Source organism: Porites lutea, chromosome 1 (genome assembly GCF_958299795.1).
Source record: "Porites lutea chromosome 1, jaPorLute2.1, whole genome shotgun sequence".
Classification (NCBI taxonomy): Eukaryota; Metazoa; Cnidaria; class Anthozoa; order Scleractinia; family Poritidae; genus Porites; species Porites lutea.
Window position 1 is genome coordinate 11394735 of NC_133201.1, and position 71468 is coordinate 11466202.

At 40.3% G+C, this 71468-nt stretch overlaps 6 protein-coding genes and 1 pseudogene across 7 annotated transcripts in view; all 7 read left to right on the forward strand.

Annotated features, from left to right (window-relative positions):
* The window catches only part of LOC140944915 (nonsense-mediated mRNA decay factor SMG8-like), a 21342-nt gene extending 8117 nt beyond the window's left edge, over window positions 1-13225 (forward strand). For both annotated transcript variants that reach the window (XM_073394023.1, XM_073394031.1), the window contains 9 exons: window positions 751-878; window positions 1466-1662; window positions 3423-3556; window positions 5258-5345; window positions 5755-5844; window positions 7832-7897; window positions 8588-8755; window positions 9250-10337; window positions 11847-13225. In XM_073394023.1, the coding sequence (XP_073250124.1) occupies window positions 751-878; window positions 1466-1662; window positions 3423-3556; window positions 5258-5345; window positions 5755-5844; window positions 7832-7897; window positions 8588-8755; window positions 9250-10337; window positions 11847-12291 (2404 nt within the window). In that variant the 3' untranslated portion in view covers window positions 12292-13225. The remainder of the gene's footprint in view (window positions 1-750; window positions 879-1465; window positions 1663-3422; window positions 3557-5257; window positions 5346-5754; window positions 5845-7831; window positions 7898-8587; window positions 8756-9249; window positions 10338-11846) is intronic.
* Window positions 13226-34633: 21408 nt separating this feature from the next.
* LOC140948399 (uncharacterized) lies at window positions 34634-46689 on the forward strand. The gene is made up of 13 exons (XM_073397667.1): window positions 34634-34694; window positions 35299-35651; window positions 39267-39431; window positions 39740-39859; window positions 40610-40735; window positions 41107-41203; window positions 41888-42106; window positions 42810-43183; window positions 43890-44057; window positions 44603-44713; window positions 44937-45053; window positions 46090-46180; window positions 46682-46689. Exons 1-13 carry the CDS (start codon window positions 34634-34636, stop codon window positions 46687-46689), a joined length of 2010 nt encoding a protein of 669 aa, XP_073253768.1.
* Window positions 46690-47456: 767 nt separating this feature from the next.
* Window positions 47457-49019, forward strand: LOC140945061 (histamine H2 receptor-like). Its single transcript, XM_073394131.1, has one exon. It carries the CDS (start codon window positions 47623-47625, stop codon window positions 48589-48591), a length of 969 nt encoding a protein of 322 aa, XP_073250232.1. The 5' UTR covers window positions 47457-47622; the 3' UTR covers window positions 48592-49019.
* Window positions 49020-49450: 431 nt separating this feature from the next.
* Window positions 49451-51099, forward strand: LOC140945069 (adenosine receptor A2a-like; annotated as a pseudogene).
* A 28-nt stretch (window positions 51100-51127) lies between these two features.
* LOC140945050 (adenosine receptor A1-like) lies at window positions 51128-52685 on the forward strand. The gene has a single exon (XM_073394123.1). The coding sequence runs from the start codon at window positions 51239-51241 to the stop codon at window positions 52244-52246; it is 1008 nt and encodes a 335-aa protein (XP_073250224.1). The 5' UTR covers window positions 51128-51238; the 3' UTR covers window positions 52247-52685.
* A 575-nt stretch (window positions 52686-53260) lies between these two features.
* Window positions 53261-56196, forward strand: LOC140945035 (octopamine receptor beta-2R-like). Its single transcript, XM_073394117.1, has one exon. It carries the CDS (start codon window positions 53371-53373, stop codon window positions 54385-54387), a length of 1017 nt encoding a protein of 338 aa, XP_073250218.1. The 5' UTR covers window positions 53261-53370; the 3' UTR covers window positions 54388-56196.
* A 10529-nt stretch (window positions 56197-66725) lies between these two features.
* Window positions 66726-68981, forward strand: LOC140945080 (adenosine receptor A3-like). The gene has a single exon (XM_073394149.1). The coding sequence runs from the start codon at window positions 67134-67136 to the stop codon at window positions 68118-68120; it is 987 nt and encodes a 328-aa protein (XP_073250250.1). The 5' UTR covers window positions 66726-67133; the 3' UTR covers window positions 68121-68981.
* The last annotated feature ends 2487 nt before the right edge of the window (window positions 68982-71468 follow it).

The following is a 71468-nucleotide window of genomic DNA, read 5'->3' on the forward strand; positions in this document are numbered from 1 at the left end:
CCGCGGTTCCAATATATGAAATTCATATATTTGTTGTAGTTCAATAATTTTTTTTGGTTTCAACTTTTTTTGAACCAGCTTCAGGAGCACCCAACGAGAATATAGTTCAAAACCACTTAAACATAGCATTGTTAAACGTATTTTAGAATTTAAACGGTAGATATAGGCATATTTTTATCCCCTAAAAATTTTTCATCTGTTCGGATTTCCTAGCTGAACGCCTAGTGATCCGAAAATTATAGGCATCAAAACTTACCTTTTCGAAAATTTTAGCCAGAAAAAAGGCTCCCGTAAATTCTAGGTGACCTTTTTAGGGTAAATATCCGTTAAAAATAGCCAATTATACCACTTTTTGGGTGTCCGAAAATCTTAGGAGAGGCAGGCAAGCAAGAAATTTTACAACAAATGTTCCGAAAATTCCAGATCTCAAATAGTCTTCCGAACAGATATTTTCCGAAAATTGACGTTGGGTGTCCCTGATTAGAAGCCACACATTTTTCAGGCTTTCTTTTGGCAACTGCATAAGTTGCAACTTTAACTGCGATGATTTTCTCTTCATTTATTTCTTCATTCCACCGTTCAAATAATTTATATGAAAGTCATATATTCATAATTTGTTTTTGAACCTCAATAAAATTGACAACTCTAAATAAGAAAGCAAATTAATTATGTTAGTTGTAGGCAAATGCCTATTACTCGTTAGTATTAGTAAGGTTTTATGAATTATTATTCTTTCTTTTATTTTTACAGTTCTAGTTCTCTGTTTACAGTAAATTCAAGCCATGCCTTTGTTCATGTGCAACCTTGTTCAAGGGCTTTTGACCCTGTATCGGTTCTGCTTAACACGTTGGCCAAGCCAGCCATTAACACAAAATGGGGTAAGGAGTTACATAAGACTTCAATAATGTTAATGTTTATCATTATTATTGTTATTATTTATTTTCATGTTTTGAAAGGTTACAAACCGCTCGTTTATTTTACAGTTCCCAAAAGTTAGGATGAAGTCTAAAAAAAATATTGTAGGGAAACTCTGAAAAGACTCTGAACCTCATGTTGAAATACAGGTGATGGTGAGAGCCAGCGTTTATTAATTTCATATTAGACTTTGTCCAAAAACTAAAATTTTCTTGTTTCCGAAAGAAAACTGAGAAAGTGAAGCACTAAAGAATATCAAAACAGCGATATGCCAATCTAAAAAGTGTACGTACTCAATCACACAGTACACCGATCGTCAGGCTAACACAGTCAGCGTAATAGGGCTGCAACAATTCTTCTTTCCACGATACCGACGATACAGATCGCGATACAAGGGCTACGATATGATAAAATTATGCGATACGATATATTCATCAATTGGTCCTTCGAAACGCGAAGTCGATAAGTTTCGTGACACTAAAAAGTTCCAGTGATTTCCAACGGCAGCTATTCTCCTACTAAACAATTGCCCGCTTTTAACCGTTTGCAGTTGAATCGAGTCCATTGCTGAAAAACAGTAAATTCCTCAAGAGAGAGATACAGCAACCAGGAGGCGACGTAGAAGCACTGGGCTCTGCGGAAGAAGTGTTGTTTAAAGATTATCTGAAACAACAGATTGATCATCTGATGACTGGGGATGCTGGACGGGACGGAGTGGCCGAAGGACGCAGAGGAACTCATGTTGAGGTACCTACGAGTGTTAAACCATCATTACGAAGGGCTCGAAAAAAATTTGAACTCCAATTTGTTCTTTGGGCAAGCAACTACAACCCCGGACAAAACTATTGAGACATTTCCATGTATTTTTTAATTTCACGCCATGCAACCATCTTGTCGAAAGGGAACAAAGTCGACCCCCTCCCAACCCTTTGTGCAATGTTGTTTTGGCCTAACAGCTCACATGTGCATTCTTGTGTTACTGCAATAGCATTGCAATAGGGGAGGGGGGGAACGGTCTTTTAATTTGCGACGGTAAGCATTTTTGTCAGGACGAGGGCAAAAAATAGGTATTTTTGTCATGTGTCTCAACCGGTTTTGTCCGGAGTTGTATCACATTTTACTTGAACGAACCACATCCTGCTTGTCTAAGTTCAAGAGGGAAACTGCCCACCTACCCCTCCCTAACCCAGCATTTTGTCCTAAGTGAGAAGTAAGTGTTAATGTTGGCTTAAGGGAGGGGTATGTGGGCAGTTTCCCAGAAACGTATAATGATCCAAATCTTTTTTTGAGAGTGATCTGCCTGGACCCTTAACCGTCCCAAATAAGACCAAACCCATTAAACAGACCAGATATAAATAGTAATCTAGGTTAGTTTAGGCATTTGTGGAAAAATTTTGGGATCGTTATATGTTTCTGGGAAACTGCCCACCTACCGCTCCATTAAGTCAACATTAACACTTACTTCTCATTTAGGGCAAAATGCTGGTTTAGGGACGAGGTAGGGAGGGAAATTTTGGTTCAGAAAGGACTGTTGTTTCTCGGTCGCTGTTGGCGCAGGAAATACTGCTTTGCAAGCAGAGGCGAACAGATCATAAGAGGGTACCCAAAAACAATTACATTTTTGAATATCCCTGGAATTTAGTTTGGTGGCAAAACGCAACGCGCGTTTCATTAAAAAAATTCAGCCAGTTAAACAGCGATATACGATGTAAGAATTTCAGTCTCAAACAAGCGTCAGATTTGATGGATCCGCCACTGCGTATCAGTTTAGCAACTTAAACATTGAGTATATTGAAGATGAAACAACAACAACATGATATTAATTTGAGGAGGACTCGGAAAAAAAAAAAAAATCCGAGTCCCAGATGGGATTTGAACCCACGACCCTCCGTGATCTAGTCGGATGCTCTAACCACTTGAGCTACTGGAGACTCTATGGTGAGCAAGGGCCAATTTGTGGGTCTCTGGGACTCGGATTTTTTTTCCGAGTCCTCGTCAAATTAATATCATGTTGTTGTTGTTTCATCTTCAATATACTCACTTTGGAGGTTGGTTGGCCGCATCTTTGATATGCTTTAAGGTGACAGCGCGATGCTGTTAGTGAGTTCCTCACTTCTTGTGTGCCTATCATTACTTGGCTGTGTAGCCGCGTGATGCGGTTCCAGTCGAGACCCACAAATTGGCCCTTGCTCACCATAGAGTCTCCAGTAGCTCAAGTGGTTAGAGCATCCGACTAGATCACGGAGGGTCGTGGGTTCAAATCCCATCTGGGACTCGGATTTTTTTTCCGAGTCCTCCTCAAATTAACTTAAACATTCGCGAGAGAATTAGCTGACATTTGCTATGAATTTCCGTCAGTGAGGGTAGTTTTTGATTTTCACATTCGCCGGAGAACGAATGCTCGCCAGATTCTGGAGTTTTTAGATTAGAGGAATGAGAGAAACGAACGATAGAAAATAAGCAATGTGCAACACTAACACATATTTAACTTGACTCTTGCCTCGAAGGTTCCATCATGTCGTCTTTGGGCACGCGTGTCTCTTGCACTATTCGAATTTTTCTTGACGCCTAAAAGCGACCTGATTGCTCCACTCGCAACCATGGCGTCTCATTTGGATCTGGACATGAAGTTTTCGGAAGCGTAAGTATTTTGCTGTGTCAACGGCCTTGCCTTTAAAGTGGATTTCCACTGTCGCGTAACTTTTACGTGCGCACGAAACAACGCACGTTTACGCACGGCTTTCAGACATTACTCCTATTTTATTTACGCGCGTAAAATTAACCTGCATTCGTACGTAAAAGTTACGGGAAAGTGAAAATCCATCCTAAGGAGATTATTGCGGGGTTCGCGATGACAATGTATGTTATGGTTTCATAGAAATATGATTAGGGGACATGTGTTTTGCTGTGACAATTTAATGTACAACTTACGGAACTTGCAACTAAATGTTAGTTTCATTGGTTAGTTAAGGTGAGTTTCCACTGTTGCGTTATTTTTACGTGCGTAGGCACCTACATTTAACGCGCGTAAAGAAAATCGAGGCAATGTATGGAAGGTCGTGCGTTAACATTAAAGTTAAAACTCACTTAACCTTTACGTTCACGGGCGACCTTTCATACATTGCCCCTATGTTATTTACGCCCGTAAATTTTACGCGTGTACATGTACGCAGGTAAAAATAACGCGACAGTGGGAATCCACCTTTAGGGTTGATTTCCACTGTCGCGTAATTTTTACGTGCGTACGTGCGTAAAATTTACGTTCACAAAATTAATAAAATAGAGGCAATGTATGAAAGGTTACACGTAAGTGTAAAAGTAGAACCTTGCTCAACTTAACGTTTAATCTCAACACTTTATATCTTGCCTCTATTTGTTTACGTGATTAAAATTTACGTGCGTTAACGTGAGTAGCCAAAAACGCTTCAGTGGAAATCAACCTTTAGTTAGTTTCTGCCCCAAAGCCGATTGAGAATTAGTCGATCTGGTCAGGTATTCTGTTGGCATTTAGACGGACTGCCTCCTACACACTCACATCTCCAGCTCCAGCTTCAGCCACAAATTTAACCTTATAAATCTAATACAGTCGTCTTCCCTTGATCCTCGCGGCAGGAGAGACGTCTGAACCATGACGTCGGAAATTCCATACTGATGGGGTAAAACAATGTTAACATAGTTAATCTGGTAGTCGTGGGGTTTCAAATGTAAATATGTTTGAGTTTACCTTTATCCGGGTCTATCACTGACTTTTGCAAACGAGCTGCAGCATGTAAGGGAATCTGGATTCCACAATCCGGGAAATGTGTGCTCGTTGAATCGGGAATCTGATTAAATTTCGCGTCTGGAATCCGGAATCATGAGCTTTGAAATCAGGAATACAGCTCAAGGAATCCGGAATCCTACTAAAGATTGGAATTCAATATTCAAGTTCCACTGACAAAGACCGGAATCCAGTACCCGGAATCCGATGATCCAAGACGGTCTCGTGTTTCCTAAGATGGGGCGATGCGTACCATGGCGGTTTTGTCAGGTGTACTACCAATCCCATCACAGTTTCACTGCCCTCGCCCACCTTGGCTTGTTTACGCGCACGTCCAAAACCGCCATGCTACGCAGGCTAACCAATCCGAGCGCCTCACCATATTCCGAACAGGTTTAACGTCATCAATATGGATTTTTTTCGTTAAGGCGCACACGTCTCTCCTGCGAATCGCCTCTAGTGACGAGGAGCGAGGAGAGGCGGCTGTATTTGCAGGCTAGTTTCACTCAAGAAAGTTGTCGTCACTTGCATCGTCAATCAATTTATTTATTTATTATTTTTATTTTTGTTTTTCCCGAGCAGGCGCTGTCGGAAGGCAATACCAGTTGCTACCAGTGCGTACCTGGAGAACCTTCCATCACATTACACTCAGAATGTGCATTTGAATCAGGTTAGTAAAATGTATTTGAGAATGCAAACTCATACTGATGGTATGAGTATAGTGGTATAGTAGTGGTATGGTATAGTACCCCCCCTCTCCCCCCCCCCCCCCCCCCGAGTCCTTCTTATTTACAACGACCTATTATACCAGGGAAGGGGCCCGGGCCCTTATTTTTAAACCAAACTGCGGCGGAAGGGTCGAAAACAACTTTTGGAGACCGCCCCCTCCTTATGTAAGGGTCTGGATGGCCGCTCCCCCCGCTTCCCCCTGCTCCCCCCTCTCCCGCCCTCTATCTCGAGGTGTGGATCTGGCATCGTGTACAATTCAAATTTTAGTTTGATATGTGAGAATGTTGACGGTTACTTTGTTTTCTTTTGCCAACGTACTTGTTAACCTTTCCTTGCCTAAATTTTTGCAGTTGTCTCAAGCATTGCGCGTGTTTTCCTTGCACGCCCGTGGACCTGCGTTCGAGCACTACGCGGCTCAGTTTCAGGACGAGTGTAATAAGGTAACTTACTAGCTTGACAGGAACCTTTTTTACGAAGGCCCCCGTTCTGGTCAAAATTATGGCAATATAATTGCAAGGTGGCAATGGCGGCGCAGTGGTGAGAGCACTCGCCTTCCGTCAATGTGGTCCGGGTTTGGACCCTCTGACACGTTTAAACGAGTTCTTAAGAAACCCTAAGTGCTTCGTGCGTAAACAAATTACAATTTACATTTTTTTCTCACTTTTTCTCATTTTTTTGTTTCAATTTTGTTTTTCATTTTTGTTTTGTTTTGTTTTGTTTTTGTTTTTGTTTGTGTTTTTTTTTCTTTTTTAACAGCAAGTCAGTTTTTTCCCACTGCAGCATATATTATAGACCCGCTGTTTACTTTTGTCATGACTAAACGATGCCTTTTTCAGCGAATCGGTAGTTATGCTGAGCAGCATGAATTATTTTTGTCATAATTAAACGAATAATTTCTTCATGCGTACCATGAATTATTTGGAATGTATTTTTTAGCCTACAATATATATTTTTTGGCCTACAATACATACAATACAATACATTCTGGCCCTTGCGGTTGAAGGGGACTGGTTCAAATGTTGACTTCCTTGGCGTCCATTTTGAAAACTGTGCAAGCGGATGAGTGCTTTCTAAGAGGAAGCCAAGGCGAAACATTGTCTGGGAAATAAATAAAAGAGGTTTTCATCTGTTGTTTCAAAATCTGAGAGGAGCCAGTAGTCTGGGTAAACGGGACTACCAAATCAAGTGGCTTCAAGACATCGTACACAACTCTAACCGCCTTGTTGAGTGTGATATGCCTTCCCAAATGAGCAGTCCCCTGCCCATTCTTGTACCTCGAGTCTTCTCTCGTACTGCACATGCTTGCTTCGCGAATAAAGACGTAGGGCACGAGAGTGTCCCAGACCCTGAACCTCAGGAAGAAGCTCCCGATTCTAATCCAGACGGGCGGTCACTACAAGATGCAGAGCCAGATGGACTCGAGATAGAGATCTCACTAACCGGGAAATTCGATTGATTTCTGCTATGGCATTATTGGCTATCTCACGTATCTGCCGTTGAAAAGACTCATCTACCTCACAATATTAAAAATGTAATGTTAATAATCAAGAATGGCTGCCGATAAATGAAAACAACCAATATGTCGTAAAGAAATCGAGCGGGAAAGCACTCGAACAAGTTCCCTTCTATCACAGGGCCCACAATGTATTGTAGGCCAAAAGATATATTCGTGATACCACAAAAAAATACTCTCAGCCCAATGAAAAAATAATTCTCAATACCAAGAGTAAAAAACAGTTCGTAGTACCACTGAAAAACTATCCGTGGTACCAGTGAAAAATTTATTTGGAGAACTGTAAAGAATAATCAGACGTAAATCATAAGAATAAAAACAAAATTCATGCTACTAAAGGTTATTACCAACATGTTAAAAAAAGTATTGTATAATAATGACAAAGATACACAACGGGTCCATTATAAGTGACCAGAACGGGCCTCCATATTTCCAAATTGTTAAAAGTAGTTGTTGATGATGATGATGACGATGACGGTGACGATGATAACGACGATGATGATGATGATGATGATGATGATGATGATTGGTGATGTAAAAACGCGGAATTACAGATATTTTTCTTCTGCCGAAATTTTTCGCAAACCCTTTTCTGTTCGCTGAAAGAGATCTTCTCGTTGGAGCAATATGTTGAAGGTTTTCAAAATTTTCCCAAAAAAAAAGAGATGTCTTGCCTGTTGGCCTGCGAGCAAGCTCTCCCGGGGGAACCTTACGTTATAGCCTGATTAAAAATCAGCCAGTCAGCATCCATCCCCTTCTGGGACTCAGATATTACAATTTCTGAGACGTACGTGTGAGCTCTCCTTCTCTGCTCTGTACTAGAGAGCTTGGTCGCAGGCTAGCAAGGAGATTGAAGATGGAGCCCTAGTTGACTGCGAAGGTATGTTTTGACACTCACAACGTTTGAAATACAGGTTTGGATGAACGGAAGACAGCTTTGTGAAGAGCGAAGTCTGACAGGACGCCATTGTGTTTACCCGGTAAGGTGATTTGATATCAGCCCATTATTTGTTCTGAAATTGGAATTTTCTTCAAGCCCTGGCGTGCGTTTCTCTAACTGCCAAAAACGTTTCAGTCCCGAAAAACAACTTAAGTGCACAGAGTTCATTAGTAGAAATGCGGCGATTTTTAATAAAATTCAAGAGTAAAAAATTTAAAAACTTTACCAGATCGAGAGGTATGTTGGCCTACTTTGCCCAAAACTCCTGATAAAAATGAAAAAAAAAAAAGCACTTTGCGATCCAAAGAGAAATAGAAATAAGTGCTAAGCTCCGTTTGAAATTGCAGTGTAATTAACAGTGTAATAGGTAAGAGAACTGAGCAAAAAATTCAAGTGGTACGTAGCTAATTTATTAACTGCCATTCTGAGCTCAGCTCATTAGTGGTCTCTGACGAAAACCTAGAAAAAATCACCAGGCAACAGTCTGTGCATCTATCTTCCCTTTTGTATGTTACATGACCAGAGCATAGTTGCTTTTCCTTTAAACTTGGGCGACTTTTAACTTTTGGGGGGATTTAATGTATTAAACCACGACAACAATAACAACAACAACGCAAACGTGCAAAGTGAATATAACTTCATGTAATATTTTCTGACATTGTTCATAGTAAAATCCATCCATTCTGACTTTTCAGCTCGGTGTTCTGATTTTCTATTTTTCTCTCGCCAGTACCACCGAGTTCTAAGAGATGGAGAGGTGCCCTCGGACCCAGGCTCTGACGACTTCAAAGAGATGGAAAGCACACCGTGTAAGCCTCACTCAAGTCGCATAACCAGCGTAAGTGCTTGCAACTGTGGAAGGATTCAAGAGCATAGAGAAGATCCCTTTGATCTCAAGGTAACGTAACAAGGAGGGCAGAACAGAACTATGCCCCAGGTGCCCAGACTGTATTCACTAATTAGCAAAGTACATGCAGCGAACATAATTACAGATTAGACCATCGGTCAAGAGGTCGCTTAAAAGAGCTAGAACACAATAGAAAATTATTAAACCGTCTGCCCTGAAAGTAGAGACGGTCGCTTACAGAAAGCGGTCGTTTACGCGCGGTTTCAACTGTAAAGCTTTAACCGGGAAAGCTTTCGTGTTTTGGATAAGTGGTCATTTATCAATTATGGGCAGTGGTCGCTTACAAGAGGTGGTCGCACATGGCGGTTCTACTGCATTAGTTTTGAAAGGGCCAAATAATATGATCAGTAGAGTGACTTGAATAAAAGCTTTCATTTGAAATGTCAGAATAACAGCTTACAGGGCGGAAGTATGATAGTGCAGGGTGTCATTCGAAGAATTCCACCTTTAATACCAGTGACAAGAACAACGTTTTATTTTTGCAGACTGCCAACTTTGATTTCTTTAACATGCTGGAACTCAAGTGTTGTTCGTCGCTTGTCCACTTGTTGTTTCCGTTTCATCCCATCTTGTCCTCTGTCAGAGAAGAAAACCAAGACCCTAAGAAAATAGAGGAAGAAGCACCCCTCCTGGAAATGCCATCAGAGTTGGGAGCTCTCTCGGAAGAGGAGACAAAATCCGGGGGTGGTGGGGATGAGGATCACCGTGGACACGAAGGTTCTAACAGTGTTCCGTTAGTTTCCCCTGTCGCCACCACAACCGCATCCATTCCCATTCCCAAGGCGGGAAGCGTTGGCGGTGTTGAAGCTGTCGGTAGTATGGGATACAGTGCCAGCTCCACCTATGGCGCGAGTGGGTACCAGTCGACCCTCGATATGATGAGTCACGAAGGGCCTGAGTTCAGAAGTATGACTTCTGAGCTCAAGAGTGGTGTTTCCGTGGGAATGCCCAGCGAAATTAGCACAGTAGGTTCCCAAGATGTCTTTCATACCGCGGGTAATGATCACACTCAGCGCCTGGCCTCTGCAGAGAAATTCACGCGACAGCGCAGCGAAAAAGAGCAGGTGTTATTAGAGACCATGTTAACCACCGACTCACCCTCCGGAATTTTCCCGCGTTTCCCTTCTTGGTCGCTTTGCCGTTTGGGAAGTTCGAACGGGTACAGTCCCTCGAAGGGTCTTGAGTTGCCGGGATTTTTCCCGAACAGTAACTTCCTGCTAGCTTGGGATATACCGCTGTTGAATGACAGCCAGTCCGATTTGCCGAGCCAGTTTGATGGACAGGGAAAGCATCTCGGCCCAAAACAAATGACAGAGGAGGCATGGCCCACGCTAAACGAGCTTCCTTCCGCTGGAAGTAGTATTTCATCACTTCCTCTACACCAGGCTCTAAGCTATGCTCACCGGCAATGTGCAGATCACAAGGGGAACATGCCTCCTTTAGTTTCTGCTTCCGGTTCAGGCAAGGGACCTTCGGGGGCTTCTCGTCAGCGAGGGAGAACATCACGTGATGGTTCATTACCCACGGTCAGGGCTTACATAGGATTGGAGTATGAATGTCCCAGGGGACATAGGTAGGTAGTGGAAAATAACCATTGTCAGTGCCTATCTAATGACCCTCATGCATGTCTACGTCAGACGAGCAAATCTCACTACCAAGCCTCGCTTTGAAAATTTTGAGTCTTACATGAGTGAATTCCCATTAAAGTTGTTTTGAAAAGAATACTCACGCACAAAGGGTGCAAATGCAAAGAATTTTGTTCACAAACGATGCTCCTTGGTGGAATTTGCTCGTCTAACGTAAACACGCATAAGGGCCATTCGAGTTTTAATGTGATTGTATGTGAAAGAACTCAGGGGAGCAACGTAGTAAAACATTCGATCGTACCAGGAAACGGGTGTTTTAAGGAGCCTAGTGAGATGTCGGAGTCGGGTACATGTCTTGTTTAGGCGGAAGACCTTGGGAAAGTAGATACATACAATAAAAAAGCAACAAACTTGTTCTTTCAGTTGGCCAGTTTTTAATTGTCAAAGTTCATGCTTGGTTCTGAGGCTACGGGGAATAAAACAGTAAAGAAAAATCGATTATTCATTCGTGAATCTCGGTGCGGTCTCTTTTGTTTTATACCCCCATCAACCTCGGAGCCAAGTATGGATTTTACTTGGAAACTGGTCTTGTATACCACTTAACAGTGTTTAGGGAGGTTCTGTTTACTGGTGAATTGGATGGGGAATGTAATACTTTTTAAGGAAGTAATGAACAGGCTTAAAAACACCGATGACAAACCTTATTTCCATTAAACTACCGTGAATCGTCTATTAACCCCCCCCCCCCGGGGGGCATTTTATTTTAAGCACATTTATTTGTGAATGGTAAAAGGGGGAGGGGAGGGGGGCTTATTAGAGAGGGAGCGGGGCGGGGGGGGGGGGGCGGTAATCGAGGATTTACGATAAATCCATTTGGTAGGGGATAAATAGTGACGTTAGATTTAACAAGTAAATTAAGTTCTATCATGCCAGGCTCGTTTAAAGCGATGTTTACTACAGTTACAATTGACATTGAACAGTTATAAAGCTGCAGTAGTTTTCTTCAGTGTCGGTGATTCTACCAGATAACTTGTTGTTTGTCGTTGTTCTTTTGTTCCTTTTCTATATGTAGTTGGATATATCATAGTTATTAGAGGAGACTGGTTACGAAAAGCGGCAAACATCAATGATAAAAACAACAGTGCTGCAGTTTATGTTGGAAGCACCCTGAAAGTGCACAATCCTTTGTTTTCTGTTGGCAAATTGTTGCGGAATAAATTAATGCAACGTTTTTATTGGTCAATACAATCAAAATGATAGGAATTCTTTTGAACGTTGTGCACTTTCAGGTCCACAAAAACATATAACAAAGGAGTCTGACGGGTTTCATAACCATTCCACTCAATTAACTATGGATATATGTATCAGTTGTACCGTACGCGTTGCCAGCGAAAGAAACCTAACTGTGACCATTCAACGTGTTTAACCAAACATCCTAGAGATCGGAAATAACCACTTTATTTATTTATTTTTTTATTTATTTCCTCTTTTTCTAGGTTCATCTGCTCCGGGCCTGACAAAATGGTCAAAGCGACTAGTTCCGGTCACGTGAAAGAAACAGCACACAAGCTAGTGACGTCAGACATGCCTCTGTACTTCCCATGCCCCTGTAGGTCTTCCAAACCACTCATGGCTCAGATGATGCGCGTGTTTGTAGTCACGCCTGATTCTCCCATCCTCGTAACTCTAAACCCGCGGGTCCAACCGTCTGTCCCGCCATGTCCCGTGTTTTACCCTGGTGTCGCTGTCGGATTCAGCCTTCCACCGAGTAGCTTTTGCGTTCTGAGACTTCCCTATGTGTATGTCTCCGAAGGTGGGCCTATCTTACCGCCAGGTGATTCTGAGCCTCTCTTATCCTGCCGGGTTTTGAAGGGTATGTTCTCAGCCATGGGGCATTCCCAGGATATCAGCAAGGGATACTCTGTGCCGGGGAAACGCTGAGCTGGCCGAGATTACTTTGTAGAAGTCCGTTCAACAAGTCACTCTCTACCATGTGTCATCTTAGCTATGTTCATGCTCGTGTTACACTGGATGTTTTTATTCCACGATGCCTGCTGGAGATATCCCAGGGTTTAAAGAGACCCAGCTAGAGCTCAGACCCCGACCCTCGCTTACTGTTTTTCCATTATTTCCTCCCCGTTTATCTTGGTATGGTGTTTGAAGGTGTCGTTCAGTACAAAGGAACACTAAGTCTTAATTTTTTTTTCATCATTAAGGAGGACAGAGTATGAAGGATTGTTGTTTCTGCAAATATCTGTCGTAACCGTTCATCAGTAGGATGCCTTAAATGTGTGCAATTCCACAACTGGTTTCGGCCTCATTGATAGACCAATAGACCTTTTTCACGACACTCGCCATCTTTGCACGCGCTTTACGGTTGATGGGATAAAAGCAACGTTTCTGTGCTTTCTCAGGGGACAAACAGAATTTGCTGGTACAGGTAATGGCGGTCGAGTTTGTTTATTCTCTCAAAATGAGACAACAATTTTAGTCATGCAAAATGTACAGATAAGTTTCGTCAAGTTTTATGTCATTATTGCAGGGAGGTTTGGAGGGCGTCACGAGGGCTGCATCCAAAGACACATTGATCACTTCCACCCATCATCGTCTTTAAAATTAAAAGTTCTTCATCGTTTGTTATCTAGAATGAATCTCAGTAATGGAAGGAAGATTGCTTTGTTGTCTTCTTACCATTTTTTCCTAAAACCGTGAAAGTTATTGGTTTCAATAAATCTTTTCCTCTGCTGTCAAAAACGTTTTTATGAGATCATTCAGTTGAAGTTTAAGCCTGGCGTGTTGTGGGCGTGCATAGAGAGGCTAGAAGTTGCAAGTAAACTATTTAATTATTGTTATTATCATTATTATTGATTTTTGTTATTATTGCTTTTATTAATATTATTATTATTATTATTATTAATTATTATTATTATTATTATTATTATTATTGTCGTTGTTGATATAATAGTAATTATTATTATATAAAATTCTTTATTGATTACTAGGCAAAACATTTATAAGACAAACAATATAATTGTTATTCATTCAAATTTCCCGATTCTGATTGGTTGAAGGCACACGCATAATTCACAATAACCAGCTACTGATGACCAAATTTGGAAGAATTTTGCGTGTAATGAACCGATGATGTCAAAAGTGCAGCTTTCTTGCAGGTTAATGAACCGTTAACCGAGAAGACCTGGGGACGAGGTTGCGTTGTTTTGGTTGTGAAAACAAAATTGCGGACGTTTCACTCATTTCAAGAGTAAGAACTAGGCGAAATAATAGCTAAAACATGGCAAGAACAGTAAGAAGACAACTCGAAGGGCGACATCTGCTATTTGAAGAATATTTGCGCAGCTGAACAACCCTAAACGTGCACTATCGAAGATGAACTTAACCTCGATGGATCGATGGAGGTAAGCATGTTTTAGCCATGTTTTTAAACAAGGACTTACTTTGAATGAATTATAAAACAATTATTGAATTCGGCTTTCGTATCATATGAAGAATTATGGAGATCTCGGAGGGTGTTATCCGCCCCGGTCTGCGGCCTCGACGGATAACACCCTTCTCGATCTCTATAATTCTTCATAAGATACTCAGCCTCATTCATTAATTGTTAAATAATCCATTTAAAAAATGAGTCTTTTTTACATAAATGCATTCTTAAATGGCTCCGAATGTTTCTTGGACTTATTCTTAATTAATACAGGAGAAGAATTAACATATGGGAAGAAATAAAAAAAACTACTCATTCTAAATGTGATAAATATTAAGAGTATTAATACTAAAATCTCGCTAGTTCCTTATCGATTTCGTTGCCCCTACTAATTCTAAATGTGAAAAATATTAGAAGTTCTAATCCTAATTATTATTATTATTATTATTATTATTATTATTATTATTATTATTATTATTATTATTATTATTATTATTATTATTTGTAATGGTAACAGGACTGAGTGGAGTCCAATTCGGTCTGTAATCATACGAGTGATTAACAAAATCGGACGACCGCGTAGCGGGAGTCCGATTTGTTTAATCACGAGTATGATTACAAACCGAATTGGACGACACAAAGTTCTGTTATCAAGTCAGCATAACTTTACAAAATTTGTGATATAATAGGCTATTTTTAAATCAAAACACAAGAAATTCGAAATTTTGTTTTGCTAGCAGTGAAAAAAAAAAAACAAAACATTTAAGCGCGCGCGGGATGGTGTGTACTGTCCAATTACTTAGGCATGACGCGTACTGTCCTATTAAACTGTCCAATTAAGGCTGAAATCAGGGCAGTTGATAACCAATTAGATTTGACAATTTTGTTATAGTTATGATTATTGTTATTACAGTCCTTTCAATAAGACCCGGCTCCCGGCGGGTGCTCTCATGAAAATCGCCGGCTATATTTCTTGCGTTAACGTGCTTATGAACAAATAAAAAGGAACCACAAATTCATCTGTTTGACTTAGAAACTCCCCTGCGATTTTATCGCTGTACATGCTACAAGTAGTTGTTATACCGTTTGCGTATTTAACATCACGTTGTCGTAAACATCATCGTCACTAAAGGTCACACTCCAGCTCACATTACATGACGTGCTTTGTGATTTATGGAGCTTCGTTTCCATGCTGTCTGCAAACATGGCGGATAAAGATCGGTGACGTATAAAAAGAAGTAATATCAATTGAGGAATCGTGAAGAAATCTCGTGAAGTATGTGCCTTCATATGTAGTGTATACACAAGTGATAATGTGTATGATATAACATGAGATTTTATCTCACCACTCATTAACTGTGCCTTGCACCATGCAACAAAATAATTTTTCCCAGCCAAAATAATGAAAGCTTGGGTGTTAATATTCTGCCTCAAATCGTTTCTGACCTTCCTGATTTCAAAAATTTTCTGGGGGGCTGGGGGCATGTCCCCAGTCCCCCCCTAGAGGGAAAAGGGTCTTCGGCCCCTTTTGTCAGCTCCGCCCGGTGCTAACCTTAGGTAGTCACCTGCTTCAAATCTTGTTGAAAGCACTGTGTTATTGTTACATAAGATATACTAGTGTAATTGCGATTGATCTTCTCACTCAACATCGGAGTCCAAACCATGGACTTTAAGAGGAAAAGAGGGTTTCTACTTTATGGAGAGGACCTCCTGAGAAGGTGGGCTGTAGAAATGAGAGTTATTTTCTGGAGTTGACATGTATATATGTTGTTGTTGCAGGGATTTTGTTGGAGTAGTTTTCCATCTCCTTCTTGATGGTGCCAAGGGCTCCCATAACCACCAGGACTGTTGTTGTTTTGAGCCCCCACATTCGCTCAACCTCGATTTCGAAGTCTTTGTATTTGATAAGCTTTTCCGTGGTTTTGACTGAGGTGTTGGTGTCAAGGGGTATAGTTATGTCAATGACAAGGCAGGTTTTATTCTCCTTGTTCTTTAGCACAATGTCCGGCCTATTAGCTGCTATGGTCCTGTCAATGAGGATGGGCATGTCCCACACAATAGCGACGCTGTCATTCTCGTTGACAGTCTTGGGTTCATGCTCATACCATCTTTCCTTCACCTCAATGCCAAACTCTTTGGAGATCTTCCAGTGCATGTGTGCAGTTACCTTGTTGTGGCGGTGGATGTATTCAGTTTTAGCCCGTTCAGGGCAGCTAGAGACCAGGTGGTCAATGGTCTAGTCGAAACGACCACACAGTCTACATTTTGAGTCCACGTCAGGCTTCTTGAGTATGTTGTGTTGGTACAAGCGTGTTGGGAGGCTTTGATGTTGGGCTGCGATGATAAAGCCCACGGTTTCTGCTTTAAGGCCAGCTGCTTTTAGCCATCTGTGGGTCTTCTCTTGGTCCACGTCAGGCTGTTTCACCCGTTGTGGGCATTTGCCGTGGAGCGCTTTTGATTCCCACTTGGACCTGAGCTGTTGGCAACCCTGGTGTTTGGCCTTGGCCTTTGTTCTGCGCGCATAGGTGGTGTTTGCCTCATCCTCTGCAGGTGATATTGCAGACACTCCCAGCTCCCGACTGAACTTTATTGACTGTCTGCTGAGGGAGTACAAGGGTTTCCTATGGCTATAGTCTTTGACAAAGTGGAGGAGAGTGTCCTGCGTCTCCTAGAGGTAATTATCAAGACCGATAGTGGTTGACTTGTAGGAAAGCTGCAGTTCTATGACCCTCTACCTCCTTTAGTTCTGGGCGGGTAGAGACTGTCCACGTCAGGTTTGGGGTGGTGCATCTTGTACATAGTCAGGAACTTCCTAGTCTTTGTATCAAGTTTGGCCAGCTCTTGTAACGTCCAGTTTATGGGGTTAAAACTGTAAGTTACTGGTAATGCCGAGGTGTTGATGGCTTCCAGTTTGTTTGCGGAGTTCACCTCAGACTTGAATACCATCCGGATCATGCGGTAGCTCCGGTAGTACTCTTTCCGTATTTTCTCTTTTATCTGAGAGTGCTGGACCTCCGGACCTCTCTATCTGAGAGTGCTGCACGAGAGTGCTCGACCTCCGTCTCCCTCGCTGACTCCGGTGTACTTATAGGTACCTTCCTGTTCCAAGTCCTGGATGATGGTGTTGACGTCGAGCTCGATGTTACTCTTGTTCAGGAGGGAGCTTAGAGGAGCAAGAGCCAGACAAAAGACTAGAGGTGACAGCGAGTCTCCCTGATAGATGACTCTTTTGATTTTGATGGTCATGGTCTGGATGTCATCATGCCCTTATCGTGGCTTAGGTGGAGGATCGTCTTCCACGACTTTATGTTTTCCCGCATAAAGCGGGTGACAGTGGAGCAGATCTTGTAGAGTTCGAGGCTCTTGACGATCCAGGTGTGGGGCACACTATCGAAGGTCTTCTTGTAGTCGATCCAGGTCGTGGAGAGATTACGGCGCTTGGATCTCACCTCCTCAAGGATGGCTTCGTTGATGAGGAGCTGGTCTTTGCAGCCATAGCTCAGGGGCACCCAGCGTCAATTTTCGGAAAATATCTGTTCGGAAGACGATTTGAGATCTGGAATTTTCGGAACATTTTTTGTAAAATTTCTTGCTTGCCTGCCTCTCCTAGGATTTTCGAACATCTAAAAAATGGTATAATTGCCCATTTTAACGGATTTTTACCCTTTGGCTAAAAAGGTCACCTAGAATTTTCGGGAGCCTTTTTTCTGGCTGAAATTTTCGAAAAGGTAAGACAGTTTTGATCCCTATAATTTTCGGATGACTAGACTTTCAGCTAGGAAATCCGAACAGATAAAAAATTTTTAGGGGATAAAAATATGCCTATATCTAAAGTTTAAATACTAAGATTCGTTTAACAATGCAGCCATGTTTAAGTGGTTTTGAGCTATATTCTCGTTGGGTGCCCCTGATAGCTCCTGCGGCGGCATCCGTAATGACGGAGGTCAGGACCTTGTACATAGTCGGTAAGCATGTGATAGGCCTGTAGTTTTTGGAGTTCTCTCTGTCTTCGGACTTTGGTATCAGGAAAGTCACACCCTCGGTTAGCCACTTTGAAGACTGTTCTCGTTTCTTGAGGATATTGTTGTAGGCACTGGCTAATTCGGGGTGTAAGCTGGTCAGTTGTTTGAACCAGAAGTTAGCCACGTCGTCGCATCCTGCAGCTTTCCAGTTGCTGGTCCTGTGGATGGCTTCGATGGTCTCCTCTGTGGTGACGTCTGACCATTCCTGAGTTGGGACATGCTGGTTTTCCTTGGCTTGGTCTTCAATCCAGTGAGCAGTATCGTTTAATATGGGTCTTATTGTTCTTCCAGATTTTGCTCCAGAATGTCTCGACGTCTACGAGTGAGAGAGGGTTCTGGATAATGATAGCTTTTTTTCCCAGCTCTCTGTAGAACTTTTTGGCTTTGTCCCTTAAGGTCTTGTTTTGCCGGAAGAAGTTCGTCCTTTTGGTGTATCCCCTTAGACTCTGCGCTTTGGCCTGGACTTCTTGTTTTAGAGACTCTTTTGTTTTGCCATGTTATCTTGGTTTTTTATGCCAAATTTCTTCTTGGTCTTGTCAGCTTTGGCATTTTTTACGTTATTATTATTGTTATTATTATTATTATTATTATTATTATTATTATTATTATTATTATTATTATTATTAGAGTTGCGCAAGGAACCAACATTATCTTTGAAGCCGATGAAACTGATGACGCCTTACTAGTTGACGCCTCAAACGCCTTCAATACACTAAACAGAGCGGCCGCGCTGAATAACATCAGAGTGCTATGCTCATTGATCGCCACTTATGTAACCAACACTAATCGAGTTCCTTTGGGCTTATTTGTGGTTGGTGGTAGTGAGCTTAAATTTGCAGAAGGAACTACACAAGGAGACCCTTTAGCTATGTCAATGTATGCAATTAGCTTAAGAACGTTAATATCGCTACTTCATAACCGTAGCACTGCAAAACAGTGTTGGTTCGCGGATTCTGCCACTGGAGCAGGACCCCTAGGGAAAAAAAAAAAAAAAAGAACTAGTGCCTGTTTACAATGTCAACTGCTCGTTCTTGCTCGCTATGGAATTTGGGAAATAATAAATTAAAATAGAAAAAACAAAACAAAACAAAACTGTGTCGTGTCAAACATATATGTCTCCTAAGCAGTATACTAAACGTTACAAATGACACGGTCTCCAACAAGGTTTCAAAAATTTCAGTTGTAGTCCGTTTCAATCTTCCAGTAATAACGGCACTTTAGTGACCCTCTCTAAACTTAGAGCGCAAACCATCGAAAAAAATACTTTCAAATAAAATTCATTAGCTGCGTATCGAAAAGTGCCCCAAAACTGAACCTAACAGTAAAAATCCTAAACAAATTCGCCGACCTTCGCAGCAGTGATGCGTGTAATGTGAGAAGCATTAAAATTTCAACTTGGCTGTTGTCCAGTGTATTTTGAGCTAATGTTACAGTCAATGAAGAACACACAACGACAGATAGAGAAATTATTTCACGAAACATTTTATTTAAAAACCCATAAATTAATCCTTATTAAAAGCAATTCGTGTGACACAAAACTTGGCTCGTCAGTCGGATCATGTAAGTAAAATCGGCTGAGCAGATGGCAAAAATCATTCAACACAAATCTCACATCAGGGCGCTCAAGCTGATCTCAAAATGTATAAAACTTTTAGGATGAAATATTTACAAATACATAAATTTCCTTTTGAAGACGTATTTTTCTTGAGAGGACAAACTGTACCTGAAAATTCTTCAAAAACTTTGTTGCTTGGTTGCGTTTCAAAACAGGCCGAGCCCTCCGATAGGCCGTGAAGAATAATTTTGTCAAGAGAAGCCTTCCTTTGTCCACAAAAAGAAAACAGAGCATTCTTTTGAACTTTCCCTTCCCATCTCTGTGTCCTTAAGCGGTTTTAAGCTTGACATGCGAAACACTGGTCTTGAAAACCACCGCATGAGCTGTCTCACTTTTGTCTCACTTTTGAGGATTTTTGTCTAGGCCTCAACTTTTCGCTTGGACCACGTGACCCGAAACACTTTGGCCGCGCGCAATAATGAGGCCTACTTACAAGGCAACCTACCATGATACTTTCTTGCTTGCGTGAATAGCGCGCGCAGAGCAAAATATCTTGACGTCACAACTGTGTTAAACATACTCTCGTGCAAACACGCCTCTTAGCCTATCAGAACGCGTTTGCTATCTAAGGGTGCGTCCGGATCAGGATCAGTGATTCGAGATCGCTCAGATCATGGTAGATCAAATAAACGTATGAGTGAGTGGATAGAGTGGGTTCATCGGTTCATTTGATCTACCATGATCCAAGTGATCTTAGATAACTGATCCTGATCCAGATCATCTCGAAGGAACGTATCGTTAGTTATTTAATTTATAAAATAATAAGGATAAATTCAGCTTGCGCAACTTTCGGATTTTTTGGACAGTTTTCAACGGTAAGCATTTCAAAAATTGGGCGGGAAAGTGAACACGTGTAGATTCCTCGCCATTTACAAAGAAGCATTCAGAATAACTCATTCATGTTATAAGTACCTGTGGAGGATGGGAATCATTCAATGATTATTGAATGTTCGTAATTATTCACGAATATCCTCGAGTATTCTTGAAATTTCGATTTTTCTTTTTGGTTTTTATTTTACGAGTTCCAGAAGAAATTTCTCGCACACAGGTATAAAACGTTTCAGCTGTATAAGAGGACAGGGGACTTTGTAATAATATCATACACGAGCTTGATTGTTGAGGACAATTTGACGTTTTATTTGCTATTGTTTAGCCACCTTTACAACATATTGTCGCAACAGTAGATTTCTAGCAAATGAAAATCTTACACTATCTCAAACGACTACTTTTAACCCAATTTAGCCAACTTGATTAATTGAGGAAAAAGGAAACTAACATGGTTTGTCACTTGGACAGAAAGGAAAATCTTCCAATGAGGCACAATCAAGATGCCACTGGTATGTGCAACCTCCGCTACGATCATCGGTGTCATCTCGAAAAGGTGCGGTCCAGATGGGATCAAAGGTAGTTGTCCATCCGCTACAGGACTCTCGGTTTAACTGGCACTGAGAGCTACCATCCGTTTCCTTAAAGCAGATCCGACACACCTCGTATTTGTTACCATCGGTCGCATCTTGTGACTCAATCTTCCACTGATATTTGCAACCGCCACTCCTGTCATCGGTATTATCGCGGAAAGGAGCCGTCCAATTGGCGTTTGAACTCCATTCGGTGCACGAGCTTCGTGTTAGCTGACATTGTGAGCTCCCTTCCGTCTCTTGAAAGCAGAGTCGATATTCTTGATTTGCGGAAATCGTGCCATATCTCTCGATTCTCCATTGATACGTGCATCCGCCAGATCGATCATCGGTGTCATCTCGGAAATAGTCAGTCCAGTCAGGGTTGGAACTAAATCCACTGCAACTGTGCGATGTCCCTTCAAGACACTGAGAGCTTTGTTCCGTTTCTTTGAAGCAAATCCTCAGATCGTTTTGAGCCCAACATCCGGAAAGCCAGGTGATGACTAAAAAGGCAATAGGTGATAGGCGTTGGCTCGGCATGACTTGTTGGCCTTATTATTTCCTATAAAGTTGAAAAACGTCAATTAATCTGTTAGTCCATATACATGCAAACAACAAAGTCGAAACAAAAAGTTGTAACTCGCGTCTCAAGCACTTGGAAACAGGCCAGTTGCACGTGACCAATGCTTCCTTTAAACGATGAGTTAGAATCTTGCTGATGCCAAAAATTGACAGAGCACATAAAAATTATCTTACACCCGAAATTTGAGAGGAAACGCATTTAAGGGAGATATTTTATGGCACTTTGATTTTTCAACAAAGCAGTATGATTTGTATTGGCCGCCATGTTGGAGGGCATACTCTTGCCCTCCAACATGGCCGCCAAAACTACTTTTTGCTCATATCTTGTTAAACATTTGATAGTTACGCTCAGATGTGCCGTAAATGTTACCACATCATCTTTTCAACATTTCCCTTGAACTTTAAGTGCAAAAATTTGTGTTCTGAAAGATGTAATTCCTAATTTTAAAAATCACATTTTGGTCACGTGACCAGCTACAAACTCACTCATTTTAAGAAAATGGTGCGGGTTTGACAAACCAAATCACTATTATTTTGTTTAAGATATGACCCACTAATCGTTTTTCGAAGGCAAAATCATATAACTTTCATTTTCATAAAAACGATGTCACGTGACCTCTTAGTGCAAATGGCTTTATTAGCAGAAAGAAAAGTAAATCATTATGTAATCATTATTATAATTAGTTGGCGGCAGTTCCATGCGGCCAACTGTTTGAATTTGGTAAATTTCGTGTCGCAGTTCGGTCAAAAAGAGAAACGTTATGGGCAGATAGAAGACACCTCTGAGACCAAAAGGACAGCAACGTTAATTAACATATCAAATGACGCATCATCAAACGAGCAAACGCTTACAAAAGAATCTCTTCCCGATGCAATCTTTCTCTGTCTTAAAGTATGTAATCTTTCTGGACGTATCGTTTCTCTTTTTAAGAGAACTAAATTCGTCACAAAGCGCCTTAAAACAGATTCTACATAGCCAATCAGAAGTATTCGCCCAATTTCTCAAAGCAGCATCAAGCTTAGTACGTACAGCAATTGATTATTATGCCATATAAATTTATGCTGAAAATGTTTAGCTTACCTCGCTTTTAGTTTAGGCTCACGGTTTGCCAGCTGGACATACCGTAAACGATTTAATATTTAACGCCCACTCTCAAATAAACGCCCCCTCTCAAATAAACGCCCCCCTCTACAACGTTAAGTTTGTTTTAGACGCCATTCTCTAATAAAGACCACATGTCTCACAGACGCTCCCTTCCCAATGAAAATTACCTCTTAAATACAAAGAAATGGCGAAATGGAGCACCTTCTTTTTTTCATGTTATTCCGTTCCTTACTAGCCTCCCATGCAGGCGGTTTTAGGGGAGCTCGTTTTTCATCCCTCTTTCATTGATCCAGGAAGAGATAATCATCGCGGCCCCTTTCCACAGCAAGGCTTTTGTACCTCTTTACAAACTTAAGGCAAGCTATACGTTGCCTGGCGGACTGAGTGGAGGTATTTTTAATCATTGCCCTCTCAGGGGTCTCAAAACGTTGCTTTTCATGAAGAGAACCTGCTCCAAACTGTATTAAATTATGGAACCAAATATGTAAATTAATTCAGCCTAGTGACTTTCTAATCATAAAGACTTTAAAGAATAGGATAACTAACTTGTACAAAGATGAATTAGCAAATCTCTTTTACCCCGATAAACCATGTTCATGGGGTCTTGCACGTAACTTTGGGTGCCACTGGCAACAATTATAGTTTGATATCTAAAGCATTTCTTAAGTTTATTCCTGATTTAGTTGGGTGTGCCCTGCATGGAACTCCAGGTCTCATTTGAACCTTACCCTTTGGTCTTTTTTTTTTTCGTTCAGTGTAACTATTTTTTTTTTCGTTACTGTAACTATTTATTTAGAGAGACTCAGAACAATAAAGTTGATAAAACAAAAACGAAACAAAACAAAACTTAACCTGCCATTTGTTGTGACAGCTACCTCGTCGGGTTTCCTCTATTGTACCTAACTTTCTTTCAAAAAAACTATGTGAGCGGTTTTATTCCGAACTTTCGGACTTTCCCCCCGTTTCTTGTCTTTAAAACCTTAGTTTCTGGATAACCATCTTTCAATCCAACATTCGGATTTTTCCATTTTTTTTAAAGTAATTTCTTTAACCGATAAGCCAGTAGATCGAAGTAAACATGCTTATGCTCTTATGTAGCTGAGTGTTTCTCGTTGAGAGGGTTCATCTTTGGTGATATTCACAAAAACGAGGTACATTGTAGGAGTTCGAGCAATTTGGGTTACAAAAATACAAAAAAATATGGCGAGAAAATTTACTCGCGCAAGCACACCTTTCGTGCGAAAGTACACAAATCGAATATTCGAGTCAAAAGATGGCACAGTAACTATGAAATATTAAAAAAAAAAAAAAAAAAAAAACATTGAAAGACACAACTTTTGGTTAAATTATTTGCCTATCAAGTCTAATCAGGCTTGTAAAGTGAAGGGCGAACATTTGGGACACCCTGTGAGGTAGCTAGCGCTCTTTTATCTTCTTTACTCTGTAACGGCTTGGAAACTAAAATTTCGAGGACGTTTTTAGACTTTTTACATTTAGGGCATGAATTTTTCGTCATTTCAGGCCATGGAACCTAAAAATGAGCCTAGCTAGCTGTAAAAAGGGGCAATACGGAGGCAATACGTCCTAGCCGGCATGATCACATGCTGTTTACGGAAAATTCCCTCATCCATGTCAGGAAATTCTGTACTTTAAAGCCTCCCCTAGGGCATGACTCAGCAATTGAGGACATTTCTGTTACGTTTTCAGTGTTGGTTAGCATGCAAGGATTTTTCCCATGCCTATCGTCAATGATTTGCTCACTGGTAATAGAGGGGGTGGCCCCAGAGTGGTTTTGCATTGAAATTGGCATGCAACAGAATTTCGCATGCCCTGTAAGCATGATTTGAGGTTCTGTGACCTTCTCACCCAGGCCGCGAGAAGCCTAGGTTCTAGTAATAAGTAATTCATACCCAGCAAAATCTCCGGCATGCCGGGCATGCCAAATTTTCTGACATGCCCGGCATGCTAAATTCTCTGGAATGCCGGGCGTGCCATAATCTGGGTCATGCCGGGCATGCCAAAATCGGTCTCTGGCATGCTCTCAACGCACAGGTTATAATTCCTTGAATCTACAGATATTTTAAGCGTGGCTTAAAAAAAAAAAAACTAAACAGATCACAGTGCTTATCTTTTGATGTACGGTTACACGATGACGTCATTGCTATTCCTTTCATTTTCATAGATTTGGTTGTCCCAGCGAAGTTTAAATAACAAAAGCTCTAATTTTCACAAGGAAGTAAAACCCTGAGGGATTCTGCCGAAGTAATAAAACAGCGTCATCATGGTGATGACCTGTTAGGGGATGCTAAAAACTCCTCACCCCTTTTAATGAGTCTTTAATAGGATTCCCACTTCACATTGCGAATAAAATGGAATTGACTGAAATCAGTAAAAAGAGAGACAGAGACTATTTTCATTGTATAATAAAATGCATCTATGTTCCATGAAAGCTTTTAAAAATACAAGGTAATAGAATATCTTTCAAAGTTCATTACAAACTGAGCCAAACCCCAAAATCACTGTTCATTATTCAGTAAATTATGATGTTTGACAATGCAATGTGCTTGAATATAACGTTGCAATTACAAATCTCTCTAACGCAATTTTCCCTACGTTAGAAAAGCTGTTTTTATCTTGTTTCACATTTTGATAAGGAGTCTGAGTTCCTCTTTCTTGTTTTGTAGGCTTGCCAGAGATTAATGTTTTGATGTCATTACCAGTGTCTGTATTCTTTGTCTTTAACTCAAAGTAAGTCAGTAATAACTGACAGTATCAAAGAATTGCTCTCTAGAAAAGTAATTATCTCCTAGTCATGTCTGGAAGTTACCTGTAACAAAAAAGAAATGGAATGTTAACACATGCAAGGGCAATATGAAAAAAAGAAATAGGACATGTAGAGCTCAGCTTCTCTTAACATATTTTCATACTGGCTTGTTGAGTCTGTTAAAGGTCGCAACTAATTGTCTGAGGCTAATTTCACAAGAGTGTGCAATTGAGATAAATACATGGTAAATAAAGTGAAAGAAACGTGGTTTCACATTAGCCAATTTACATTGCGCTGTTCGATGATGTTTACACGCTTTTCTACTGCGAAATAAACCTTTGCATTTGGATTTGCAAGTCAAGATTATACCGAGTTTGACTGACACTTAATTGAACAACAGTTTCATTTTTAAGCAGGCAAGGTGTAGACCCATATAAAGCCGGAATATGTAAAGGAAACTCAGCGAAAACTTTTTCGCATCTTTTTGTGGCGATATTCTCTCACGGCCCGTCAACTGATTAGGGGTTGCGAAGAAAAAATAAATTAGGACCAAAGGTTAAAGCCTGTCCGGTTACAACATTTCGTATGTTACCTAGAGTTCTAATAAATAGGTCATAAAATAGGATTTAACGAGAGCGAATTTGTTTCTCAATCGGTGTATAAAAAAGTGAGGCTATCAAATGAGAAGTTTATAGAGTATCAAAATTATGAAATTAAAAGCTCATATAATTAGGAAAACTCCTATACGAAAACAATGCTAGTGACATTAAATTGATGAGATAAAATTCTCAGAAAATATGTCGAATAAAAGCCTCATTGTTTGCTTTTTTTTTTGCGTAAAGGTAAATTTTTCGGCCCACAAAGCAAAGTTGAAAAAGCGACTAAATCTTAGTTTTTTACATTGAACATGTTTATTAGCTTAGTTTTCGTCCGTTTTAAAAGCTTTATAACCCAATCATAATTTTCGGGTTAAAATAGTACAAAATCATTTCAAAAACCATGTTCATTTAAAGTAGAGCCGGCAAACGTGAACATTTTGTAATTCAGAAGTCGGACCCAGCCAGGTTGTTTAAGCTTAGAATTATTTGCATTTTAGCGTCCTACAAATTTACCAGAATCGCCTCTCAGAGGCTTACTGTAGCAAAGCATTTTGTAGTACACTCGTAGACAAGCAATGTAAGCCTTAAGTCTTTGCTTGGATGAGATGTCCAAGAGAAAAATTAGTTTTGTGGACCTAAACGCACATTCACAGACTGCTGAAATTGAGTTGTTTACAACTTTGCATTGACACGTGAAGCATGTTCATTTTTTTAAAGCGAAATCCAAATCTGATTTTGGCATTTGATTTACGGATATTTTATTTTGTCTCCAAAAGTGATTTTAATATCCGTTTGATTGTCTTTCAAACAACAGTCAAACTATGCAGCAAAAATAAGTAACTTTACCAGTACAGTGGAAAAATATGACTGTAGGTGCCAAAAATAATTATACTCGAGCTATAAAATTAGACCTGACTTTTTTTAGCTTTGGTTTCTTATTTTTGAAGTTTTCTCTAGTCTTCTTAGTAGCAGAAGAAGATTACAAGACATACAAACAGAAACAATCCGAAGTGAACGAGTTGACAACCACTTATGCCGGAGTTCTTAGGCAGCAAGATAAACCGAATGCCAAAAGGCTAAATCACGGGATTTGTTCGATATTCAGGCTTTTTCTTTACCAAATTAATACTAAATTTGTACTTACAGTCTCTCGCAGAATCCATTTCTTGTCCAGCATTCACCAACATCTCAACCATGCACCGCAGAAAAAAAAGACAAACAAGTGCGAAGAGACATGACGACATCGTGACGCCACAACTGCCACGCTACAACAAACTAGATTCCTCGTCATCCGAAAACACTTCTGCGAAATTCGGCCGATTTCGTGCGTGCTCGGGGTATCTTCGGATGACGCAGATGACGTTGCTCAAAGGACTATCGTCAGCAAGGAGTAAAACAGTTTGCGAGATTCGCATAGCCGACAAGGAGCGCACTGAAAAACTAAGCAAAATCTCTCTGAGAAGGCAGTCCAAATTCACCAAATCAGAACGTCTTTGCAGTATTAACGTCGTACTCTCGTACTGACTTGAACGACCTGGTAAGCTTCATTTCCACCAGTCTTTTAATGCTGTTGACCGGGAAACATTGCGACGCGATAAAACTTTAGCATGGATAAGTTTATACTGAGAAGATTTGTTATCTTATTGTTTAAGACGCTTTTCCGCGATCAAATTTAAATCTGGACCCAGAAATGTCAGTATCGGTTTGAAATAAAAGGATTAATCTTTGATTACAAGTTAAGTATTCTATTTTATGCATGAATAATGTTGTTTTGTTGTGCTTTTTATTTATAAATCCAGGCTTCTGTCTTCAGTTTTGCCAGTCGATCCCGTGACACACATTGTGACAAACATGGCTTTTTTTTGTTATAATCTGCATTTATTGTCAGGCATGAAACCTGTAACTTCAAGCTCCTTAAGATATATTTGGCGATTATATGTGATTCGCAGGATATGATGCTGAAGCGAACATCAAAATCAGTCTCGCAGGGCATGCCAATTTCTTGCCTGGCATGTCGGGCATGCCAAACCAAGTGGCTTCACCATTGGCATGCCCGGCATGCCAAACCAGAGGAGCAAAAACTGGGAATGAATTATCAACCCGGCGAGAGATCTGGGACCTAAGTTTAGCTGGGTCAATTTTGGACTGCGAGGGCATGAACCCATTTTTTCCATGCCTATGAGATGTTATTTCTAAGTACCAATGTTCCCTTGAATTTTGTCATGCCTAAATATATAAAATTTTCCCTCTCTCATTAATCCTCAGACTGGATGCGATTTTTACGCTCGCTAGGCATATTCAACTGAAAATCATGCCCATACCCTTATTCAAAACAAAATGCTATCAAATTTTAGTTTCCAAGCCGTTCTGTGCTCATGATCAGTTTGTGAGCAATTTTTTTCCTGCATTAAATGCTTTCTAACGAGTGTCGAAAAACGGATGGACTGGATTTTCGCCGAAAGCATACCGTATCCGTTTTGTCCAGTTTTTGTCAAATAAACGCCCTTAGCGTTTACTTAGCTCATTTACAGTACCTTTGCATGGCAAATAATCATTCCATCAGGAGAGACAGATCATGGATTCACCGATGTTTTTGTGTAAATTCAATTACAGTTGATCGTGGTTTTTAGAACTAAGTAAATTTTATCTTAGTTTGGCATACAACATGGCAAATCCAGTGAAAATTTTGAAAATAATTAATCCATCAGAAGAGAATGATAAGTTTCAGTTACCTTTCATCACGTAAACGTGTAAATTACTAATCATTCCTTTTTTTGCAACTTTAAAAAAAACTTAAGATTAAATTCTTTCGTGTTTTTCTGGCGAAACATTTGGTTCGTTTTATCATGAAACGTGACAGCAATTTGAGATTTAGCAATTTTTTAATCTAAACTCACTTTTAACTGAAAATTATATTGTTATAAATCATTTTTTTCCTCAGCTGTACAGATAACCATCAGTTCTTTAAGTGAAAGTATAACTCATCATCATTTTGTGCAAAGCTATAGGAAAAGTATTAGATCTCATTTTTTGTTTTATGAACGTCTCTATCACGAAACTTTGCTTTGTACATTGAGCAACTTTGTTGAAGGTCAAGTTACTGACACGGGACGAAAAAATGGATTTGCACAAATTTGCTCCTTGGAAATATGTCGCAAAGATATAAATCCTGAGCAGCAAACATATGGCAAACAGGGTAAATGCCACATTTGCCTAGTTAATCACACTCCCTGTTTTTTGGTCTCATGCCAGATAAATTTTCTCTGACATGCGATATTGAATTTGTGACGCGTCACTTACGTCTTCAGCCACATGCTCTACTTGATCGAGATTAATCGAGGAGATATCGGTTAGAATTTTCGATCCAATTAATTCGTTTCTTCCTTCGGCGAAGGCCTCTTCCCTTAAACTTTCAACAGAAAAAGGAACTGAACTCTTACGACGTTTCGCCATTCTCCTTGAGTCAGAATTACTTTGTGCGTCAGTGCATCATGGGTAACAAATCTGCTCAAGTCCAGTCTACCCCTCTGTTGTGACGGTTGTGACGGCGTCACACGCTTGTACATTGAAATCGTACAAATATATCGGGCATCAGATGTTTTGGTCTGCAAATGTATTTACCATCTTCATTTACTCCTCAATATTTACATATTTGCGACATATTTGCAAGGAGCAAAATTTGTGTAAGTCCATTTTTTTGCCCAGTGTACGGGTGATGCTAGACGTTTTCTCAGCTGGGCATAGCATAACATGGCAAATCCAATACAGTAGCACCCCGGTAACTCGAACTCTGAAGGGAAACGAAGAACAGTTCGAGTTAGCGAGGGTTTGGGCTATGTGGGTCGATGGCAAAAGTCAATTTGCCATGTTAAAAATCGATAGTTACTGATTTTTCAGCACTTCAGAGTAATTGGTGCAATGCAAATGTAACTGATTTCATCAGAAAGGGTAACATGATTAGGCATTTTTAATGATAAAACGTGATCTGTTCTTTCCACCAATAAAAATCAAATTGCTTTAGTGTTGAACAGTGTTAATCAGTTAGTGTTTTTACCCAGGCTTTCTACAACATAAAGAGCTCATGGGATGGCATTTGAGTTGAGTTCAAAGAACCAGAATTCGAGTTATCGGGGTAAATTTCAGCGAGTTTTTTTTATCAAGGAAAAAGAAATTTAGTTCCAGTTAACGGGAAATTCAAGTTATCCGAGTTCGAGTTTCTGGTGAAACATTTGTTTTGTTCATTATCATTAAACGTGACAGCAATTTTAGACTTACCAATTTATTCACGTAAAGTCACTTTTAACTGAAAATTATGTTACAATAAATACTTTTTTCCCTTGCTGTGGACAGGCTTAATCCAGAGATAGAAGAGGATGGCAATCTGTTTTTGTTAAAATGTAAAACATGATCTCATCAATTTTGCAAAGCTGCAGGAAAGATATCAGATATAGTTATATTCTGAACGTATCTATCACGAAACTTCACTTTGTAAATTGCGCAACTTTTGTGAAGGTCAATTTACTGATGGTAGACGTTTTCCCAGCTGGGCATAGCATAACATGGCAAATCCAATATTTAAAAAGAAAACAGAAAAATAATGACTTCTTTTGAAGCCGGACAGATATGTTGGATTTACCTTTTTCTTTATGGAAACTTTTTTTTTCTAACTAATCATTCTTGCAATTAACTCATTTTTTTTCTTAACTGGGCATAAAAAGGTAATTTATTAAAAAGTTTTTAATTGTAAAAGTATTTTTTCTACAAACAAATAATATTGTAAAGAAAAACTGCTTTTTTTATGTAAAATACCTCATGCCTTTTTGCAAGTACGATAGTTGTAAAACACCGGATTTAATTTTACAGAAATGTATTTTTGTAAGAAAGCTGCTTTTTTATGTTAAAATCCTACTTTTTTACATCGAAATAATTGCAAAAATGTGCTTTTTCGCTGTCATTGGATTAACTTTAACTCAACTTAAGTACAATTTTCCTGATTCTCCGAAGATACAATCGCGTTCCGAATCTCTGCGATATTTTGCCTCGCCCCATTTCGTGTACCAAATATTCGAAAAAATTGGATGGCGCGAAGAAGTTTGAAGTTTTGGCCCATAAAAAAGAATAAGCGTTTCCTGCTGGCAGTCAGTGCGTTTGCTGCTTTTTTGCTAAGTTCCTCTGTTTTTCTTTTCGACGCGGCAGAGCTAGTGCTTACCTTACAAGTCAGCTTGATTTCATGAGATTTGTTGCACGATGCGTTTACAAGCAGTTCATATTTAAGTTAATGTTCTTTGTAAAGTAATAATTCACGGAATATATTAAACGAGAAAAAATGATAGCCATCTTTATTTGTTATTTTAAAATAAAATCAATAACTGTATTGCACTTAGCAAAAACGGATAGCGAACGCTACCTCAACTACCGAAGGCATAAAAATGAAAAAAAAAAAAAAAACCTAAAATAGTCGAGACTTCAGTCCAACATGAAATACGAATTTTTTTATTTATTTAATTATATTTTTTTTATAGCAGAGAAAACACCCCCTATCACGATAAACTGTTTTCACTGGATTCAAGAAGGAATTAGGGAGACGAATCGGACAAACTATATTGATTTCTTACAAGTTCACTATCGGTAAATCTATCAAATTCTTATTGTGTGGCGTTGCAGTTAGATTTGTAGACACTCTCGGAGAGCAAGATTTCTCCTCCTGTGTGGATTATTTATGGAAATTTAATTCATTTGGATAAAGTAACTGTATTGCGAACGGCAAGCAGACTCTAAACTTCTTGTGTACTTATTCATGCAGTCGCACGGTGTATTTGCACAACTATATGTGACCAATAGTTAGAAGGATGAACCCTAAAGGTGTAGAACTAAACTGTAGTTACTTATAAAGATTGACGCCGCATTTTCTTTTATAGCAAGAGATCTACACTTAATCCATCCTTGGAAACCCAGGGGCGGTTAGTCGGGTCGGGATAAAATGCGGCGAAAGTTTTCAGAAACGAATGAGAGAGCCCCTGGGGTGCTACTTTTAAGGACCACTTCGGTTCCACGACTCTTTTGAATGCTTGACTCTGATTGGACAGGAAAAAAAATATTTGTGTATCCAATCGGAGGCCAGCATCTATCGCGCTGCTTTTGTGATCTTCTTATGCGAAGGCTTTAACCTGAAAACTCGACTGCGCGCCGTAGATCGCCGTACACAGACAACAGAGCTCACGGATGCGAGTATCGATGGAGAATCGAAAAGAAGGGCTACATTCCCGCAAACCAAGAATATCGTTTTTGCTTTAGAGAGACCGAAGGCAGCTAACAGTGTCAGGGAGTGAGAAGCTCGTGTACCGGCTGGAGTACACGCCCCTCATGGACGGCCCCTTTCCGTGATGATACCGATAATAAAAGCGGTGGATGTACCTACCAGTGGATGGATGATCCAGTCAAGCGGGGCGTACAGCCCAGGATTCAACATGTGCCGGGTCTGTTTCAGGGAAACGGAAGGCAGTTCTAAGTGCCAGAAAAATCGCCAAAGCTGTAGCGGATGGACCACTGTCGACCATCTGGCGTTTACCGAGCCTTTCCGAGATGACACCGAAGCTACACCGACAACCGAAGTGGGTGTTGTCTCTATAGTTGGTACTTGGACTGTAAATATTCAGCAGATGCGAGAGAGGATAAAGGGGACAGAGAAGGCATCCCCCATACACACCCTATTCCATAGGTAATTCGTCTCGAGTTATTTTCTAGAATCGGGATAAAGTTACCTCGTGCGCTGGGTGGATGTTTCGTGGAGGTTTCGCATGACTTAACGCCGTACAAAACATGTCGGGCGAAGGGCAATGAAAGCGTAAAGAGATCGAGAGCATTTCTGAATTTTGAAGCGAAATGAGTCGGCGCTCACCTGGGAAAAGGGAATCGCTCGACTCTTTGACAACCCGTGAAATCAGTTTAACTCGAAGTTATCGTAACCTCAGTGCTTTAACAAAATGAGAAATTTCGCCGGTCTATTGAAACCGGTCGTTTGTACAATAAAGCAAGTAGCAAGTAATATTCATGTACATGTAATTAGTTTTACAAATTTGAAATTTATTTTATTTTTTTTAAAGTTGTTAAGCGCTGTTGATCAGTGAATGTAAATAGCGCTCTAGAAGTTATTAAATTATTATTATTATTATTATTATAGGACGCCAAGTGTTATTTTTGTTGAATAATAAAAGACTAATGAAAGAATAAATATCAAACCAGAAATCGCTCTCTTCAAACTGTCAACTATAAATGATCCTGAGAAAATATTCAGTGTGTTAAGGATTTCCCTGCTGTACTATTAGCTCTATACAAGAGAGGAAAGGCGATTCTTTTTTAATTTTCGTTTCGCAGACACAGCTTTAGCAGAAATCTCTCTTTAGTCGTTTTCGTTGACAAAACGAATAGCAATATCGCTCTCCGCGTCTTCCGCCATTTTTTTCTGCCTCAATTCGTGAAGGACGCGTGGCTCTGAGCGTGGGTCATCCACGCGGAACTCATTCGCGCTATGTGATTGGCTGTTGTCTAATCCCCCTTGAGCTAGATCTGTGGTCTTAAAAATAACTCGAGACCAATTATCTATGGAATAGGGTGTGTAGGGAGGATGCCTTCTCTGTCCCCTCTATCCTTTCTTGGCAGATGTAATAATGTCGCTAAACAACATTAGAAAGGCCAGGTTGCTAGGATGAAATACAAAAAAAGAATAAAGATTACACTTCAACTATACTAAATTGTTTTTGTTTGTTGTTTTTTTTTTTGCACTTGACTGAACCACGTGACGTTACGGCGACAGTGATGGTCACCTGTTCAAGAACAAAAGCATTTCTCTCCTTTGACTCCTTTAGGAACTAACCTCCATCGTTATGTAATAATAACCATGATAATGATAATGACAATGATAATGATAATGCGGAGAGTGGGAGGGGGTGGGTTCGGGGTTTGGTAGAGGTAAATTTTCAGTTTGCATTTATTTTTATTTTTTTATCTGTTGGGGAGTGCACGTGCCTACAAAAGAAAAAACGTTTTCATCTCAGGTGAAACTTTTCCTCTGCACATTTTTTTCCGTTTTCTCGTATGATGTCATTTCCCAGATACCTTACAAAACACGGTTATTATACCAGGAAAAGTAAGACCCTAAATTGCGAATTAAACAAGCCAGCAAAACAAGAGCACTGAAAATAAAATATAAGTAAACAAATTTAGCTGAAATGAGATTCAACTTTCTTTCACCTGTGTCACTACCAGCGGTAAATTCTGCTTCGATGGAGGGGAGGAGGGAAGCCGGTAAACTATTATTTTAATACGCGACTTTAACTACATGATCATTTAACCTACCTGCAGGCGCACAATCACCAAGATAAAATACTCACCTGCGGAGTAGCTGCCGTAACTACATTAAAAACAGCAATAACAAAACAACCATAAGGACTGCTGCAACCAGCTCTCCCCTCCCCTCCCTTCTCCTCCCCCTCCCCCAGGGAAGAGAAAGCTTTTGTCTTTTGAAATGTGTTTTAATTTGTGTAATTTCGATTCATCACGCTTAAGTCAAAAGCATGGATGCGAAGTTTAGGCGAACGGGCGATGCTGCAAATGTGGTGACTTCAATTGTTTCCCATCGCCTAAGTTTTCGTTTGTTCCATAACTGGTTGCTTTTCTAGAATTGCTACTTTTCGATGAAAACAAACTTTACTTCGTAGACTAGGTCTTTATCGGATATAGGAAACGTCTCGAATCACAATGCGTATCCTCGAATGGTTTATTGCAATGGAGGTAGTAGCCGTGGTTCCTGAAATTTCAGGTTAGTCCAATTATACCTCTCGTACGTATTGACCTACTCTAAGCTTATCCTTACTCTATGACGTTCTAGTTCTATGAAATTTTGTCCATTCAACTGGTGACTGTTTCAGGGCGAACATCATCAGCAACAACAGCCATAGCCAAAATCGGTTGTTTTGCAATGGGCAACATAAAACGCACGTGCGACGTCCACAACACCCTTTTTTTAATCACGTGCACGTTAAATCACTTGAAGATAGTCTGTGCATCTTTTTAAACTAAAGTGCATTTTTGTGAGGACGTCAGCTGTTATCACATAATGTAACACTATTGGGGCTAATTCTTTGAGCCTAGAAAACCTCTCACCAAGCGAAGATGCCTACTCTTTGCTGCTAATTTTTTTGGCCCATTCAAGGAGTCACGTGTCAATATAGTCTCGTGTTTTGAGCTCATTATGAACATTATTTGTAGTTTATGCGTAGAGCCGTACTATTCCCCCATGGACTTTTTTTTCAGTTTTTAAGCTTAAAAATAACAAAAACCTCCGACTGATAAATGGGAAAGCCCTACGTGTATCCTACAAATCAATCAGCCCTTAGTTACTAGGAGCGTGATTTTTATTTAAGCTGCCATGTTGTTTGGAAGAAAGACGGTCACTATTTTGCCGTACAGCGAACATCTTTGTCATTCACTTTCCTTCGTACCATCGTTCACCAAGGAAGACTCCATAAGAGTCCAACTCTCTTATCATCATTCACGGGCACCGACATACGAAGCTGTGGTGGGCTGGGTCGAGCGAGTAAACGTCTCGGGATTTGAAGCGTGTGTCGCCACTTCGGGGCCAATTAGACCGAGCAGGGAGGTGACAGTACAATGGCTAGCTTATGATGTCGTACCCAGTGGGGGGAAGGAAGGAATTGAAGACATTCCCCTCTGGACAACAGGAACAGTATGTGTGGCCGTTGACTTGAAGGGAAAGGTGGGTCCGAGTTGCAAATGATATTAACGAGATCTAACGTTGTTGTTCGATTATTGAATGATGTCAACCGTATTCAGACCGGGTGGGGGGACTTTTTAGCTCCCCCTCACTAAAAAGTTAAATAACTTCAAAACTGTTCAAGCAAGGACCACCAAACTTAGCGACTGTTCCAAAAATTTATCTGGGAAGATTTTAAGTCGTCGTAACGTGTATGTCAACACTGATGTTAGATCATGGCAACCGAGTTTTGACCGCCACAGTTTTCAAAATTTCTTTTTTTCTCTAAAGAACAGGTTTTATTACTATTTTATGAGACTGAATTATTACATTACACTTAATTTAGCGTTATTTTATCAAAGTTATTGTAACACGAGTTTAATACGACCAAATGACAGATGCTGAGTTAAATTTTCAACAGTGTTAATTTCTCTCAGAATTTCATACTTTGTTCATTTTTTGGGGGCTTCCTAATTAAGCATCCTTTTATACTCAGACAGATTAAGTTTTCGGTTAAAAATACCTCGATTTATACGAGATTTAAGTAAAATGGAATACATTTGAATAATTGAAAATGAGGGATCCAAGATGGTGGATGCTTCCAGTTCCCTTTTTAGTAATAAATGACGTCATCACGACATCATTGCTATTGTTAAGGATCACTTGTGTTGATCTTATCAGAGACCTTACTATTTAAGCATTTTTCGCTTGAGGGAAATTTGGATTCCATCAATAAATTCAGTAATATGCCGTCATTGTAACGTCAGATCAAGTTATGCCCAGAAGTTGCAAATGATGACCACATTATTGTGTATAATTTTGGTGGACGTAGGATGGGCAGTTTTGAAGTTATAGAGGTAACAGAAAGCAAAGGTAAAAAAAAATGCCCTGTATGAACAGGCGTAATGTTGTTTGGTGACGGTGATGATGATGATGATAATGATGATGATGATGATGATGATGATGATAATGACGACGATGATGAAGATTGCCGCATTAGGAGGGTTGAGCGCATGGTTTCTTTTTACGTTACGATCTCTCTTTATAAAGCCTAGGTGTTACCTCATTTAGAATACTGCTGCCCATTGCTACTGGGAATATTTAAAGCGTTGTTTAAGAGTTTTAAACTGCATGACCTAAATCTCATCTCCGAGTTTTTTGCATTTCGGATAACTACATACAATTTACAAGCAGTGGCTAAATCGTGTGCAGCCTCGATATAGCAGCCTTATTATGCATGACTCCTTTTTGCCAACGAGCCATCCGAGCGAAGACGTTCGGATGGCGAGGCGGCAGCAGAATAGAGTCGCGTAAGACCGGGCAATAGGCAGAAAAATTCTCGATCGAGCTGAAAAAAGTGTAACCTAATGTAATGTAGATTCCCCTGAGACCAAGTGGTCAGTTGTCAACCAATCAAAAGGCAGTACGAGGCGCACGGGCTCAAGTTGAATAACAAACAAAATTTCACACACTTCACGCCGTCGTGACTTCCTGTGTTCATTTACCAAACTTTTTTCGTCAAAGCCGGCGACCGCAGTCAAGAGACATGAGCACTTGATATATTCTATTAATTTTAGGGGCCATAATGTTAAGTTTTAACGAAGAGAAGTTTGTAAAACAGCAAAAGTGTTCTATGTGCAGCAAGCAATATTCTCACCACTAAAAAGGATCAGATTACACGAGGAGATAAGGAAAGCTTGACACGAAGAATGCAGTCGCTTCTGTTAAGGGGCACCCAACGGGAAATTTTGAGAAAAAGACCTAAAAAACAAGAACAAAGCGTGAATAAAGTTTTCTGAGACTATTTTAAGCAATTTGGGAGATTGCTGGAAAAAAATTATCTGTTCCTCACTCCCAGCAAGACTGATGGAAGAGTTCCCAGCCAGCAACCTTACAACCTGCAACCTGACTTACTGGGCAGTTTCTTAGGGCACAATTCAGATCTTGAGTGGTAAGTAACCCATACAAGTAACCCGTAGCAGCTATTCTAGACTTCAAATCCCCTCTGACACCCTGAATTATCTTTTTCCCAGCAACACTTTCCTTCCAAGGACTATTATTTCTTTCACATCTCCCAGCCAGCAAAAATGTGCCTGAAGAACAGATATTTTGAGGAACAGATCCATTGGGTGCCCCTGTCTATTGGAAAATCTGGTGTTGCGGAAAAAATCCAACCAGCAAACAAAAACAATGAGAACAAAAACGAATTACAAGCCTAAAGCGAACGACAAAGGAAAAGAAAACAACGCCATTTTTTTCGAAACGTGGCCGATTCAGTATAAAAATAATCAGTTAAAATTAAATACCGACGTGCCGTACACCGCATGTCCTTGAAAACATTTCAGATGGCCCAGCGAATCATTTTAAGTTTCAATCCGATAACAAAAAGCCTTGGGAAATTTGAAAGGAGGTTTAAATGATTAAACTGTGCAAATATTTATCAACAATGTGAAACCGAACCGACAGTAGATTTGTAGCTGAACTTAATAATATTCCCGATCGCTTCCTCTGCAAAGCTGACTTTATTCTTTCAAGGCACTTTACACTTTTACATAGCAGGTTTGTAAAGCCACCATACTGAATCTGACAACTTTTCAAGAAAATAATCCTTGCAACAGGAAGCTAAGGGACCAAGAAACGGTCAAATGGGAAAAAAAAGGAATTTTATTCCTAAGCAAAATACGCATGATTTGCTCGTTGGCACTCTATCGATAGGTATACCTAGTTGTATATGATTGCTTACATGGGGAACCACTTACCGGCTATCACCAAATCCTCGACCACTTTGGCACAATTTCGTGCTCATCATCTGGTTAATGTTAAGTTCACAGGGTGCCACTTATAACAATTTATTATGTTGATGTGAATAATGGCGAAGATCAACATAACTATGCCACAGTTCTTATTGAAGTAAATTAGTTGGCCGGTATATATACACAGGTTTTTCCTCTCGTGTCACCAGAGCTCTCTCTATTTTTGGTGTTATACTTTCCAGGAACATTGCCGATTCACTACACATGTAGGCAAAGAGCTAATGGTAATTAAAACTAACAAATGTCTTTTTTACTGATAGCGTTAAGGAAGGAGGGTTATACTCAGTCAGAATTAGACTATCTGCAAAATCTAGTTATCCCTAATTTGACATATGGGCTATCCGTCTACGGTGCTGTTAATCCAGGGCTTACGACTGTGTGGTGTTTCCTAGACCAGTGTCGAAAGCGGAGATACATATCGAAGGCGGTTAACATCTATGATCTATTAAAAAAAACAAGAAGCATCAAGAGAAAACATCCTCTGAGAAACTTTATTATGCCTAAATCGAAGGTCACATAATACAATCTAAGACACAATTCTAGTCACCGAGTTAATAACTTTACGTTTTTTTAAACAAAATTTAGCTCTGCAATTTCTACGATGTAACTTAGTTCAAAATTTGAATATTTGTAAGATAAGAAAGGTAGTTTTTATTTTATGAATTAATTAAGACTATAATTACTATTAATGACATGATAATGGCATCTTACAACTGTATCACTACAATACGGATTATTAGAAAAGGGCAACAAGTGCCGCAGTTAGTCGTACATGCGCAACCCTGATTTACGCAATCGTCTTTAGGGATTTACAAGAGTCCCTTATGTTTACGCCACACCAGTACAAAGACAGCCAGAAAAAGAAGGCGATGCATCATTAATTTGGGTGGAGGGCATATCAACGTTTGGATTTAAGCTTTGCCTAAGAGAGCTAAAGAATTTCGACGGCGTTCACTCAAGCATTCGAGCAGTAAGTGAAAACATCTACAATACCTATCTATTGACATTAGATAACAGCAAAAATATTTGTTGTTTCAGCATTAAATGACAAAGACCATCCCAGGCTATATTCTCCAGGCTTTCTTTCTTTGCGACGTCTACGAAAGTGTGCGCGAGAGAACTCTGCCAGTCTCATTTGGCGACATCACAGTTCACGGTAGAGTCCAGGATTGATCGAGCTAAGTAATGGGATAAAAGTTGGTGAAGGTTAAAAAGGATATAGGTACTTAATATCATAATCCAAAGTAGCTCAATAGAATTGTTTATTTTCTAAATTAGGCGTGGCTTGCACTCGAGGACATTCCCAGTAAGTGGAATAAGAAAATTCCAATCAAAAGCAATGTGACTTTACCAAACGACCAGCCATTAACAAGTGTCCAACATTATAGCTTCTGCCAGGTACGTTTTGCATTTCAGTAAGAGCAACAATTTCTTCTTAAACTTCTGTATATTGATCTTGATTGTTAATTAAAAAAACAAAAAAAAAACAAAACACGTTTAGTTAGACCTCTAACTTTTGGTAACTAAGTAGCCTTGTTTCTGGAAGGCAAGTTGCCCAGATGCCTGAGTGAAATCATCAGGATCTGAGGGACCTCGTCCCCTCTTGCCCATGTTGTCAGGATGTTAAATGTGGTAGGAACTATTTACATTCATCGCCATTAAAGCCGGGACCTCTTGTCTGTATAATGACTACTTCGGTTCCTTTGCCAAGATGTCTCTCCCCCTTTTAAAGGAGTCCAAAACAGTCTTGGATTCTGGACTCCATGCTGTGTATTCCGGATTCCCTATCAACGGAAATTGGATAACGAATTCCAAACTTTTTTTAGCTGTATTTCAAATTCCGTGATTCCAAGGCCCAAGATTCTGGATTTCACAAACAAAAACTTCCCGAATTAGGGAATCCCAGTTACCTCTGTAACGCGACAAGTTGCTATCAGGTGTGTAAAAATGCATGCGCAGTTGCCCTCTGAGTCGAAAACTTCAACAAAGGGTTAATCGAATTCGCTTACCGTTTACCGTTTAATCACACCTTAGGCTTGCGCATATAAGGTAAAGAATAATTGTCCTTCAAACTCATGTGCATATGCTTGACACTACGATGTATGCAATAATTGTTTTGATTTTATCTTTTTCGTTATTTAAAAACAGAGAGTCAACTTTAGCCAACCATTCTATGCTTCACCTATCGTGATAACAAGTGCCAGCCACAGAATGGATCCAAAAAACGTCAACACGGTTTATCCTAAGCACAACGGCATCACTGAATGGTTAGAGGTTAGTTCCACACTCTGAGAAGACATCTCGCAAATGTCGATAACTACAGAACCCAAGAAAACAGAGTATCATAGAAATGCGCACTTTTTATGGCAGGATTTCTTGACTGATTTTGTTTGACCTGGATTTTATGTTTCTCCTGGCTTATAGTTTTTGCAATTATAAGTATAATTCAAGACGGAGAGCTTTCTTTGACATCTGTGAAACACACCCTTGGGTGTTTGATTCCCTTCCTCGAAGTTTATAAATAAATTCCAAAAAAATAGTTTGAGTTCTAGCTTCGAGTGACTATATAAAAATTTAAATTTGTCTAGCATTAAAAAGGTGGGTTGTTCGATCTTGCATAACAGGTTTGAATATTTGTTGTCTAGGAAATAACCCGAAGCAGTTTCACCGTTTGCATGAAGGATCTACAACCCTATGATGAGCATCATGATCCTGTAACTATCAGCTTTCTTGCCATTGGAGGTGAGAACAGCCGTATCAGTAGCTAACTACATAACATTGAGAAAACAAATTAAACAATAGGAACAACAACAACAATGAACGTCCTTACAAGACAAAGATCACTGAATTGTCTATCTTCCTACATTTCAATATTCCTTTATTATGAAACGATCCACCCGTTCATCCACCCCGCCTTTCATTCTTTCGTGCATTCATCCATCCATTCATTCATTCATTCATGCATGCATTCATACATCCATCTATCCATCAATCAATCCATCCATCCATCCATTCATCTATCCGTCCTTCCGTCCGTCCATCCATCCATCCATCCATCCATCCATCCATCCATCCATCCATCCATTCATCCATCCATCCATCCATCCGTCCGTCCGTCCGTTAATTCGTTCGTTCGTTCATTCATTCATTCACTCACTCACTCACTCGCTCATTCATTCATTCATTCATTCATTCATTCATTCATTCTTCTACGCATTCTTTCGTTCTTTCTTTTTTATGTACGTTCATTTATTCACTAGTTTATTTGTTCATTCATTAACTATTTACTCATTTAATCATTCACTGTTAGCCGTTTGTTTATGGCTTTTTGTTTGTTTGTTCAATATCACAATGAAAGCATTGGTTTACTTGTGACTAAAGCCGTTATGTCTAAATAACTGTTCTATTATTATTTTGTTCTTGAAGACCTTAATCCATGTAATTCAGTCACGTGTAATTATTATGGTCTATGTCAAGCATCAAGTGCTGCGGAAGCGCATTGCGCATGTCAAACAGACTGCCCAACTTTTGAAGATCACTTGTGTGGAAGTAATGGGAAAACATACCAGAATCACTGCTTCTACAAACTGGATGTCTGCCAAACGCGCACAAACATTACCGTGCTGCATGAAGGCTCTTGTTATGGTAAGTGATATTGTTTGGATCTTGCTCATGTAAGTCACTTCGAATAATACCGTATCAAATTTGTGGCTGCAAGTTTAATTTGGGCATTATGCAAGCGTAACATTTCTTAAGTGTTTTGGCCTCACTTTGCGCACCCATCGCTTTCGCCTAGCCTTCAGCATTATTAACGGCAGCTAAAATTGTTTCAGCTTAAAATACTACCTACCATTTGTGGCAAGTAGAATTCTCAAGTTGCGCTAGTACCAAAAATACGACCTTCTAGTCCATACTGTCTCCAAATTCCCCGTTCTAATAAGTTCAGCCATGCACGTTTAAGGACTTTTTGTTATTTAGCGAATTAGTCTATAATGGGATTGAAGGCCATATTTCTCAGTTGTCCGGACGAATTGAAATTGTTGACATGCTCTGCAATTCTCTTATCCCGACGAAGTTCTATTAATTTTGTCGAACTCGAATGGCCACATATATATTAGTTTTATGATCATTGCAGTTCCATAAAATAAGTATTCCCGATTCAGGACCATACAGTTCCAAGTACTTTTCCTATTGCTTTAAATTATGTAAGAAGTTTCAAGTCCCAAAAGTACACGCCCTATAATATTTGAAGTTTGTTGTGTTCTTCCATCGTTGCGCCATGATCAAATTTTATATTATAGTCTGACTTGAAAGAGAAGTGAACAAGTCTTTGACTTCCCTGTTGCAGAATTCATTATGTACCGCGGTCGCCTTGCTCTTCGTCTGAATTCATCGGATGTTCAATGCAAGGAAGCAATTTTCCAAAAGAATGTCTTTAATAATTATCGGAGAGTACACGTGCAAACAACTATTAACTACTTCAACGAGACCGGTGACTTCGTTCATGATGCTGCAGTTACTTGGACAGAGAAAATTTACGCTGGAGGATTTAGCGCATGCGTATTGAAGGCTGGTCGCTTAGAGCGCCAGACCCCAGACAATGGACTGACGTTTGTTGATTTCGTCGCTTACCAAGGTGCTCCTGAAGGAGCGGTTGCTGGGGAGGAGAGCCTCGTTTCCTGGTGGGATGGAGCACATTGCAGAAGCGTCGATATTCCTGAGGTACAGTAACAGAACTGTACCAGCATAAGTCATCACCCCAGTGCCCGGTTGTTCGAAGGCCGATTAGCGCTAACCCGGGATTAAATTCTAATCCGCATTTCTTTTCCTTTTGTTCAAAAGTATTTCTAGGATTTTTTCCTCTAATCTCTTAAGAGCATCCAATTATTAAATTTTAGACAAAATGAATTAAACTGAATTTGCGTTTAAGCTTTCATATCTAACTTCAATTTTCGCACTAACTCTGGGTTATTTTAGACCAGCTTTGAACATCCCGGCCCTGGGGTTCATTTTCCAACGCGCTATACTTTCATTCTAAATTTAGTCAAGCGATTTGTATTGACAATTAATATGGTGAAGTCGCCGGTATTAACTCATATTTCAAAAAAGCAGAGTTTTGATAATAAATTATATGTGCATAGTTTATTTCTATTTTTGGTGACCTTTCTAGTTTGCCTATCGAACATCACTTCAAAGAGCTGGAAAATTTTATGTCTCCGCGGTAAAGATCAGTGCCGTAAACTAAAATCTCTTTAAAAAAAATAAAATACAATAAATAAATGAATATATAAAAAAATAAGTAAATAAAAGAGAGGACTGATTGAATTCCCGATCATTTAAACAAAAAAGTATAGACTAGGAGTTCGAAATCTGCGGAACTGATTATTTCCATTTTCTAAACTGGTGTTGCGTTCAAATTGCATTTTAGGGAAAGTTCTCAGAGCCACCATACATACTAGTAACTGCTGAACACATGTGCACGGGCCTTAAACATGACGCTGCAACTGTGTGGGTGGAAGATGCCTCAACGAAATCTTTTAGAATCTGCCTTCGAGAATTACAGGACTTTGATGGACTGCATGAGAATATAAGAGTGGTGAATAATTTTACTAGCCAGAATAACACTGGCGTCACTGCCATTTTCGTTGTTGAAGTCAGCCTTATGACGGGGAGAAAGGCGGGAGGGGGGGGGGGGGGTTGGGGGGCGAGGGTTGTGCAGATAAACTGAGTGACTATCTCAAGGTTTGAATTTAGAGGAATATCCTCGTTATCATCATCATCATTATTGTTGTTGAGGAGGCTATCAATAACTGTGTCATTACACCCAGTCGCGATCATTTTGTTCGTTCATTTCCATTTGTATCGTCATCATCATTATCGACATCATAATTAGACTAGGGCTCTGCTCAACCTTTTGTTGCATGACTAAAAGTCTTTAAACTAAACTCATTCTGGGAAAGGAGAGTGTCCACCAAAAGTAGACCAAGGTGTAAGCTAAACAAAATTACCCGGGGGAGCGTCATTATAGAACCAAGTGAAAAGGGGGGGGGGGGGGGGGGGAATACGGTTTTTTGATCTCTAGTTCCTAATTCATGTTTCAAAACATGAAGCAAGCTACCTTGTGTTTTCGCAATTTTGTAGAACTGGATTGCTTATCAAACACTCCCAAATGGCATGGAAGCTACGCAGCATCTCATACACTTTAGTAACACAGATCGACCACTGAAAGCGAACAACAATGCTTTTTGTCAGGTATAGCTTGATCTTTTATTTGCTATACGGCAACGTTTGACTAGGATGATGTCGTTGAATATTTTATATGCAGTCTTTCTAAAAGCTTAAATGTGTAGCTACTCTTCTTAACTAAATAGAAGTCTGAAAAAAAAGTTATATGTATCTCTTCTCATTTAAGTTATGGATTTGCACTGTATTCATTAGAAATTAAGCCGTGTTCTGGTATTGAATTCTACTTTAGGCGGTCACATTTAACAAGACTTATAATCAAGTGCCTACTGTACTGATTACAGCAAGCCACAATATGAAAGAAGGAAGACTCATTCCTGAGTACAACAGTATAGCCGCCTGGGTCGAGGTATATGCATTCCTATGATTTCTTGACCCGGTTAGAGCGATTGTCGTATGACCTTGAAACATGGTGTCGGTAATGGCTGAAAAGATCAAAACATGGACTCTTCGTTTTCCCGCCAAAGAAAACTCTAATATGGAGAAGGCATTGTTCGATTCGCCAATCGTGTTGCAGTATGAAATCAAAAAGAAGTATCGTTTGATTTCTAGAAATTTCTCGGGCATGAAAAAACCGCTAGCGCTCCTGAGGCCTCCGTCTATAACTTTTTAAACCCACCACCAAAATTACAACGAAAAATGTACCCATCATTTCCAACATCTAGCTAAAATTTGGTTGACACAATGACGTAATTTGATGTTAATATAACGCCATATTACGATTTAAAAATATTATGGCGTCTGACAAAATGTGTTAGCCAACTTCTTGATTTTGATTTTAGAGTTGGCGTGATGTCCCAAACGATTTTGCCGACATAACGATATTTAGATTTAGATTTAGATTTTGATTATCAAAACAATCTTTAACAACAGTAGTGATGTCATGATGACGTCATTGCTCAATAGAAAAAAAAGTTGGCGGGTAACAGTCCGAATAGGGTTAAAGAGAAAGCGTGGGAAATACTGAGCGACATAGTAAATGATTTAGTCTTTCCGCTCCGGTTCCCTCATTTGCATGCCCACCTGTCTAATACTAGGAAAGAAGCCCTGAAATGCCCTAGTGACAATTTATTTGACAATACAAGCTTCTTGCACCTTAAGATGTTAAGTTCGAAAATTTGTGTCCATCGGGCTCATCTTATGGGTGTTACCTTCTATTAGCATTACGTCCCCTAGACGTCTAGTCGTCGAATACAGTTGTTTCCACCATTCCCCTAAGAAGAACTATCGATGATTTTACACTGCAGGAAGTCCATTTAAACTTTGATAAAAATAATAAATTAATATTATTTAATAATGATTGGTCATCTTCTTATGTGACGACGCATTGTGTAATCTTTGTTTTCTTTTGTTTGTTTGTTTGTTTTTTTTTTTACATTTCCCAGTACATCACGACCAAAATCTTTAGAGTGTGTATGAAAGAGCTCAATAGACATCAGGGATATGATCCAGTTACTGTTACGTCTCTCATCATTGGTAATAGTCTTTTATTGTCTTTTTAGGGGTTTGTGCTTAAATTTGAATGTACTCAACAGCTCCTTTTTTGGTCCATCGCGAATATCAATGACAGTTTATAACCGGATTTGCTCGGCTATTAAGGGAGCTGAAGGGTTAATGCTATTCAGAAAGATTTCAAGGCTTTGTCTGCAGCAACGCTTTGAGTTCAATTGTTACCTTTTTTCTTTAACTCAGAGCAGATTTTTCATGAAGGGAAAAAAAAGGGAAGGGGAAAAAAAGTTATTAAGTTTGTTTAATTTTCTACCACTGTCGAATCAACAGTGTTGTACAGTTGAATCACATATCAAAGGGGTTCTACTGTTTATGAAATGTCTTTTATGCGTTCAGTTAATACGGGTGTTTATCACTCTGGTATATCTTTGACGGCTCGGTATTTTTACATTTCTGATCATTGGTTAACTACCTTAGATGATAATGGAAAAAATCCACAAAAGTGTTTTGCATTTTTGTGATTTACAGGAAAATGAACTTGCCATTGACTGTCTTACAGGAGGAAGAAGCCACGATTTAACATTCCATAAATGGTTTTATGTGACGATCCGTCAACAAAAGCAGACAGATTAGGCCATTAGTGGAAGAAAATATTGAAATCATGCATGTTCTTTCTTTACTCTATCTTATTTTGTTAGTCATAACAAGGAATGAAATAAATGTACGTATGAACTATAAAAATGACAAATTCTCGTTCCTTTTTTTCTGCAAATAGTTGTTTCGGTTTTGCTTGTTTGTTTGTCTTTTGAAAACTCGTACACACTTGTACCCCACCTTGACGTCGGTTCCTACAGCTAACAATCAGATCAAACTGCTCTAAGTAACTAGAAAAAACAATGATAATTCAAGAATTAAAATGATAGGGTTGCAATTATCATTATATGATAAATAAACATCATCATGGTCATCATCATCATGGTCATGAACACGATCATTTTAAAACCTACTACAGGGAATAACTTGAAATATAGACTAAGATTTACGTGAAAGAAAAAAAGTATGTGTGGAAGAATAGTTGTTGGCGAGTTTGTCATATAGAAAATAAATAAAAAAAATATAAAGACCATAAATAAATAAATAAATAAATAAATAAATAAATAAATAAATAGATAAACAGGTAAAAAAAATAATACAATATAGAACTGGCGTGCCATGGACCTTCATACGAACTTGGATTATTTGCGTGACTTTTGCGTGACACAGTCTTAGCTAGTCTGACTGCATTTACATCTGGGAAGCATGGTTGGACAAGGGCCAGCGGACACGACAAAAGATCAATACTTAAATCCTGACAGTGTTTTTGTTCCCAATAATTGCGAACATATTTAATTCTTGCTGTACAAAGAGAGACAATCTGTGGGTCTCTGTGACCTCGATTCTGTTTTGTGGAACGACATAACCTTGGGAACATGTCCCTCATTGGGGAATATCCATGTAGTAATGCCACTGTTCCGACTGTTCTCTCATTCACAACCGCCTCCATCTCCGCACTAATTAGTATTGTCGCTATCGTCGGAAACTCACTCGTTCTACTCGCCGTCTTTTTGGATCCCTACAAAAATCTCCGATCGCCATTCAACTATTTCGTTGCGAACTTGGCATTTGCAGACCTTCTGGTTGGAATCGGTATCGCCCCTATGTCGGTAATGTACCATGTATCCGAAGGACTCAAGAGCCGTTTGAAACCGGAGATCCACGAGTATTTATTCTTCTCGTACTTCACTGTGTGCAATGCATCTCTTTTCGGCTTGATCATTTTGGGAGTTGATCGGTATGTATCTGTCTCGTATCCATTGTTTTATATGGTCAGGCTGGATCGTTGGAAAGCGTTTCTTATATCTGCCATCGCTTGGGTCATCTCTGCATTGCTATCGTTGATGTACTTCCAATTTGGGTTGAATATTTATCGATTCGTTTTTGCCAACGTTGCCATTATCGTGACGTTTGCGGTTCTTATTGCCACCAATGCAAAAATCCTCAGAATATTTCAAGAGCAAGCTAGAAGATGGGAAGATCTACACGACAGCACCGAGGAGAATATTGCTAAGAAAAGAGCTTTGGAATGGGAGAAGAAGATGACTAAAGCTCTTGTGATCGTGCTGGTGGTATTTCTGGCTTGCTTCCTTCCATCGTGTGTGTGTATTTACATTATAAACTTGTGTAGTACATGCAATTGTGTGTTTATCAACTGGATTCGGGATGTTCAACTTTATCTTGTGATGGCTAATTCAGGGATAAATCCAATTGTGTATCCCTGTAGAATGCAAAATTACCGGCTAGCCATCAAGGGAATTCTCTCGTGTGAGTTCCGCAGAGGACAACTTATGAGGAATGTTTCAGAGAGTCGCATAATAACGGCCACCACGGAAGTGTCTTGACCCTCATATTTAGCAATGCAGAGAATAAACGAAAAACACATAAAATAAACACAAACAGATTAAAACAAAATATGCTAGTGATAGCTGTATTTGATACTTACTTCAGGTAGCCGGCACCGAAGCATTCCTATCGCACGTGAGAATAAACTCTGGTACCTAGGGTACGTAATCCAAGACAGTCTTGGATTTTGGATTTCAAAGTCCACGCTATGGCTTCCGGATCTCGGATTGCTTGGAGCTCGGATTCTGGATTTCAAAGCCCAGGATTCCGGATTCCACAAGCATTCCAAAATCCGGATTGCCTTTTATAAGATCGAGTACTGCATTTGAACCAGATTTATCCCTACTATTGATAACTAATTATATCACTACTAAATTTTCGCCTTGAGGAAGGCCACAATGCTGAAACCTTAGCTATGCTCTGCCGAAAAACTTATCATCTGCAGTGCTTCGCAGTCTTTTTTAATGCTATCAATTCACCATAACGTACCATATATAGGTCATACCCTAAAGCTATTTTCTGTTTTCCCTGTACCAAAAAAGAGTTTAAACCATTAAATAAAGAATGTGGAGAATGAAAGAATATAAATAAACAAAAGGCCTCGCCAAGATTCACTTTGCGATATTTCACTAGGATTGACGATAAAAAGGCAAAATGAAAAAGCCAAAATGTGGGGTGGGGGAGAGATGTTGCTATGAAAAATTATGTCATTTGAAAATGCATGCATAAGGTTAACTTCGTAATCCTTGGTTTTCTGACGGTAAAAAGGAAATTAAAATAAATAAATAAATAAATAAATAAATAAATAAATAAATAATGAGAAGTCATAAACCTCCTCTGACTACGTTAAGTTAATTGCATAATGTGCCGATAGACTCAGAGGTCATGTAGAGATTTAATACATTAAGCCGGAAGCTATATAGTACAGAGGGTTCAATCCTAATGGTGCTGTCTTTATTCTTGGACATGTATGTATTTCCGAAACCTCGTTTTTTCTGGTCGGGGCCACGAAGCCGCTTGAGGAAGTTGAAAATATGTCCTTCCTCGGCAAATATTCCTGTGGCAATACCACAGTGCCGATATATTTATCATTCTCGACAGCTGTTTGTTCTACACTGATCTCAATCGTCGCGACCGTTGGAAACTCCTTTGTCGTTCTTGCTGTTTTCTTGAATCCCAACTAGGACTTCCAATCACCTTTCAACTATCTTGTAGTCAATCTGAGTCATTACCGCTCCTCTTGGTGCAGTGTATCATTTCTTTCAAGAACTGGACATCATTGATCAAAGTCTTCGAGGAACGATGCGTGTCTTTTTTCATTTCCTGGCGCTAGATCGGTACGTCGCTATTACATATCCTCTGTTTTACAGGTCACAACCCAACACAAAACGAAGTCTCTTAGTGGCCATTGGTGTCTGGATGGTCTCCATTCTATTATCCATGATTTATTTTGCAGTGGGTTACAATAAGTTCTTGTTCATCGTTGCTAACACAGCCCTCGTTGTCACCTTTGTTGTCTTGCTTTTTACCAGCTTAAAAATTTTCAAGTTCCTGCGCGCTCAAGTTAAACAATGGGACAATCTCCATGACAGCTCAGAAGAAAACCGGGCAAAAAAGCAAGCGATCAAGAGGGAGAAAAAAGTCACAAAGACCCTTGTTATTATGTTATTGTTTTTCTTAGCTTACTATTTGCATTCTTGCATCTGCATCTATATCATAAACTTTTGCTCTAATTGCGATAGTGTGTCTATTATGTGGATAAAAGACATTCAGTTTGTCGTGATGATGACAAATTCTGGAGTGAATCCATTCGTATATGCTTGGAGGTTGGAGAATTGCCGCAAAGCGTTTAAGAGTGACTTGCCAAGCATTCCTGAAACTTCGGTCCTTGACACAGGTGTCGACTTTGACTACTGATGGGTCGTTGAATACAAACACCGGTGGTAGTATCAAATCTGCGGTCGTTTAACAGCTTTTTAAAATGCACTTTTCTCATAGTGGCATTGGTAAAATTTTAGGTTTAGTTAAATTTAGTTTTGCGGGATGAGGAGGTTGAGTGAGTGAGTTAAGTTTGTTCGTTTTTCTTTCTTTTTGCTTTAATGGGGGCCATGCGGTAAGAGGGGAGGGGGTGTTCTTCGGAGGCCCCCCATCGGCCTACCGAAATTACTCAGGAGGATGTAGTCATGATCAGTGGTCGTTATTTCTGGGAATCATCTGGATCTAACTTGATTGACAATATGGCTTGATTGACAGTTGAACGTCATTATGACGTAATAATCATGCATGTTAACCCTTGTTTCAACAGTTTTTCACTTTGAAGTAGCCATAAAGTAAAAAAAATTCTTATTATAAGTGGTAGGGTGCCTGATAAAGTCACGAAATGGTGCTAAATGCGTCTTTCAAGGCATGCGCAAACCTTGATTACTGATGCGCTTCGTGAATGCAGTGGATGTGACCATTATTCTAAGGGGTCGTTTTTCCGGGGGCAGATCTAAAAATAAATTAAGGAATCGGTCACAGCTTGTCTGACGGTTCAAGTGTAGAAACCGAAACTAAAGACCCCGGCGGAAGAATTTCGTATTCTGAAATTTTGCTGCACGTTTTTTTAAATCATCGTGGCTGCTGACTATTGGGGAGAAAAAGAAAATGTCTCTTCTTGAAAAGTATCCGTGTGACAATACCACAGCGCCGACATATTTATCTTTCTCAACGGCCTCTTGCTCCGCACTCATTGCATTCATCGCGACTGTTGGAAACTTCCTTGTGATTCTTGCTGTTATCCTAAACCCCTGCAAGGACCTGCGATCGCCTTTCAACTACTTTGTAGCCAATCTGAGCTTGGCGGATCTTGTCGTTGGACTAATCGTTGCTCCCCTGAGCGAAGCCTACCATGTTATGGAGGGAGTCAGTCACCGGAACCAGTACCTAGAAGATACGCTGCATGAAGGTTTTTTTATCTCCTGCACCGCTTCACTCCTGAGCCTGGCAGCCTTGGCGGTAGATCGGTACGCGGCCATTACGTACCCCCTGTTTTACAGAAGCAAGCTCAATCCAGTCCGAACATTCTTAGTGTCTCTTGTTGTTTGGATCATCTCCATTTCATTATCAGTCTTCTACTTTGTAGTAGGCTACAACAAGTTTCGTTTCATCTTCGCGAATACCGCCGTCGCTGTGACATTTTTTGTTCTACTTTTTACTAACTCCAAAATTTTCAACTTCCTCCGCGTACAAGTAAATGAATGGGACAACCTCCATAACACTACCGAGGAAAACTTTGCGAAGAAACGGGCGATCAAGTGGGAGAAAAAGATCACAAAGACACTTGTTATTGTATTGCTGTTATTTTCAGCTTGTTATTTACCATCGTGCATTTGTATCTATATCATCAATTTTTGCGCTAGCTGCCATTGTGTATTTATTCACTGGGTCAGAGACATTCAGTTTGTTCTCGTGATGGCAAATTCGGCAGTAAATCCTTTCGTGTATGCATTAAGGTTAGAGAACTTCCGCAAAGCCTTTAGGAGTATCTTGACGTGCCGTGCATGCCTTCGTCGTCTACGGTCCATCTCAATAAATCTAACGCAATTATCGACATTAAGCACTGATGAGCCATCGAATACTAATGCCGCTGGAGGACAAGCAGACGTCTGTTGAATATGGAGAAAATAAAAACTGTTAGAGATGATTGAAATAAGACTATGACGCTATTTATGCGGCTCAGGAAGTTCTTTTGTTCTCAGATATATGGGGCTCGATTTGTTCACCAGAGTTAAAGTTTGGATATTGAAATTACCTCCGAGAAGAGAACAACATTAATCTCACAGTTCTCAATGTACTTCTTCTTGTAAAATAAAAACGAAAAGCAAACAAACAAACAACAACAATAAGAAAGAAAAACAAAAAAATTAAATAAATAAATGAATAAATAATAATGACGCAGCTCAAAATTATAAACAAATAAATAACACAAATAATAAATAAATGAAATTAAAAGAACAAAAAACGGGGAAATGTCTTAAAGATAATACATTTCCGATGCCACACGATATGATATTAGGCTTTTTTCTTAACCCCACCCTTCTAGTAATACTTTTCATTTTTTATTGAGCTCTGAATTGTTTTACCAGTCAAGCGTCGATTTCTTATCCAAGGATTGATGATTAAACTGTTTAAATACTCATTACAACGTAGAGCCTTAAAGCCCCACTCATTGCTCTACGTGTGCGTGGAAGACCGTGGTCATGTAGTTCTGAGCTCCGCAAGAGTACTTACAATTGGAACGAAACATGGGTCAAGACAGCACACATACCTTAAAGAAGTAACTTTTCTTCTGCTCTTTACCTTTTGTACCATTTATATAAATAACTTGTGTTAACTTGTCAATTAAATATCATTTGGAGTGCGCATTTTGTTACAGACATTGCCCACCTAGACTAGCCTTAGCTATTTGTGGGCCGTACGTGTAACAAAATAAAATTGTAAATCTGAATTAACCAATAAAATGAAATGAAGTCTTCCCCCACAATCCTAATTCCGAAAAAAAAAACAAACAAAAAAAACAAAAAAAAAAAACACGAAATTATAAAGATACATCGAAGGGTGGGAATGTGCTGATTGAAGCAAATATCCTACAGCATTAACTAATAAAAGGTCAAGAAGGATGGCTAAAAATACCTCGACCGGAAGTATTCTAAAACGTGCTGCGTTCAAGGCTCGCTTAATATTCAACATTTGTCATATTCAAAGCTACATGTACGAGGCCTTCCGCTGGTTAGAAAATGTCGCTCATTGGAAAATATCCCTGTAGCAATGTAACAGCACCGACATATTTGTCTTTCTTGACTGCTTCCTGTTCAACACTGATCACGATAGTTGCTTCCGTGGGAAACTTCCTTGTGATTCTTGCCGTTTTCCTGAACCCCAACAAGGACCTGCGATCACCGTTCAACTACCTTGTAGTCAATCTGAGTCTGGCAGATCTTGTTGTTGGTCTCATAACTGCTCCTCTCGGTAAAGCTTATCATTTTTTCGAGGGTTTTGGAATCCCTAATCAGCCCCTCAGAAAAACGATGCATGTTTCATTTTTCATTTCCTGCACTGCTTCGCTTCTGAGCCTGTCCGCCCTGGCGTTAGATCGTTACGTCGCTATTACATATCCTCTATTTTACAGATCGAAGCTCAACGCAAAACGAAGTTTATTAGTTTCTGCTGGTGTCTGGACCGTGTCTGTTTCATTATCCATGATTTACTTCGCAGTAGGCTACGACAAGTTTCGGTTCGTCTTCGCCAACACTGCAGTCGTCGTGACGTTCGTTGTGTTGCTTTTCACCAACTCGAAAATTTTCAAGTTCTTGCGAGCTCAAGTTAAACAATGGGACAACCTGCACGACAACACCGAAGAAAATCTGGCGAAGAAGCAAGCGATCAAGTGGGAGAAAAAGATCACAAAGACGCTTGTTATTGTGTTGATGTTATTTTTAGCGTTTTATTTGCCATCGTGCATTTGTATCTACATCATAAACTTTTGCGCCAATTGTAATTGCGTGTTTATTCACTGGGTGAGAGACATTCAGTTTGTTCTGATGTTAACAAATTCGGGAGTGAATCCCTTTGTGTATGCGTTGAGGTTAGATAATTTCCGCAGAGCCTTTAAGAATATTTTAACATGTCGTGCATGCATGAGGCGTCTAAGGTCAATCTCGGTGAACTTGCATCAAATATCGACGTCAAGTACTGAAGGAACTTCAAATACTACCACCGCAGGAGTACAGTCAGCAGAGTCAGTGGAAGTTTGAATAGGGGCACCCAACGTCAATTTTTGGAAAACATCTGTTCGGAAGACGATTTGAGATCTAGAATTTTCGGAACAATTGTTGTAAAATTTCTTGCTTGCCTGCCTCTCCTAGAATTTTCGAACTTCTAAAAAATGGTATAAGTGCCCATTTTTAACGGATTTTTACCCTAAAAAAGTTAACCTAGAAATTTCGGGAGCCTTTTTTTCTGGCTGAAATTTTCGAAAAGGCAAGTTTTGATCCCTATAATTCTCGGATCACTAGACTTTCAGCTAGGAAATCCGAACAGATGAAAAAATTTTAGGGAATAAAAATATGCCTATATCTACCGTTTAAGTACTAAAATACGTTTAACAATGCTACGCTTAAGTGGTTTTGAACTATGTTCTCGTTAGGTTCTCCGAGTATAATGGGAGTAAACTGTTCTAGATCTTTATCATGAAGCTGAGAAAGGCGTATGCTGATGTAACCGAGCTCGATAATTAGCTCACAAAGCATTTTCTTTTCGGTATTATTTTTTCGGTTCCGTTGATCGTTTTCCCACGGCACGCGTTTCTTTAGTTGTGCTTTGTGGTTAGCCGTGTTTTATCTAGCTCTGTGATTTCTCCGCCGTTACACCCTTAAACAGGCAGGGGCACCCAACGGCAGTTTTCGGGAAAATATCTGTTCGGAAGACGATTTGAGATCTAGAATTTTCGGAGCATTTGTTGTAAAATTTCTTGCTTGCCTGCCTCTCCTAGGATTTTCTAACATCTACAAAATGGTATAATTACCCATTTTTAACGGATTTTGACCCTAAAAAAGGCCACCTAGAATTTTCGGGAGCCTTTTTCTGGCTGAAATTTTCGAGAAGGTAAGTTTTTATCCCTATAATTTTCGGATCACTAGACTTTCAGCTAGGAAATCCGAACAGATGAAAAGTTTTTAGGGGATAAAAATATGCCTATATCTACCGTTTAAATACTAAAATACGTTCAACAATGCTATGTTAAGTGGTTTTGAAGTATATCCTCGTTGGGTGCCCCTGAACAGGAAAGATATTAATTGACTTTAGCTCGCTTTAATTTGCCGCCATTGCTGTAGTTAACCGCGAAACTCTCCATTTGTTTTCTCCTATTGTATTAACAGAACACGTATGTATTTTGCGGTAAAGCGATACTAGTGTTTTACAAACAGGCGTATTGCCAAAAGGAAGATTTCACTGTTTTGTGGCTTACCTAGCTATAGCTGTCCAATCGTATTGCTAATAACAGGATGCGAGCTGTTTGTGTTAAGCGGGATATAAATACGCCTGCACGTAGCGTTTCTACGCATTAGTACAGTTCCAGTTGCCGCGTTCACCAGTCAAGCCGTAGGACATAGTTTCGTAGAGTTCTCCCCTTGCCGGAGTGGGTAAGTGTTTTCCTTTTGCTGTTTTTCGTAGGATGTTCTTCGTTCTCCTCCGAGGTCATCGTGTTTACGAAACGTCCAGCGACCGTACTATTACTTTCCTGTTGTAGATTTCATCGTTTCTTAGATTTGTTGTTTTCCGCTGTTGTATTTAACACTTTCGCTCTGAAGTCATTATCTTTTAGTTTCTTATCCGTTCTAATTTTTTTAGCGTAGTTAATTCTCCTAGTTTTGCCACCGTTTTGTGCGAGATCGTAGATCACAACCTTTCAGTTTGACCTCGTTTAGCTTGTGTTTTCTAGTCTTCGTATCATATGACTCTTGACACGAGTCACGTACTATTTGTCACGCTTGTTCTTCTTTCGTGACCTATCATGTTTCTTAGCGTGTTTTGTTTACTTTTTACATTTCAGTGTAGTTTTATTTTCTTAGCGTGTATTGTTTAACCGTCTTAGTAATTTTTAGCGTCGTTGTTTCCTTTTAGCGCTATTGCCCTTTTCATCGGCCCTTTCTTTCCCTTTTTGTTGCTTTATTCGTTTTCCTAGTATTTGTTTTTATTGTATTTCTTTTCCGCTAATTGGCCATTAAAATTCTTGTTTGTTTTGTACGCATTTTGTCTTTCGTTGGTTGCCATTCGCTACCTCCCCTACTCGCGCGGCTCGGTCACATTTTGGTACCAGGAGTGGGGTAGCGAGTATTATTTGGCTTCCAAAATCTTGGAAATACAATAAAGCACTAGGAGTAGAAAAGGGCAATAGAGGTCACGTCCCATACTGAGGGCGAGGTGGAGGAACTCAAACAGAAAGTCCAAAAGTACAGGAAGAACACAACCAGGCATACGAACTGTTGAAAACCCTCCAAGCCAAGGAATCCCCAGGAGCTCCACCCCATCCCAACCCCTGGAAGACATGGAGATAATAAACTGTCCATGGAGGATTTCATTGATAATGCGAAAAGCGCAATCGCTTCAAGAAGACTCCCCTTCCCAGAGCAGGCGAATTTCATACTCTCATACCTAGAGGGCCCTGCCAAAGAAGAAATGAAAGTTTACCCTAAAAGTGACCTTAAGAATTCGGATAAGATCTTCGATCTCCCTCAAGAGTCTTTTGGTGAGAAGCGTTCTGTTCCCCAGCTCTTAAAAGCCTTTCATGACCGCCGACGGAGGGAAGGCGAAACCCTTCGTGCATTCTCCCAAGCGCTAAGAGAACTGCAAGCTAAGATAGAGAAGAAAAGTGTGACCAAATCAAGTGGCCAAGACGCGGCTCTTCGAGACCACTTTGCCGAAAATGTTAGAGATATCCCCTCCTTCGAAAGGAACTTAAGAAATTTATCAGAACACACCTGGAAGTTTTCTTTCCAGACACCAGAGAGGAAGCTATTAGCTGGGCTGAAGAAGACGAGAAGTCCTGTGGACCACGCCCCAGGGTGGCTTCGTCGCATGACACCAGTACCTCCACTAAGCCCTCTTCCCTCGAATCAGCCATGAATGAGATGATTAAAATCCTGCAAGGCCAGCGAAAGGCTATTGAAGATCTAGCAGCCAATCTCAAGACGTTGAACACAGTGTCCACCAGCAGAGGACAGAATGTACAGCCTCAGCCCCAGTTTCAGCAGCGACAGCCCAGACCTGACGCAGGTGGTGACAGGTGTTATCAGTGTGGAGCACCAGGACACTTTGCTCGAAATTGCACAGCAAGAAGTAGACCCCCGCCCCTCCGGAACCTCACCCCCAGGCCTCCACCTGACCCGTCAAACTAGCCCCCACCCCCTGCTGCTGAGAGTCAGGCGGCAGGAGGGAACAGTCCTGGCTTACCTTGTAACCTTAACAATGCTAAAATAACATCTCAGATAGAGCAGTTGAAGTTGTCCAGTCACTACTGTGAAGCTGGAGGGAGTACATGTACGCTGTCTTCTTGACTCTGGATCACAAGTCTCCACCATCACTGAGAGTTTCTTTAATAAGCACTTCCGCCATAGAAGAAGCGAACTGCTTGACACGAACAAATGGATTACCCTTACAGCTGCTAATGGCCTGGAAATACCATACATTGGATACCTGGAACTAGAATTTGAAGCACAAGGTGTAACCATCCCTAAGAGAGGTATCTCGTGTTACGAGACCCCCCTAATCCCCAATCAAGAGCCCGTAAAGAAGCTGTGCCAGGTCTGATTGGAATGAAAATTATACAAAGAATGAACCAAGAGATTAAAGAACCCAAACTCCTGGAAGACTCTTCTTGGTCTAATACACTTCAAGCTGCGGGAAAAGCTATGACGTCAGTTAGAGGATTTGCGAAGATTGCAGGCAAAAGCAATGTTAAGATCCCAGCTGGAATGATCACAACTGTAGACGCCACTGGTTACCAAGGATCACAGCCTGGTGAAGACTCAATTGTCCTTATCGGGCCCCTAAGAAATCTATCATGTCATGGACTAGTAATCATGAGCACCCTCTCATCATTCAGTCGCGGACGTGTCAAAGTACAAGTTGCTAACATAGCACAAGAAGATGTTTGGCTTCGCCCCCGTGAGAGAATTGGTATAATGCATGCAGTAGCAGGTGTCCAGGATGACAACCAGGCAGTTGCCTTCACACAAGTCTCTGCCAGTGAAGTAGTCATGCAACCCAAGCCCTAAGAATCCCCCAAGAAAGAAGATTCCCCGAAGTCTACACCCATTCCCCCTGAAGACATGCATTGCACCCCTGAGCAGCAAGCAAAACATGATGAGCTCCTGGCTAAGTATAAGGACATGTTTGTAACTGATGATGATAAACTAGGCTACACCGAAACAGTAAAGCACAAGATATTCACCTCAGATTACATCCCCGTAAATCAGCCTTTCCGAAGAATACCCCCCGGACAATACCAAGAAGCAAAAGAACACATTCAGAAACTCCTAAGTAAAGGCATAATCCGAGAGAGCCACAGCCCCTATTCCTCCCTAATAGTACTTGTACGGAAGAAGAATGGTAGCCTCCGCATGTGTGTGGATTACAGAAAGTTAAACGCAAAAACTTTTAAAGATGCTTATCTCTTACCGCGGATCGAAGAATCTTTCGATGCACTGCAGGGAGCAAGCTGGTTTTGTACCCTTTGCTCGCCTTATGCAAGCTTGCCTAAATGAGCAGATCTTCCAGATTTTTCTTGTTTACCTTGATGACATCCTGATCTTCTCGAAAACCTTCGAAGAGCACCTTGAGAGACTAAAAATGGTCCTTAAACGCCTGAGAGAACATGGTTTGAAATTGAAGTTGGAAAAGTGTACCTTCCTGCGTAGAAGAGTAACCTACCTGGGACGCGAAGTATACGAAGTATCTGGTGCTGATATCACCCCAGACCCCAGAAGATAGCAGTCGTACAAGAGTGGCCAGTTCCCCAAACTGTTAAGGAACTCAGAACCTTCTTAGGCTTCGCAAGTTCCTATCGAAGATTCATTGAAAGCTTTGCCAAGATAGCAGCACCCCTTCACCAGCTAGTGAACAATTCGCTTCATGAACTCAAAGTTAACAAGAAACTTTTGTGCCCCTTTAAAGAGAAATGGAACCAAGAGTGCCAAAAAACATTTGACACCCTGCGTGAGAAGCTCACAACTGCACCAGCACTTGGTTACGTAGATTACACCAAGCCTTCTATTGTGGAGACAGATGCTACCCATGACGGACTAGGAGCTGTGCTATCCCAGGAACAAGATGGTAGACGTAGAGTTATCGCTTATTCAAGTCGTCGGCTTAGACCCCCAGAGAAAAAATGCAGAATTATAGTTCTTAGAGTTACTAGCGCTGAAGTGGGCTGTCACAGAGAAGTTCAGAAGTTACCTGTTAGGAACAGAATTCGTGGTGTACACAGACAACAACCCCCTAAGTCACCCTCAGTCAGCCAAGTTAGGAGCAATGGAACAGAGATGGGCAGCTGAACTAGCCTTGTTTAACTTTAAGATGAAGTACCGCCCTGGAAGAGCTAATGGAAACGCAGATGCACTTTCAAGAGTAGCACGTGGAAATCATGAAAAGGAAATCCCACATGCTGACGATTTAGCTGAGATTCAGATGGAAAACATAAGCGTCATGCAATCCACCCCTGTTCCAGTCGAGCTAAAAGAGTTGATAACGACCTACACCTCCCAAGAACAACTGAGCACAAGTATCCCAGGGACAACATTCACCAGCCTACCCTCTCACAGCCCAGCTGAGTTCCGAGACCCCGTCATTAGTCGCCTCCACTACTACAGACAAAACAACCGCAAACCCCCCAACCCCCCCTCCCCCCCCCCCCCGCCAGGAAAGAAGAGGAGAAACACGAGATGCTGTTACATTGCTCAACCAATGGGACAAAGTTGAAGAGGAAAATGGCCTACTGTATCGAGTCATTCAAGATCCCCATTGCGGCTAAAGAAAACAGTTAGTCCATCCCCAGAAACTTAAAGAGAAAGTACTCACCAGCCTATATGATGGTATGGGCCACCAAGGGTCAGAGCGAACATTACATCTGATTAGAGACCGTTGCTACTGGCCAGGAATACAAAGCGATGTACAAGCATGGATAAAGAAATGTGAAAGATGTACCTTGTCTAAAGAACCATTACCACGTGTTAGACCAGCCATGGGACACCTACTAGCTACTAGAGCCCTAGAAGTTCTTGCGATCGACTTCACACTGTTGGAGCCAGCCACAGATGGTAGGGAGAACGTGTTGGTGATGACAGATGTTTTCACAAAGTTCACGCACGCAGTTCCTACCAGAGACCAGCGGGCGAGCACCACAGCTAAAGTACTCCTTAAGGAATGGTTTTCACTCCTTATCATCCGCAAGGCAATGCCCAATGTAAAAGATTTAACAGAACCATGCACAAGCTGTTGCGTTCACTACCACCAGAAAAGAAGAGAAAGTGGCCAAAGTAGCTCCCAGAACTTCTTTATGCCTATAACGTCGTCCCACATGCATCCACGAGCTACTCTCCATATTACCTGATGTTCGGCCGTAACCCCCGCTTACCGCTAGTCCTAATGCTTGGAGCAGACGAAAAGGATCCACCTGAAACAGACTGGCTAGACTCCCACCAAGACCGCCTACGAGATGCTTACCTCAAAGCAGGGGAGCACCTCAACAACAAGCAGATGCTCGGAAAGCCATCAGCGACAAGAGTGCCAATGACCAGCCAATTGAAAAAGGCCAGTTTGTCTACCTACGCAGCCATCCTCGAGGCAGAAACAAGAGACAGGATCCTTGGGATCCCACCTTGTACAAAAATCAAGAGACGCCAGGACTTACAGGAGCTGTTTATACAGTTGCTCCAGCCCATGGAGATGGATCCAGCAAGAGAGTGTATAGGACCCTGATGAGACCATGTCATAGGCAGGTACAGCCATGCCTTGACACCAACCCCATCGTGCAGACACATTTGATACCCCCAAGAGCGAGACATAACAGAGTGCCCGCTGAACCCCAAGATGATGAAGAAGAAATAATCGTGATGAGAAGACGCCCCCATCCTGTATTGAACACAGCATCTCCAGAACCCTGTGAGCCTGTGATCCCCTCCCCGGAAGATTTAGAGACCAGTGAGCCCCCAGTTCCAGAAATGCCCATTGAAGCGACACCAGGATACCCAGCGCCCCATACAGAACCTGAGGTTGTTGAACCTGCCGTTCCAGTACCCCCAGTTGCAGAGATCCCCGAAGAACCAGTTCATGTGGAACCCCCAGCCCCAGAGCCCCCTGAAGAGACAACCCTGAGAAGCTCAACCCGGACGACAGCAGGACAGCATTTTAATCCCCATAGAGCTCCAAGATCAACAGTAAATAACTCAGTGACATTGACTGTTAAACACTTTCCAGTATATTTCATTCTTTTATTTTGGTTCTTAGCATATAGCTTTTGGTAAAAAAGTCTGTTAGTTTAAATAAGCATTATTGTGGTCTGTCGAGGACGACGACCTAAGCAGGGGAGAAATGTAACCGAACTCGATAATTAGCTCACAAAGCATTTTCTTTTCGGTATTATTTTAGCGGTTCCGTTTATCGTTTTCCCACGGTACGCGTTTCTTTAGTTCTGCTTTGTGGTTAGGCGTGTTTTATCTAGCTCTGTGATTTCTCCGCCGTTACACCCTTAAACAGGAAAGAAATTAATTGAATTTAGCTCGCTTTAATTTGCCGCCATTGCTGTAGTTAACTGCGAAACTCTCCATTTGTTTTCTCCTATTGTATTAACAGAACACGTATGTATTTTGCGATAAAGCGATAGTAGTGTTTTACAAACAGGCGTATTGCCAAAAGGAAGATTTCACTGTTTTGTGGCTTACCTAGCTATAGCTGTCCAATCGTATTGCTAATAACAGGATGCGAGCTGTTTGTGTTCAGTGCGATATAAATACGCCTGCACGTAGCGTTTCTACGCATTAGTACAGTTCCAGTTGCCGCGTTCACCAGTCCAGCCGTAGGACATAGTTTCGTAGAGTTCTCCCCTCGCTGGAGTGGGTAAGTGTTTTCCTTTTGCTGTTTTTCGTAGGATGTTCTTCGTTCTCCTCCGAGGTCATCGTGTTTACGAAACGTCCAGCGACCGTAGTACCACTTTCCTGTTGTAGATTTCATCGTTTCTTTGATTTGTTGTTTTCCGCTTTCGACGTCAAGTACTGAAGGAACTTCAAATACTACCACCGCAGGAGTACAGTCAGCAGAGTCAGTGGAAGGTTGAATAGGGGCACCCAACGTCAATTTTCGGAAAATATCTGTTCGGAAGACGATTTGAGATCTAGAATTTTCGAACATCTAAAAAATGGTATAAGTGCCCATTTTTAACGGATTTTTACCCTAAAAAGGTCACCTAGAAATTTCGAGAGCCTTTTTTCTGGCTGAAATTGTCGAAAAGGCAAGTTTTGATCCCCATAACTCTCGGATCACTAGACTTTCAGCTAGGAAATCCGAACAGATGAAAAAATTTTAAGGGATAAATGCCTATATCTACCGTTTAAATACTAAAGTACGTTTAACAATGCTACGCTTAAGTGGTTTTGAACTATGTTCTGGTTAGGTTCTCCGAGTATAATGGGAGTAAACTGTTCTAGATCTTTATCATGAAGTTGAGAAAGGCGTATGCTGATGTAACCGAGCTCGATAATTAGGTCACAAAGCATTTTCTTTGCGGTATTATATTTGCGATTCGGTTTGTCGCTTTCTCACGGCACGCGTTTCTTTAGTTCTGCTTTGCGGTTAGCCGTGTTTTATCTAGCTCTGTGATTTCTCCGCCGTTACACCCTTAAGCAGGAAAGAAATTAATTGACTTTAGCTCGCTTTAATTTGCTGCCATTGCTGTAGTTAACTGCGAAACTCTCCATTTGTTTTCTCCTATTGTATTAACAGAACACGTACGAATTCTGCGGTAAAGCGATAATAGTGTTTTACAAACAGGCGTATTGCCAAAAGGAAGATTTCACTGTTTTGTGGCTTACCTAGCTATAGTTGTCCAATGGTATCGCTAATAACAGGATGCAAACCGTTTGTGTTCAGCGCGATATAAATACGCCGGCACGTAGCATTTCTACGCATTAGCACAGTTTCAGTTACCACGTTCACTAGTCAAGCCGTAGGACATAGTTTCGTAGAGTTCTTTCCTCGCTGGAGTGGGTAAGTGTTTTCCTTTTGCTGTTTTTTGTAGGATGTTCTTCGTTCTCCTCCGAGGTCATCGTGTTTACGAAACGTCCAGCGTCCGTAGTATTACTTTCCTGTTGTAGATTTCATCGTTTCTTAGATTTGTTGTTTTCCGCTGTTGTATTGAGCGTTGTATTATTGTATTATATCATCAATATCTTGTTTCAGCAAGAGGTTCTTAACAAGGATTACAACACGAGTCTGAACCCCTATTTACACGTCATTCATTTTGGGTGCGGCACTCCTAAAGATGGTCACGCGGACCGTTACTTTGGGGACGGCCCGCCTTTTTTTTGCCGTGTAGCTGCAAATTTTTTGGCACGCGGTCCGAAAAAATTAGGTGGGCCAGAACCACCTCCCGAGTTGGTTCTGGCCTGCCTAAAAGGTGGCCCCTGTACCGAAAAAATATTTCGCGGTGGGGGATCACCGATCACTGACGCCGCCCTTCTCGCTTTTGCTTCACGAACGCCATGGATACGAGTACACACAAACGACGAAGACACCCCAAATACAAATTTGCAATAGTTCTATATCCGCATAAGGATGCGAGATAATACAATGTTATCGCTAGTCGACAATTTGGAGTAACGGCCTTTCGCATCATAGGTGTATCCTGACGAGCAATATCTTCGGAAACATTCAAAAGTTCCGCGGGTTTCTATGAAGTTTTATAACCATAAGTTAATCTTACTTCATCCATGTCAAACCATGCAAAAGAGCGAGGATATGCCCAAACCTCTCTCAGCCGATGATTTAAGCAGCTCAAAATAGCCTTCAAAAGGCCGTATTGTCGGCATTTAAGTACCTTAAAAATTGTTTAGATGATGACCTTGTTTCGTTTACTTCGTTTTGTTTTCTTTTTCGTGAGCTTAAAATCCATAAATTGCCATTTTTTTTAGTTCTTTGACTTCAATGTTTTGTACAACCCACGAAAAATTATGCTGATCCTTTGCTGACCGCTAAGAGTGGGTGACTTTTGGCGGGAATCTTATGTCAAGGCCTCGGGAACCGCTGTTAAAATGCCCGGCGGCTCACTTTTTTAAGAGTGCCTTTCCTAGTTCAGAAGTGCCTGCCCGAAATCAACATTGAAACAAATTCAACTTATTTTTGTCGTGTAAATGACGCAGGCTGTGCCCTAGATTTACGGCCCGCGTGCCAAAATTTAGGAGTGCCGGCCCCAAAATGAACGTCGTGTAAAAGACTTGATTCTTTTTTTTTTTTTTCATTAAGGCTGTTGATACCAACTGGCGGTTTCCACTGGCGTATTTGTTTTTTTTTTTTGATATTGCATGTGTTTTCATGCCTTTACCTGAATTGGAGAATATCGCAAAACAAATCATGCAGAAAATGTTATTTATCAGTAGAAATACTTGTCTCGCATACCTTCGCGAAACTTGGTTAGAAACACCGCCACTCACCATGCAACTCGTGTTTCTGCCTCGCTATGCGATCCACGCATGTTCCACTTGCGACAAAATTATAACCTTGACCTCACGGGCTAGCAGTTATTCCCATCAGCCTAACACCCTTCGGGCACTTTATGATTTGCTTGTACAACGTAGTATTCCTTATTGCATCCACATTATATTGCTGGTTTTCAGTGTCACGCCATTTAAAATAGATCAAAATAAAAATCAAAACCATTCGACGGATAAAGTCCAGAATCTGGGAAATGAAAGAAGGTAAATATACAAAGACCCTCGCCAAGATTTGGGTCGAAGGAATAATTCGTATACGAAGATATCCGAGGAAATGTTTTACCCAAATTTATAGAGCTTTGTATGGAGACGCCATGCTGGAGCTCATCCGGATGAGCTCCAACATTGCAGACGGAAACCAACAGAAACATCTGTTACCGAGTTTTGCTACAAAAGCGTGAATTTTCTCCTAGAGGAACTCATAAACATTAAAGTAATACTTTTTCTAATACTTGAATTGTTTAGGTGGCAAAATTCCTCGAAAAATGTCCCTTTTTTAACCTAAATGACAGCTCTCTCGGCCGTCATATAAATGCTGCGCCACACAAAAGCTTAGAAATTCAAGCGTACTCTATTACAAAACCAAGAACCCTTTTGAAGCGAAAATTTGTTTGAAAATTAGTTTTCAGCTGCTCCAATACACCATGAAAGTAAAATCTCAGTAGGATCGATAGTTTTGTAATTTGAATTTTAGTGACGTCATGTGAAAACCAACAATATCTGCAGTACGAGGAAAAACCAAAGCGATAAGGAATACTTGTCTAAACTAAAGGTGTTTTGGTCCGATGGGGGGTTGGGAGCTAATTGTAACCGGCTTCAAGAGGCCTCCGGCCTCACGACGGATGATTTATAAACATTTTGAATCGAAGTATATTACCCTTTAAAAAAGCAAAATGAGGGAATTTGTTTCACTTCCCGACGTTGGAAGCGATACCACAATTTCTTTCGAAACTAATCCGTTTTAGCTAAGGGCGCTTTCCATTCGTCAGAACTGACCTGCGAGACCATTCTCGTCGCAATGAGAATTTCCCTTTTAATCAAAACTCTCCAGCCAAATCAGTCAAATCCTAATACGAAGAAGATGGTTTTTCAGGAAAAACTTTTGGAAAAACGGCCTGTTTCATTCTCAAACTGACTGGTCGGGCAAAGGTCGGACAGGCCAGTCCTGACAAACGAAAATAATATATTGTTTGAAATATATCCTCTGTATTGTCCCTGCTTTCAAAAGTTTGTGATTGCTCTTCGTGGTAAAATTCAATGATGGAAAAAAGATCATTATCCTTTTTTTTTCAGCCAAGTAGTCGTTTGAGATATAGATCGCGTCGTATCGACTACTTGCTGTTTACTTCTAACAGGCTGGTTTCGAGTGAGCAAAATTCAATTGGCTTTGAGAGCGAAAGGATCTGAACAAAACAACTGAATTATTAATAATTTGGAGCATTGCCACGGATTTAACACTAATACATGCGAGAAACTTGGACCTCGCTAACATCTCGGACTCATTAAATGTATCCCCGGCGCTGTATGGCCGATCATTATTATGTGGGAGAATGATTACTCCCTTGGAGAGAAAACACAAACACATTAAATTAAAAACACGGAGAGTACTAAACGATGATTATGGCTGAAGGGCAAATGCTTGCTGTCGACATCTACAACCTTTTACTTATCGTAATGGAAAGGCAGGCAAACATTAGCAAATTAAACAAACAATGAAAAATAAAGCACAACAAAAACTTTGATGTGTGGGAAAGAAACCAAAATTTAATTTTAATGAAACGTCACAGAGTCGTCAATACAATATTCTTAGACAAGAGAGAATGATAATAACAATTTTTAGAAGCTCAGCTGATACTGTCGTGAAAAATGTTCATCCGGTTTACACGTTTTGTTTTTCCCCTCAGGGCTAAGGCATTTCAAAATTAGAAACTACTTCAGGAAGTCTTAATTATAATCAGCGGTGACTTCTTACAGTGGATATTCAGCGTGAAAGGTTCCAGAAAAACGGCGGTGCATTCGTACATTTCTGCAATAGCTTACTGTCGTACTTCTGAGCACCGTTATTGGCTTCTCAGCGTCAGCCCATTATTTTTTTTCTCTACGAGTGAGGGTTTCGTTTGACGGAAAGTGTCCAAGTTACGTATTGCAACTGAGTTAAACATTGTCAGCATAGATTTTCGCACTGCTGTTTACATTTGATAAGTTGAAAGCTAGAAAGTGAGAGAAACTATAAAGCGATGTCTCTTCTTAACCAATATCCGTGCGTAAACTTTTCAGCACCTGCGTATTTGTCCTTTGCGACAGCATCGTTTGCTCTACTATCAGGTGTTGTTGCTTCTGTGGGCAATTTATTGGTGGTACTAGCAGTATTTCTAGACCCCCACAAAGAACTCCGATCGTCATTCAGCTACTTCGTAGCCAGTCTCGGATTTGCAGATCTGATGGTTGGACTTTTTGCAGCTCCTATGGGAGCAGTATACCCTATTACGGCTGGACTCCAACAAGCAAGTCAGCGGTTCCGTGTCTGGATGCACCTGGTCTATTTTATTTCCTGCACTGCTTCGCTTCTTAGCTTGACCGCATTGGCACTGGAACGTTACTTAGCAATCAAGTATCCTCTATTCTACAGATCAAAGCTGAATTCAATGCGAGCTTTCTTTGTCTCCGTTGTGGTTTGGATCATCTCAACTCTTGTGACACTTCTGTATTTTGTTGTCGGCTACAACAAGTTTCGCTTTGTATTTGCCAACACTGCAGTTGTCCTAACCTTAACTGTTCTAATATTCACTAACTCGAAGATTTTCAAGTATTTGCGGTGTCAGGTGCACCAATGGGACAGGCTACATGGCAATCCAGCCAAAAATCTTGCGTTGCAGCGAGCAATTGAAAGGGAAAAGAGAGTGACCAAAACGCTTTTGGTCAACTTAATATTATTCTTAGTTTTTTATTTGCCTTCTTGTGTTTGCATTTACATTGTAAATTTCTGCACTAATTGTGATTGCTTGTTTATTCAGTATGCGAGGAAAATTCAGTGGGTTTTTGTTATGGCAAATTCTGGCGTGAATCCATTTGTGTATGCCTGGAAGTTAGAAAATTTCCGTAAGGCGTTTAAGAGCATTTTAAAATGCCAGGCCTGTTCAAGAAGATCTACACCGAATTCAACCATTGTTGAATTAACACCATCTGATCGCCATACAACAAATCCTTTTCCGCCACACGAGTAGTTTGTTCAGTGGAGGTTTGCATCCAGCAAGGACAATAATTGACCACTCCAGAAAATACCATAACATACCATAATGCTAATTACCTATGGAATAGGGTGTGAATAGCGGATGCCTTCTCTGTCCCCTTTATCCTCTCTTGGTTTCTAATGGGAGTTAAAATGGCCCCAAGAGAAACTGAAGACAATGCTTACGCAAAATTTTGGGGTGACAAACAAAGAGCATTATGGGATGCTATGGTATTTTCTGGAGTGGTCAATTATAAATGTACAGTATAAATCAGCATTTTAAAACAAGCACATCTCTAATTATTCAAAACATCATTAATATAGAACCTGTTTACACGGGCCCGGAAAGTTTTTTCAACGGACAGAAGCTTGCATGAATCCGCCTTTCGCTTACACGGGACCCGCGAAACCGTGCAAATTTTTCGACGGCAGATTAACAATATTGCAATCTGCAACAAACGTTGTCCGGTTCCGTGTAAACGGATTTCACCGGTAAGAAAATTCGTCCGCTAAAAAATCTGCACGGACCAGTGTAAACGGGGTCCTATCTTCGCATGTAAACTACTCTCATATTCAGTGTTAAAGCAGGAGTTATTCGTTGATATAAAATAGGCTGGCAAGCATCGGTGTCACTCCAAAATTTACTTATCCTTGGTTTGCTCTAGTACTGGTAACTGTTTTCGAAAGTTTGAATTTATTTTCTTTAGTAAAGAACAAAGCCTTGGAGTGAGAAATTGTTGATAATTGATCAATCGCAAGAACTGTGAATTTGCGTTTGAATATCAGTTTTAAAGATTAATTTTTAAAGGTGATAATTTTTTATGTAACAAATATAACGAAATGGCTTTGTGTTTTAGGTTGAAGTAGAAGACCTTTTTACAAACGTGCAGTGTTACTTTCTCTGCTAATTGATCTCTGCGATATGCCTACCATTCCCTATTCTGAATGATGGTTTTCACAGTGACGTCATCAAATTGCAAAGTCAAAAAAGCGCGGTTTTACGAATTCTTAGTTACACTATGTTGAAGACAAATAGAAAATAAATTTTTGGACAAGTTTCTAGCCCCGAAGCATGTTTCATTTCGAAAATATAACAATTTGAACTTCGGAGTTGTCACAGTGCGTGACACCAAAATAGGAATGCTGTCTCATTGAAAAAAGTCTGTCCTCTTCAGATTCAACAGGTTAACCATTTCAATTATTAAAAGATGTGTTTATGCGCATGTGTGCTAGCTCTCGAGTGAAAAGGAAGAGCTTTTATAGAAAAAGTGAACGGCAGATATGTTTTTGTTGATTTCCGGCTGCCAATGGCGTCTCCATGCATACAAAGCTCTACGAAGCTGTGTGAAATGTTTCGGAAAATAACTCAGGAGCTGTGGGCCACGGATACCTGAAATTTGGACAAATTGTTTATATAATTATTAGTTTTTTATAACATTTCGTTTTCTTGGTTTCTTCTACTGGACGGTTTCCAATTTATTAAAGTGTTTCCCTCTGTTCGTTTCTACATAGACAGTAAAAGTAAAGTAGTGAATGGAAATTCGACTGAACAGACTACGTTGAATATTATCTATACGTCAAAAAAGGTTAGCGTTGGTATTTCACAGGGCACGAGACTGTGGTTCTGTTTACCTCGAAGGTGATGTAAAAAGGGTGGTTTACGCGCTAACGGTACCATATAAAAGTGTAAAGTAAAACTTGTAGCGTACACACACACAAAAACAAATCCGGCCTGATTCCGTTTTCATTTTGGCCTTTCGTTTACACAAAGAGACAAAAAAAGATAAGTTACTAGTACTGCGTGTAAATTGCAGGCTGCCACGTACCGAGGACTGACAGTGTAGGTGGGCAAATAGGTCATTTTGTTTGGGAAGAATTTGTTTCACACGCCTAATCTACTGTGGTCAAAGGTGGTTGCTATTTATTTGGTGTAAGATTTTAGATGTTGTTTTATTCTTGCACTGTTTGCATAGCCTGATGGCCACGGACGTCTGAGAATCGGGCTACCAGCCCCACCCCTAAAAGTCATATGGATCTCCCCTAAAGTTAAGTGAATTGTAGATTACAAGTTTATTGTTTGAAATGATATATTAAGTGTCATTGTCAGAGAAAACCGGGCAGAAGCAAAAGATCGAGGTGGGCGTTTGACCTCCACCTTTCTACCATATAAAAGCCACCTGAAAATATTATCAACGGTGGTATTTTCAGACGTTGGTGGGTTTTTTATTTAAGATAAAGATTTTTTTGACATCAGGGCTCCACACGGGCCTAAAAAAGCTTGATTTTCGGCCAACTTTTGTCGAACCTATATGAAAGAAAGAAAAGTGAGAAAAACTTGCCATGCGTTTTTTCACACCTCCAACCGACAGTAAACTGATTGAAGTATAACAATCTTTCTTGGGCTTAACTCTATGTTTTCAATGTCGCACTTAGCACTGAACTGATAACGAATGTGGGCCAAACTTTGGCCATTTTCGCAGTGGTGTTTTTCAAACGTGCGTGGTTTATATTTAAAGAAAATTATTGTATCAATAGCCGGTTGTACCTTTATTAAAATGCAGCAAACTTAAAATTGGTATCTTTAGGTAAATCGCTATGGCCGGCGTCAAAAGTTACACTAAAATGCCATCAAGCAGAAATTTGTCCCGCCAAATTTTCAGAGAAGAAATAACATACAAAAATATTTGGCTGAACGGTAAGTCGAAAATTTACTGGACAAAGATGAGCTGAGATAATCAGGTTGTTTAGTTACCTGTGAAAGACTATTTTCTTCTAAACATCGACACAGGTAAGCGTTTAACCTCTTGAAACACCCCTTATATAAAACGGAATTTTTCCCGCCAAAAAAAAATTATGTGGCACGCTGCAGTGAATCCCCGCGGATTTCTTCTCCGCAAAGTTCGACCTTCACGAGCATGAGAAAAACCATTCAAAGCTAATAATAACGAGGATAATCTGAAAAACTGTGTCAATTCATTAAGGTAAAAAGGTAAATATATCAGACTAGCCGTCTTGTTTTGCTTGTCTGTAGTGGTACAAACTATTATGGCCTATTTTAATGCTTTTTCACTTGCTTTTGCCTCATAACATATGTAACCCAAATGCAAGACTTCAAGCATTGCTGTAGCAGATATTTCATCGCCCAGTCCATGATAAATCAGGCTTGATTCTTCGTAAAGCTAAGTAAGAGCGTTTTTTTTGCTTCTTCTTGATTAACAGAACGAAGCAAATGTGCTTTCCAGGCTTGAACTGCTCGAGAGCACTCCTTATTTTCGAAGTCTATTCTTGCTTTCGTTGCGTCTCTGATGACTAAGTCATCGATCCTCTATAATATGTCCCGGAA

Bases quoted from the DNA above. Each gene is read 5' to 3' on its own strand.
- LOC140948399 (XM_073397667.1), top strand. From the start codon at position 34,634: ATGCGTATCCTCGAATGGTTTATTGCAATGGAGGTAGTAGCCGTGGTT. The intron at 35,652-39,266 runs GTGGGTCCGAGT...AATCGTCTTTAG, and splicing joins CCGTTGACTTGAAGGGAAAG to GGATTTACAAGAGTCCCTTA. The intron at 44,714-44,936 runs GTATAGCTTGAT...ATTCTACTTTAG, and splicing joins ACAACAATGCTTTTTGTCAG to GCGGTCACATTTAACAAGAC.
- LOC140945061 (XM_073394131.1), top strand. From the start codon at position 47,623: ATGTCCCTCATTGGGGAATATCCATGTAGTAATGCCACTGTTCCGACT.
- LOC140945050 (XM_073394123.1), top strand. From the start codon at position 51,239: ATGTCTCTTCTTGAAAAGTATCCGTGTGACAATACCACAGCGCCGACA.
- LOC140945035 (XM_073394117.1), top strand. From the start codon at position 53,371: ATGTCGCTCATTGGAAAATATCCCTGTAGCAATGTAACAGCACCGACA.
- LOC140945080 (XM_073394149.1), top strand. From the start codon at position 67,134: ATGTCTCTTCTTAACCAATATCCGTGCGTAAACTTTTCAGCACCTGCG.